Genomic DNA, 72,089 nt, shown 5'->3' with positions numbered 1-72,089 from the left:
GAGGCTACTCACGCATGTAATCTTAAGCACACGTGTTTGCAGGCTCGCTGCCTTCATCCATGGGTTGTGTGAGCTGTGTGAGTTCATTCTGAATAAGAATGACAGGGTGTCTGAATGCATGCTTCTGCAAGGGAAAAATAAGGCAGAACAAGGTGTTTCCTGATCTGGGAAACCAAACAGGAGGAAGAATTTGACAGAGCTCTGGCCACCAGGCTGCAACTCTGACAGTGAGCAGCTGAGGTGACCCCTGCAATACAGCATGAAGCAAGTCAGCCAAACACATGCAGTTCCAGATGTTCTGTGCTTTGTGTAAAACCAAGGTTATGAGTAGAGTCCACATAATGCAAGTGTAAAATACTTGAATAAAAACACCTCCAAAATTTGACATCTTTTTCCTAATATTGCAGCTATACCAAGTGTGTTTGACAAACTAGCACATATTTGTTTAAGAGCATCTCTTCTGACCAGGTCTAATACTGATTAACTTAATACTGCTTACATTTCTAATACTTGCTTAACCTTTGGTATTTCTGATGCTACAGCTTATTTTTGTAAATATTTTTTGCAAATTGTCAAATACTTGTGTATAAGCAATGACTGAATTTGTAGCCATGTCTTAGGGTGTCAGACATGGACCTTTTTAGATAATTTCTTTCAAGAATTATAAATCTATTTCAACACATCCTATCGTAAAGTCGGATGCCTGAAAGGACAAACTTTTTATAAGGTTGATAAAGAAAAGTTATTCTATTAAGATCCTGTTGTTATTGCTAAAACATTTAATTAACTGGCATCTAAAGAATTACCACATCTGCATGTGGGAAGAATAAATCACTGAGGTAGAAAGAACAAGACCTTCTTAATGTCCTTGTAAATAACAAGGAAAATCTGAAGATTTGCCTGGGAGCTGATGTAAAAGAGGAATCTGGTTTAATGTGCTGACCTGATTCTGTTCCTCTTGGTAACCTTGCTATAAGGTTTTAAGTCAGATGGGGTATATCTGAGAATGTAAAAGAAAGTAGTATGGATAATGAAATGTTTTAACTGAAATGCAGAAAGACGCTGGGAATTCTAGTTTGTTTGTTTGTTTTGCTTTGCTTCAACTATGGCAAATTGTTTTAGAGCATAAGTGTATATATAAACCAAAGTGTGTTTGTCTGCCTGTGCTGTCACTTAAATTTGAAAAAAATAAATGAAATAAAAAAAATAACTGTGTAAACCTGCGCATAATAGATATGTAACTATACACACATTATAGTTCACTGTAATAAAAGGTGATTGCTTTCTTAAGAATAACAGAATACATTTTAACACAAACTTTAAGAGCCTAATGATGTCTTTCAGCCATTAATATCCTAAATGGATGTAGCTATTTTTTTTCTTCAGAGTTGATGAAGAAAAATATATGGAAACACCTTTTCTATGTTGTAAAGTATCAGCCTTATCAGCCTTGTTAGGTACCACAGCTTAAAAATAAGACTGAGAAAAGCTCAGCTACATGTATAGCTAAGCAGTAGTACATTTGCAAATGTGTAATAATGTGGATTACAGACTCGCCAGCTCAGACTAACTGCTTGCTCTGATACCAAATGAACACATTGCTAGTGCATTTCTCTTTGAAATGTTCCCAAAGCTGCAGTTGCTCAGGGGCTGTAAGGGGCAATCATGTGAGACAAGGATAAGTCAAATGTCTCTTTTGAAGTGCTGAATTATATTTTTATTTTTTATTTTTTGAGTAGTATTCTCAAAATGGAAGTTAAAGTTCAGTCTTCTGCAGGAGAGCTTCAATGCAATCCGTACTTTGGAGAAAAATCACTGTCATTTAAGTGCAAATGATAAGGACTTTTGCTGTCCTAAGTGAAAGTCCAGGACTTCAAAGTTCAGTTTTTGCCTTGCACCAGTTGTCGGCTTCTGCCATCTAAACTCTGAAGTGAGGTTGATCTTTGCTCTGAAAATTGATAATTTGGTGTCAAAGGTTGAAATTGTCAGGGAAAAAAACAGACCTCTCTAAAGCTGAATTTTGGTTTTCATTTTGACAGATTGCTTCTGCATAGGAATTGTCAGAGTGACTGCATGGTTTTTCATTTGCCCTATGTATGCCTTGTATGAATGGAGCTGATTGACAATTTTCCAGTTAAAGAAATCTGATCTAAATCTGATTCATAAAAAATCTTCCCAATCACACTTTAGGGGTGGAAGAGAAGAGGGGAAAAGGGTATGTGTGCATGTTCTGCTGCCAAATAGCAAGTAACTCAGCTATGAAAGCTCCTACTGCAAGCTAAGGTTCAGGCTGAGATTGCCATCTCTCCTGTCCCTCAGCCACCAGCTATCCAGGTAAGGTCTCTCATGCTGTTTGTGCAAAGTGGAATAGCTCCAATGGAGCTGGAGACACTCAAAACAGCTGGTGATCATGGTGATCATCCCTTTGGGATCTTTGAGACCAAGGTTCTAGCCCCATTTTGGAATCACTGAGAATAATTAATTTTTGGAACAATTTGAATAAAAGGATTCTCTGCCATGCAAAATCCCATAACAAGCAAATCAGGTGTTTGAGTTCGTATCTCTGATGGCTGGAGGTGTGCTCCACCTGTGGGGGTATGCTGAATTGAATCTGAGTCCATAATTGAGAATAAGTTACAAACTTTGAAAGCCTTTCGTTTCACACCATCCTGATGTGACATGCACTTTATATATATATATATATATATATGTTTTGGTTGTTGTTTATATCTTCATCTTCTGCAGGATTTCTCCATTAGCTTGTAGGGCAGTCTGTAGTACTGTGACCACATGCCTCTCCCTCATGTTGTATCATTTGCAGAACACTTGTCAAATGCTATGCATTGCTTCGATAACCCACTAGGAGTAAGTTAGGGCTGTGTAGCAGGTTAGGCTGCCAGTGAGATCTCAGCTTTGCTACTAAGGGTAGGTAGGCAGTGAGAGAGGGAGCTGGAAAATGAAGGAAATACAAAAGAAGGCAATGGAGTCATGGATAAGTTAAGTGATATCATACATAGTGTATTAAAAATACACTCTTCTACAAAGTAAGCGTAGTCAATAATGACTTACAAAATGCTTAGCTGAGGAAAGGATGATTGTCTGGCAGTGGATTTCTGTGAAGTGATACTAATTTCAGTAGTTTTAGTTTTCTTCATGAATGGGAATCACTGTCCTTTTCTAGATTAATCTGTTTGGAGATGTCCATGTAACTTCTGCCTTGTTCTCTTGTCTCTCATCGTTGTCTCCTCCTCGTTTTATTCCCTCACTGCCCACCCCAGACATCTCATCAAACTACCTTTGTTTGCTTCCTCCCTGTCTGTCCTGCCTATGCTGCTGGTTTTGAAGCACTGGGGAAAACAGACTAAACGAGATTTGCCCATGGTGTGCCCAGATGAGTGTTCAGGCAGTGGCATGCTTCAGGAGGGGAGTCAGTGCTGGGGACAAAATAACTTAAAATCATTGCATTTTAAGTTGCAGATAATTTATACACCGGTCAGGCTTGCTTGCTTAGTTGCTAAGGTAGGCTTATTTGAAATTTTAAATGCTGTTAAATGTCAAGATGTACAACTAGATCAATGCATGCCCCTCACTCTTAGACAAGCACATCTTCCAAAGCGTACTGGAAAGAACTGATACAGTAAGTATTATCTTGATATCTATGATTGATCATCTTTGATAAATATAGTAAGTAGAATTTTCACACATGAACATAAAGGAACCAGTACTAGCTGCACGTGTAGTGTTTGTGATGCCAGGACTGTAACCAGTTCTGGCATTATTAGTGTGGCCATATGGGGCTGTAACACAACTCCAGGTAGCCTAGTGGTAACTCTCAGACAATTGCCACTGGTAGATTCTTAAGCGAGAATGTATAATGTATCAGCATACAGTGATACTTCCCAAGGATATTTTCCTAGCCTCTAGCTATCTGTAGTTCAAGAAAGGTAATGGCTTTGCTGTGAGAAAAAAAAAAAAAAGAATAGCAACCCATTTAGTATTTGTAATGAGGGAGTGAACTCTGTAGCAAATGTTATATGAACGTGTAAAGACTGTGCAGTCTGTATATACAAGTAAGGGAGATAGAGAATTAATTTCCCCATTTCCTGCCTTATGAATGTTTTACTTAAGAACATTTATATTATTTTTTAGTTAAGTTCTAAAAACAAGAGTAGAGTTTCATACCTTGGTAAGGAGTGACTTGAGTCAGTATTAGGGAAAACTAATACTACTGCCACTACTAGTAAACCTAATTAATAAACCTAATAAACCTAATGCAGTAACATTTAACAGTGTTCTGGATGTTGTAAACAGTGTTTCTTATTCTCATTTTAATCCAAGTCTTTAAAGGTAGTCAAATTCATTTAAACTTTGATAGCCATTTCATTCATTTTATAGGTGAATTCTTTTAATATTAGTAGCACATTTAATCCATAATGTAAGTCTAAAACATGATAGTGATTATGGCCAATTATTTCTCTTTTATGTAATTCATTGTAGGAGTAGATACAGATCTCTGGAGAATATTTTCAGATAGTGTGAATAGCTGTTCCATGTAAAATTTCCCATGTTCTATCTCAAAGAATCTTCTGGCAAATATATATCTATCTTAGTTCATTACTATTCAAAATCTTTTGTAAAAAGATTTGACATAGATCAATTTTTGGTTTGTTTGTTACTGCACAGATGCATTAAAGAACAGTAAGCAAAGATTAAGGATGTTTATTTTGGAGAGAATTTAGAAAATAAATGCAATTTAATTCCTAATGCAAATCTTTCTTTATATATAGAGTATGTGATCCCTTTTGATTTCTAGTTTTAGGCCCTGGTCCTGCAAATTCACGCATATAAGATCATGACACAAGGAGATTGTAGAGATCTGCTGCCTCCAGATCTGAGCTAACCCTGAACATGCAGCCCAGGGAAGTCTGTTCAGCAAATCTTTTATAGAGCTGGAGAGCCTCTGAAGATGGCTCCAACTTAGCTTATTTAGAATCTGGATCTTATCTAGCAGGAAGCAGAATTGTTCCAGGCCCCACCACAGTGATTGTTTTTACATTAGGCTGTTGTTTAAAAAATACAAGTAATATTGGAGCTGAAATAAGGAACCAACTTATCATTCCCTTCTGCATGATAATGGCAAATGGCCATGTCCTCAAGTTCCCTCCTGCCTGTGCCTCTTCCAGATCCATCAATTTTTATCCATCTATCCACTTGCACAAGCCACAGTAAGGATGGAAAGTACTCTTGTGTACAGGATATTCTCCTGGACTGGGGGACTTAGAAGGGGGTCTAGAAACAAGTTTATAAATGCCTTAGCAAATGGTCTAAACACAAGCTTCTTAAGCTAAAGAAAGATGCTGTCACCTTCCCCTTCCACTTCTCTGACTTGCCTGGTCAGAGATTCAGGTGTGCATACAGATTTGTTTAGTTAAGCTGCTTCCTGGTCAGCCTTTTGAACTTGTGTGTCTAAACTGTAATTCCTGAATTCTGTCTATTTACCTGCCTGTACCCAATTTTTAAGTAGATTTGGCCTTCAGTCTGCCATGATAAAACTTAGGCATAATGGCAAAATCCCTCTTATCTCAAATTTTGTCATCATGTGGACTACTACTGTAGATGTGAGTGATTTATTTTTAATTCATATGATTCTTTTCCCTACTGCAAGAACTCTTGTGGCTATTTTATTTGTGGCTATTCAGTCTTTGTCAAGGAAAAATTTTACACGGATGTGGGAAAGCTATAACACTTACAGGCTAATAAGGTGTTTCGGATGGTCTAAGGCTGTAGTGTTCATGTTGCCATGGTTATTTGCCAATCAGCTGTCTTCTCTAATTGGAGTGTAACAACTCTAGCCATCTATCAATGAAACATTGCAGCATCAGTCTCTGGCCTTTTCCTGAACTCTTAAGAATTGTGACTTTTCTTTGAACTCTCAGCTTTTAGTTCCACTGACCCTATTGCCCATTTATAAATGGTGTGCCATTTATCATTCCCAGACTTAGAAATATGGTTGGTGGAAAAGACTCAAGTGCAATCATTCACACCTGTGATCTTTTTGTATTTGGACTTCATGGTTTCTGCGTAGTGTAACTGATAGGGAGAGATTAGTTACAAAACTGTAATTCCATTGAAAGATTGTGATGATACCATACCATAAACTGTATATGATGCTCAAGAGGTTTGACATCATCAGGGTTCTTAGATTAATTTACAGCATCTACTATCAGTCTTTGTCACCATCTGTTTTAGAAGAGGGTCTTTGTGTAACCCTAGTGTGAAATATTGGATATTTTGTAAGTCGGGAAACTTGCTGTTGTACTTATCCTCATGTTATTTGTTGAACTATAGCATGACATAATCCAGACTTGGTACAAAAAGACATAAATATTTATTTTTCATACGCTACAGAGAAATTCTCTGTAGTGACTACTGACAAGATCTTGGCATATCAGACTGAATTGGGACCACTTTGGCATTTTAACAGTTTTGAGTTATAAAATAAATAAGACTAAGCAGGCTGTAAACCTATCAAAATGAGTTACTGGTGAGCCTAGAGTATCATTCCAGGAAAAAAAAAAAATCAATGTGTAATTTAAAAACCAAACAAACCTACTCCTTACTCTCTTGCATTCCCTTTTCCCTGCATAGTTTTTGCTATTTGCACACACACACTTTTCTTGTGTCTCTAGGAACTAAAACTTTCCCTTCTTTGAGCTGTTCATCACAGCTTTCTTTTGTCTTATTTTTCTTTTTCTCACTCTCTCATGCATTTTCATGTGAATTTTTCTGTCTCTTAAGCAAGAAACAGCTGAGTATGTTGATTTGTAATGCCATTTTGGCCAAGGAATGCTTATTTTTAACGTGATTTGGCCTTATGTAGAAGTAAGGAATTGCTTCAAAACTCAATTGAAGTATGAAGGCATTGTTTATGTAGGCAAGAGATCTTACAGATCATGTGAGGGAGACTAGGTAAGGGAAGGGTAAGGAAAAGAGTTCAGAAAGCTGCATAGCTCCAGCTGAGACTTTGGGAAGAACTCTCTTGTTCTTTCAGTTATGAGATGAATGAATCCAAGCTCAAAAAAAATAAAAATTTTCTTGAAATATATATATTTGTTTGCTACAGTATGAACCACTGCGGAAAACAATGATTGGAATAATTATTTTATCTGGCATTCTCTAATCAAATATGCTGATATTTATGTGTCATTTAAAAAGTAAGGTATTTTCCTTTGATATGGTTCAACATTGAATGACATTTACCTTATTTGCCATTCTTTCTTATGCTTTTCTTTGCCTCTGATGTCCAGGCTTCCTGGCTGGACTGTCTCTGCCATCCCATCTCCACGATTGCAACATTCCCATGGTCTGTTGTAGTGTAGGAAGGAAGGCTGCAAAGATGACTGAGTCCTTTTCCTAATGACTGCCTTTGGTACACTTTTTTAGGACAGAGGAGTATTAAGTTCCCATGAAGCATTAAATACATGCTTGATAAGTAATACATGGAAAGACTTTGAGATGCCAAATTTCATTGTAATTTTGTGTTAAAGCTGATGATGCTTTTGTTGCATATTCAAAACTGCCTTTCTGTTTATCATGAAACACAGCCTCCTCTCTTGTGTTGCTTACTGATAGTGAAAATTTTACAAAAAATTACCAAATTCATTAGAAGGAAAAAGCACATGATAAAAGGTAAGGACCTAAGGGTTAAAAGGTAAGGGCCTCTGACTAAGTCAGAGAATCTTAAGCTGCAAGAAAGGACTTAAAAGGGAAAGGTGTAGATGTATTTTTTTTCAGTCTTTTCTCCCTGGTGCGTATAGGCACTTCCTTGAAATCTGTGTAAAATTTACTTGCTGTTTCCTCAGCATGGTGGTTGTCCTGAATCCTATATTGAAGGGCCTAAGTCTGATGAGGAGGCCTCATAAGCAGCTATGAATTTAACATACTTTTTGTAGAACAAGTTTTAATTTATGCTTAGCAGAGACCACCATTTAGAGTAAGGGAATACAGTGATATCCCAATTCAGCTATTAGTTAGGGTGCACTACCCTTGCATTTAATTGGTAGGTAATTGCAAATGTTGTATATACTGCAAGTTTTTATGACCAGCATTGTGCTGAAAGGGTTTCAATTTACTTTTGCGCTTCATTCAGAATAAGCTACTTAAGCCACTTTGTTTCTGTATGCAAAGATAGTACTCCAATGAAACATTGAAAAATTTGTTTTCTTCAAAGGGGAAAATGTAAATGACAGGAAGTTGCCACTATTACATCTTTTACGGTTGTCTGTTTAAGATGATATAGTTTGAACAGTTTTTCATAAATCAGGTATATTTTCATGTAGTTTAAAATGCTCCATTTAGTCTTAAAACTAGTGGGAACTAGAAGCTGAGAGACTATGAAAATGAAGGTAATTCTAGTTTAAATGCTGACAAATTGGTTAATTGACTCTTGCATTGTTTACTGGAAGCTTCTCTGGCATTTGCTTGCTCCCTAAAGTGTGGCTCAGCAGTTTTTTTGTTCCTGTTCTTTTAAATTATGATTTCTCAAAATTAGACATATTTTGGCCTAAGTTTCAGCAGATGCCTTTAGGAGATTTTATATTATGAATACAGGAAGGTTAGTATTACACCAGTTTCCACAGAAAATGCTCTTTTTAGAGATTGGGGATCTTGGTTTGTCTGTGGACAATTGACTGAAGATTTGATTTAATTACATAAAAGTTTGCTTTCCATAAGAAAATTATTCTCTTTCTAAAAAGTACATGCAAGTTTTTTAGAGCCACCTGGGTGAGTGGAGTTTTTTTTTGTTGTTTGTTTGTTTTGTTTTGTTTTGTTTTCCTTAGTGATTTGGAGAGCATGGAGAATCAATCTGTGCCTTGCAGGGGCAGAACATCTTCATTTTAAGAAACACGTGTCTCCTCACTTTATTTGGCTTGGGAGTAGGATTAGCTTTATGTTCATGAGGCAGTCGACCCCAAAGAATTCCCATCCCGAGTGTGCAGAAGGAAAAATAAGCACAATTAAGTTGCTTGTCTTTTTAGTTATTTTTTTTTTTCTCAGTGGTTTATGAAAAATTAAATAATTAAAATTAGACTATAAATAATGCACTGAACTTGCTCTGCTGAGAGGTATAATATTGTCCTTCTCAGTAGGAGGACAATTTATACTGTAAATAAAATGAGTTAATTCTGTTGGCCGGGGACTGAAGGGGCAAATGGGAAAGGAGGGTCTAGTGCAAGTTGCACAGTGGTATGATCTAACTTTGATCTTTGATTTTTCAGACCTAGCCTTGCTTCTGTGTCTCCACAAAATTTAAATATGACTTACTTCAGCATGTACCTATGAATTTAATTCAATAAACTTCCTTTCTGGTGATGTCTCTTTTTTTTTTTTCCTTTTTTTTTTTTTTTTTTTTTTTTTGTGTGTGTGTTGTGTTTGTTTATTTGCTTGTTTTTTTTTTTTTTTTTTTTTTTTTTTCTTCATATGGTTTACATGGTCTGTAATAGATACTCTTAGCTCTTCCCCTTAGATTGAAAAAAATGTAGTGGATGCTGATGCTGTTTTTAATGTGCTTTTTTAACATTGTGTTCTTCAAATTTGAAGTCCAGGAAAAAATCTTTTATTTTACTGACAGCAAAATGCCTACAGCTTTGATTCCTTGAAAAAGTGAAAATACTTTGTGACATGAATGCAATTTACCCTCTTCACATTCCCCATATAGTGCTGTCTGCTATATTTGCTTCCTGTGTACTTTCAACCCCATCAAAAATGCCTTAAGGTCCCACTTCATAACGCTCATAAGCCAAAGTGGTTTGAACCTCTGGAAGATGATCAGAATGGTCTGCAAATTGATACATCTGAGCATTCAATAAGACCCAGGAAAGACTGCTTTCTCCTGGAGCATGCTTGTAATTTCACATTTGATGATAGTTTCACATCTTGGAATTACATGTACATATTAAGGATTCATATTTAGTAGATCTCTCTTTCTGACTGTTAAGAACATGCAAATTAAGGCACAGAAATATTTTGAAAGGTGGTATCTTGATTGTTTCTTTTTGTTTGTTTGCTTGTTTTTGTTTTTTCTTTGAGTGAAGTTGCTATAGAAGAGCAAAAGGAAGAATGATGACAACCAAGTAAAAATTAATCCACTGCTATTATGGGAGTCATAGGGAAGTTGTGAGAAGGAGATACATTTTTTTTTCCAGAGAGGAAAAAAAAATAATGTGGGGGGGAACAGTAATGGTGCACCTGATGGTTTTTGCTGTTTTTCTGTTTGTTTGTTTTCATAATTTCATAATTTGAGAGTAAGGCATGACTATGATTTTGACACGGTTTTCTTACTTTATTTTTATGGAAAGCTTAGAAAGGTTGGATAATTTCCTTTAGAACAGAACTGCACTTCTGTAGAAGCTCCCTGTCCTAACTTGCAGTGAGGAGGAAACAGATGCCTTAATAAATAAAGTACAATATATGTAAATGAAATACATCAAGAAAGACTGGGTAATATGTGTATAAGAACAGTATAATGAACTAATAGGTGAGTCTGTCCACTTGAAACTGTAAGCATTGTCATCTTTAAGTTGCCCACATATTTGCTCTTAAGAACATTTTATGCTTTCATTGAATGTCCTTATAGCTAATTATAGGCTCTATGGTGATCTATACTGATTTCTTGTTTGAACCTATTGACTTTGAGTGTTTAAATTAGAGCTGCAATAGTTATCTACACCAGCTTGCAAAGTCAAGGGCTTGGAAAGCCCCATGTGGGTCTCACAGCATTTCAGGCAAGCTTGAAATGTGTTCCCAGGCTGGAGGTCCATGTTTGTTCATGTATATCCTTTGGACAAGTAATGCTGCACAAGCTCAGAGGCTGCAGTCTATCCAGGCTGAAAAATATAGACAGATGAGTACTGAGACAGGGCTTTTATTTTTCCCGAAAAATACAATTGCCAAACAGCATAAAATCTAGCATTAATGCATGTTTCTTCTGAAAGAATACGGAGCCATCTTTAGAAGGAGGCTTTTTCTCCCCTAAAATGCATTTAAATATGTAGATAGCATTTTTGTCCACAGCTTCGATTTACCTAGAAAGCTTGATATATATTCAGTAACCAGTTTAGGATCATTTGTCTTTGAGCTGAGACTGAAACAATTTATCAATTTCCACTGTTAAAACATTCTCTTTGATTATATGCCTTACATAATTTCTTTCATATGTAGTATCTGTCTTTTGAGAAAGAGTAATATATTGAAAGGACTTGGAGAGTTGTTTATACTGTAGCTGTGCTTTAAAACTCCAGCCAGAATTATGGTTCTGCTGTCTCACTTGCTGTAGATGTGGAAAGAGACAAAACTTCAGCTTCTTCTAATTTAATTGCACAAAACTTTCTTTGAGGAAGGGAAAGTAGTATGTTTGTTTGGCAGATATATAAAACTGAAGCACAGAAAAATCAGGGGTGATATTTTCTTGACCTCAACACTAGGAGTTTAGATGTTTAAAAGTTTAAAATTTCAGGTGTTGAGCAATGAAACTATGCAGTAAGCTGTCTATGGACATCTACTCTGTATTTCACTGCTCAAATTGATACTCAGCTATTTTATTTTATTTTATTTTATTTTATTTTATTTTATTTTATTTTATTTTATTTTATTTTATTTTATTTTATTTTATTTTATTTTATTTTAATATATGGGCAAAGGATTTTGAGTTCTGGATGTTGGGAACCCTGCTTCAGGTTGATTTAAGAAAAATATTATAAGAAGAATGTCCCAGACTTTCACTGCAAAGGTTAAAGCAACTCTTCTCTGTTTTGCCTAGGGTTTGCGGCTAGTTTAAATCTATTACATGATCAATGAGTAGTTGAAAAATATATGTTAAGCTTGTGGGTCTCATTGTTTCAGTTGGAAAGAAACATTTTGTATGATATGGTTTAGAATACCTTGCCCCCAAATCTCACTGTTACACACACAAAAAAACAAAACAAAACAAAAACACAAAATCAAAACAAACAAAAAATCCTACCACCTTGGAAATAAAAGTCACAATCTTGAGAAAAGTACTTGTTAAGCTTCAAAAGTCTTTAAGTTAATTTCTTTTCCAGTAAGTATGTGTTTTTGTGGCACTGCGGGGGGAACAAATTTAATGTCAAAATCATAGTTAGCAGGAGGAGTGTTGTTTTCTTTTATATAGACAAAAAAAAATGTATAACCTAATAATCTTTTTTTTTTTTTTTTTTTTTTTTTTTCCCCTCCCCATAGTTCTCTGTTTTCCATATGTTCACCGTTACGGTCTTTCTTCTGTAGAATTTTTCCTGCAGACTGTGAGAATCTTTTCTTCCCTTGTGCAAGAAAGTTGGTTGCATCTCGTTTTTCTTTACTTTTTTTTTTTTTTTTTTTTTTTTTTTAATTTAAAGGTGTGTGTTGGGGTGGGGGGAGGTCTGATGAAGTACTGTCTGAGTCTCTTGATCTTCTGTCTAGCAATATGACCCTTGACCATCATTTCTCTTTCTTATTATTGCTTACTACTTAGAAAATACTCCCATCAGATTTTTAAATTTTCAGAAATGGGATTAAAATAAATTTGAAAATAGTTTTAGGGTGTGCAGTGTTGAAGGATAGAGTATAGTAATTAAAAATAATCCTTTTCTAATTATAATGCATTTTCTAATCATTGGATGTTCTTCTCTCATCTTAAATACCAGAAGACTGTTGTCCAAGATAAGTACAGATTGAATGCACTGTTGGTCAAGTGCCTTTCAAACTAATAGTTAATTTTAGCCTCTTACTGACAGTACAAATGTGCATATTTTGAAATGTTATGCCTACAAGCAACAGAGACTTGCAAGAAAACTCACTATTTACATCCACTTTTGAAACTGTTGCTGGTACGCAATAGAGTTATTCAGTTCAAGAGCTTTTCTTTCATAATTTTGGAAGATTTACTCAATATTTATTTAGAAGTTTTGTTTTAACTGTCTTATGTTATAATCATAAACAGGTAAAGAGAGTCAAAACCAAAGATGCGAATGATGAGTTTTTTTTTATCTGTCTTTTTCTGTGTTCCAAACTCTTTCCTGGTTTACTTAACAGTATCAGATACTGTAGTTCATGCTAGAACTTCTGAATCTAGATATGACTCTAGCACATGCTCTGAAATATTAAACAGAATTTATTTAAAACAAACAAAACAAACAAACAAAAAAATACAGCAACAACAACAAACTCTTGCACTGTTAAAACTCAAAATCTTCCTATATTCTGTCATGTCACTTCTATTTTATGTCACTGAGGCTTTTTGAAAATGCATCCTCTACTTTCTAGGCAAGGGCTGAAGAGCTGAGTGCTCATACAAGCTGTAGCAATTCAAGGCCTCTTCAGAAAGACTGGGAAGTGGCATTGAGTATAACCATTAATTGAGAGTGAGGCAAAGGTGTTTTAATGTTCAAAATATAAATACTTCAAATTCAAATTGAGACTTGAAAGGGAAGCTTTTTTTTTTTTTTTTTTTTTTTCTGTTCTCTTGTTATGCAGCATGCAGTAAAATTTCACTGTGGCTAGATTCTTGAGATTCTTTGACTCACAAAGCCTGAAAAGACACGTGAACTCTTTGCTGTAAGAGGGGGTCCCTCTCTTTATGATAATACTGGAATGTCAGTCATGGGGTTACTTGGACAGGCTTCCACTAATAAAGTGTGAAAGGCACCACCACAAACATGTTTGTTATTAAAAACACATGGATTTAGCACCTGCTTACATGCCATTAGAAACCTTATGCCTGGGCATAACACTTGTGCGGTTGGCTCGCGCTGTACGTGCCTCCCAGATCTCCCACCACCCTGGCTGCCATGTGTTTCCCCTAGCGCATCACAACATGAGCCCTTTGAGAAAGTCACACAATGCCTGAGGCCTCCATGTTTTTATCATAGGGTTAAGAGCCTCTCTACTTGCTTGAATTGACAAGGAGATGAGTGAAGTTTGAGATTTGGCACCTTTTCTTATGCTTTTTTAAATTATTATTATTTTTTTTAGATTAGATCTAAAATATTTCACATTTAGATTATAGATCCTGCAGGACTGGGACAGGAGTTTAAGTACAACAAAGAATGACTGTGTATATTCTCTTAATGTCATTATGAGGTAACTAAATATTATAATCCCAGTTTACGTGATGGAGAAATGGAGTCACAGACTTACAGTCTTTTGGACTTACAGTCCAAAACTGTAAAGTACTTGGTATGCTACAGGGTTAGAACATAGAAGCTTTCTTGGCCCTGTGCCCCAACCACCACCAATAAATAAGGCTGCTTCTCATTAGAGCTTAAATATAACTTGAGCTTTTGATCTCATGCTGAGAAAAAATCCTACCCTTGATTTAGAGATGTATATAGTAAGCTTGTGCTCCTTCATATCTGATTTATGTCAAGCACGTATATCACCCTATATTATGTAAGAAGGAAGGCAGAATGTGAGATACTGTGTAACTTGTAATGACGGAAAGGGCATCCCGATCGCCAGTTTAGTCTTCATAGTTCTGGAATTGCATTTGGTGGAAAACTCTTCATTTGAGAATGCACCAATATATGCTCTTCCAAGTGTGTCCCATTTAAATATGAATTACATCCAGTTCTTCTGTTCTGTTAAAATAATGCTGTATTGAATGCTGTTCTTGTCAAATACAGTATTCTGGAAGATTCTTACTCTCTCCTGAAGTTTCTTCAGTTTGACTGCAGCAGTCCATATACTAGCTTTTAGGCAGTTCTACATGTTTTGTTCATACAAAAGATGGATTTAGGTGGCTTCAGTTAATATTATGTGGAATACACACTTTCCTTTATATTTTGGGACACTGGTTTCAGCTGATTACTATGTGTTTCAATCCTACTGAATTGTTCTTTTACTGTTTCTCATATTCATCCACCTTTACTTTCACCTGTGTTCAGGGCCAAGATTTAAAGGAGGATATTGACTGGGAGACCACTGTAAGTGGTCTCTAAGTGCACTCTAAGTGCAATGTCTTCAGAAAGGCTTTGTTTAAATAAATAAATAAATAAATCCTCTTATTTTATTTTATTTTATTTTATTTTATTTTATTTTATTTTATTTTATTTTATTTTATTTTATTTTATTTTATTTTATTATTTTATTTTATTATTTTATTTTATTTTATTTTATTTTATTTTATTTTATTTTATTTTGTTCTCTCTCTTTCCTCCCTCCTCCCCACCCCCCACCTCCCTCCCCCCCCAAAAAAAAAAAAAAAAGGAATTCAGCAGAGGCAAAGAAAGCTGGAGGAGTGTGTTTTCTTGTGTATGTCCCTGAAGCTACAGTGGTTTGCAACAGATGAGTTTGCACCTCCCATATATTGATCTTGGAAGAGAATTCACAGGCTGGAGTGGTGAGCTTTGGCTTTCCATGTACCTGATACTGGCAGAATAAAACAACACTAATTTGGCTCATCTCTAGCAGTTTGCAGTACCAAACACCAAAACCATTCAAAATGTAGAACAGTATTACAAGTCTCTTGCAGGCTCATTATGTACATTTTACGTACTGAGAAAAGAAGCAAGATGAGACACAACAGTTCAAGGGGGCTTGATGTCATTTTTAATAAATTAGTAAATTATATGGTTGGGTCAAAATTCAGAACTGCAATTTTCAGTTATGGTTTCTAAGCTGTAAGTTTTCTGATTTCTCAGGATTTACCACAACTGGATTGTGCAGCCTTTGTGATTTCTGATGTGAACCTGGAAAGGTTAATCATTCCTTCATAAGTACCTGAGGTTTTGGCAGAAAATAGTTTTCTTGTCTTTTTCAGAATGTCGTTTTGAATTTCATATTGATTTTTTTTAAGTATGAAGAACTTTAGGATCTCATGATATGATATAGATGTTTGTATTTAGTGTGACTATAACTCCCAGGCCTAGTCCATTATCTTAATGGACAAGTAAAAACTAATACATATAAACGATCAGGCTTTAAAAAAAATATTTTTCAGTGTTTCAATACGCTTATGTCTATGGCCATGTATATGATGGTCTTCTGTGACTTTATGTAGGATTCAGTAAATGCACTTGATTTTGATTTCCTCTTCAGTTTTTTGGTAGTGTTGCAACTCTCCACTACTATTCCCTGTAGCATCTCCGAATTAATGTTGAAAAGATACTGGAAAATAATTTTTACATCTCTAAACGTTGTAATGCTCAGGGTTTACTGATGTTCCTCTATTTCAGCCTGCAAATACTTAGCGCTTCCAGTAGAGGTCAGAATGATATTGTCAGATATTTTGTAAGCATGCTGACCTGAATAGGAACCTTCCAACACTTTCCTTATTCTCACAGACAAAACGTTTGGGTGGGTTTTGTTTGTTTTACTTTTTAATATGCAGATAAAGCATGGTATAATTATTTTTGTTTCTACGGATTTTATAAGCAACTTTGTAAAGTTTGATGAAAAACGTGTCGAGTTTCTTGAGAAACTGTGAAGGTTGGGAATAGAGGAAAAGCAGTGGGAAGGAGATGACCCTGAAGAATTAACGCTGCCGTTGAGGTAAAGGTCTGTTACACTGCATATGTTAGTACTAGGGGGCCTGGGAAATGGGTTTAGATCTGTTTCTACTTATTTATACGGAGCATGTATATATAAGTTCATACATGTATATAGACATATATGTATGCATATCACACCTACACAGACAGACATAGCTATACATATGCATGCATTTATATTTTTATCCAAGGCTGTGCTACACATATGCAGCTGCAATACATAAGCAGCCTTTGCTTTGGCTGCTCATTTCTGCTTTGTCATTGTAGCTGCTGTGTCTCGACTTAGGTAAAAGAACAGATCTGGCTGAAAAAATAACCCTATACAACTGGGAGAAAAAAAGGGGGGGGGGGGATTTATTTATTTATTTGTTTGTTTCAGATACATCAATTACTTCTGTTACTGGGGTAGATTTTGTAGCAGATTCTATAATGCAGTACCACAAAGTACAGGTAGTTTCATGTGCTGATGCTCTCAGCTAACACTGGACTTGCTAGTGCACGTACACAGGCAGATCACTGAATACCTCACATGAGTTATTTTGCACAGTCTGCTGGTGGTGGACACTGGAGTGTATGTTTCTCTTTTCAAGCTTACTTTCCATTAAAGATCTCAAACACACACATGCTGTACAAAAGCAGCGATCCATGGTGTATTGCATGCCTTCTTACGATTACAAATTTCTGGCGTTCACTTTTTGTGTTCTTACTGGCACACCATTTATTGGCATATCAGCAATTTATATGTACACACAGACACAGCTCTTTTGCAGCAACGCGTGTTGTTCTTCTCTAGATGCTTGCATGACTCAACTCTTGCAACCAAGCTTTCAGTGGGCATCAGCTCCTGGCACACTCGTGAATCACATTCTGAGACACTTCAGCATCTGTGTTCAGAAAGAGCCATAGCAATCTGTTGTTTACTGCCCCTTTGACTAGCTATAAAATAGCCTAATCTGCTTTCTGTAGGAACAATCTACAAAATGCATGTAAAATTCAGGCCCCACAATACAACCTGGTTAACTGAAAGGAGGAGGTGATGCTCACCATATCTGAGCATATAAAATGCTGTGGAGGAAAATAAATAACCAAGGATGAGGTGTAATAAGATGAAAATGAAATAAAATCAGCTTTTTCTGATGTCTGTTCTAAATTATATTGACAATAAAGGTTTTTTTCAGACCATGGCATACTTTCCAAGGGGAAGTGGTGAAAGTTCATATTGCCAGTGACATTAATAGCTAGACTGGAAAAAACACTTTGAATGCTTATGGGGAATGAATCAAAAAGTTCAGTGAGACATATGAGGCAGCTCAGTTGGTCTTTTTGATCTATTTATTGTGACAAAGTAAAATTAAATATTGTGCTTTCTCTCAGCTGTTTTAGGAATTATTTTATATTCACATAAATGTTTCCTCTGGAGGCAAAAATACTGTGAAATCAAGCAGTTCTGGACTGAGACAGCTGCAAAGGAAATAAAGCAATACTCTCACATTATATGCTCCATAATTTATTACAGTAGACAAGGGTAGTTTACAAATGACAATGTCAACTTGCATTTTAGGAGGTTAAGTTTTCTTAGGAAAAAGGGTGTTTCTTTCTTGTAGTGACTTATCATTTGAAGTCCGTGTAACTTAGGCCATGAATATATATCTGCTTTCACAGAATTCTTCAGAGAAGTTCAACAATGCAGGAAACATGAGGTACAACTACCAGGTAGAGAAAGGCAGTATTTCTCTCAAACTCAAGGATGTTCAGCCCATTAAGATCAAGCACCTTTGGAGCTAGGAGTTTTCTGGGTGCTTGAAATTCAGGTTCATTTCACTGATAAACCATAAAAATGTAATCTGTGCCAGGTGTATGTGGCAGGAGGTATGCTTTGTTTGTTTGTGTTAGTTCACTGCATTTTTAAGAGAAGGAGAATGTATAATTAGTATACGTTGCCCTTCAGACTTCAGTTACTTGGCCTTTATAAACAACTCTACCTGAGACCTCTGGTGTTTTTAGCTAGTTCCTTCTCAGTTCTTGTCCCTGTCTTCCTGGAATTTGCTGCATACAAAGCTCTCAGGGGCTCTGTGAGCTTTCAGTCTGTTGAGCTTGAGCAAGCTGTGCTCCTGCAGAGGCCCCCAGAAGACCCAAATCCCCTGTTTCCCCTGGTAGACCTTTTCCATTTCCATCCCAGCTTTAACTCATCTTTCAGACTGAAGTCGCACTTAAACTTCCAGATGATCTTGTGCAATGGCACTCAGCCTGTCTTTCTCCAGATCTAGCTGGTTCTGAGCAAACAACACTGACGTTTATCAATGCTGTCTCAACCCGGGTACTGATACACAAGCTGCGCTCACAGTTATTTTCCTGAGTAGCTGCATTCTGCTGTGCTAAAGTAAATAGCCTTTTGGAAAACTGTCCTGTAAAACTTTCACCTGTAAAACCCACAAAACCATCACCTGGGTTTCACCAAATGAATATTTTGGTATACTACTATGGCTTAATCACTGTCCATTCTAAATGATAACATATATTCTAAATGATAACATATTTATGCTTCCCTGCAGCAACTAGCAGACCAGTGAGCAGGAATATCCATTTCAGCTTTGCCAACTTTTAATCTTGCTCGACCAATTTTCCTTTCTTCTTGTCTTCTTGAGTGTTATTATGTCTATTAAATTTTCTTTGTCAAAAACACTGATAAAAGTTGTAGGCTTCATTTGTTTGTGGGCTTTTTTTTTTTTTCAATCCTTTTATGCCAGTACTTAGAAGACATCTAACTCTAGCTCACTGTTTAGAATGTGTAAAAAGGGGAAGGTCAAAGTATTTGTCTTCCCTCCTAGTCAAAGCATGATGTTAACATTAGCAGAGAGGATATTAAAGAAAAACAAAACCAAAACACAAAAATATTTGTAAAAGACTGCTACTTCATTCTGAAAAACAAACAAACAACAACAACAAACCAACACATTTCCACATTTGCAATACCTGGTTACCTGGTTTCCAGGGCAGTGTTTCAGCAATGTGCTGTCCTGAGGAAAAGGCCTTCTATTAGCTGTAGTTATTGCAGATATTGCAGAGTAGTAACTCAGCACTGTTTGGCTTCCAATTTAAATGCAAAAATATTTATATTTGATATTATTGCATTTGTAACTTTTTCCCCAAGCTTACTTTACTTTTTCTGATTTCTTTTCAGAGAGGTAAGAAACTTTACATTTTTATTAGTAGTTGTTTGTTGTTTGAAATTTAAATTTAAAATGGCACACAGTCATGTTCTTCTCTATATCCAGGTATCTCACCTGTAATTTAGAACATGAACTTTTTTAGTTAAGATCCACAAAGTACTCACCCTTTTGACTTCTGGTAGTGTGCCTTGAAATACTTCTAAATATTTTTTTTTCTGTTTCTGAAATAATATAGCAAATACACAAAGTAGTTGTGTCTCCTTATGCACAGCACGTTTTCACATTTAATTTGTCAGAATCATTTAATACATCAAATATTTCATAATCAAAAAGTTATAAGTAAATAAATGCCATCATTCTGATAGCAAGAACATAGCACTGTTGAAACAGCTTCTCTGTTTTCTCTAATGTAAGCTGTGTCCCAAATTTTGAATGTTTATCTGAGTAGGTTGTTGTGGAAAATCTCATGAGTATAAAAAAAGATTAAATTCTGTTGTGTTTAAATCAGCATTGAGCCCTGTCCTATTGTATTTACTGTTACCCGTTTCCATATGCTCCTTATTTATGTGCACCTGCCTTCCAATTAAATCCTCATTACCATGCACATCTGCAGAATCTTTACTTATTTTTATCCTACTCGAAGAATTATATGTTTTACACCATATACATTTCTAGCTTATTTTTCATCTGAAGTTCCCAAAGAAGTGGAGAGATGAAAAATGCATAAGTGAAGAAAAAAAAAAAAAAAAGTTAAAACTTTGGAGCTCAAAAGTCTTTCTAGATTTTTCTGTCTTCTGTTTTATTTGTATTCATTTCTCATTTGTTTGTATTTACTGCAAACGTAAGAGTATATGAGAATTTTCATTATACAGTTTGGGGCTACCTGACTGTTCTCTGGAATAGTTGGTTTTCATCCCAGAAAGCTCTTATTTAGCTATGAGAAACTCTTCAACGATCTCAAGACTGTAGGACTGATTACAATGGGAAGCAAGCTATCCACTTCACTGCCATGCTCAAGGAAAATAAATTTACCTCTACTGCCATTAACACCTTAAATAAATCACCTGCTGTACATATGTTGTGTGCATGTTCAAATGAACTTGCATTAAACATCTGACTGTGTAAGAAGATATAACGAATGCCCACTGGTATAATGATTGGTCTCTGTTCACTATTAGAAGCTCAGAACTAATGCCTAGAATACAGAAGCTGAATTACTTGTTACTCCTAAGGAAAAAAAAAGAAATATAACCATTACTTCAGGTCACCACTGAGGTCACTGACAACACAGCATGGGGGATTCAAGTATAGCAGCATGACTGCAACTAGCTCATGGCTGTGAAAGAGATCTTTAGTCCCCAGTGCTGCTATATGCTTAAATTAGAAGAAGAAAGCAAAAAAAAAAAAAAAAAAAGAAATTTAAAAATAATGTTTGTCTTGTTATATAGTGTTTCATAAAGATGTCTGTGAAATTAGTAAAATTAAGGGTGAGTGGGTTGGTGGGGAGACCACTCTACAATCCACACACTGCTTTCTTTAATAATTAGATATGGTCGTGTTGTCAAACTGTAGTCCAGCTTTTATCATTCTTGGCAGACAGAGCAGAACAACACTCTGGCACTTGACCTGCCCATAAAAACTTGAACAGGAAACAGCAATAAATAATCCACTCAAAAGGCCCTTGAGAAAAGCGTTACACTTGGTTCCTTATAGGAATTGCATGCTACTCTTGGGGAAAGTATGGGACTTTTCAAAACATGAGCTTTGTATTGTTAGTATTTTTTTTCCTATTGTAATTAAATGCCTCAGTGGTAGTTTGAAAGATAAATGTTTTTTGATGTAACAGAGCTTAGAAAGGGTGCAGAATTATTTCCAGTTTTATGCCACTTAATCAACATAGAAATCAACTTACATTATGCACGTACAAAATCAAACAGTGTCCCCAACCAACCAACTAGCAAGCCTTTGTGTCCCTTCAGAATTGGTCCCAGATTCCTTCAAGTGGGCAGCCTGGTTCTTCCTGTTCTGTTCTACATGAAAACCTTCATCCTTCTGCAATGAAATTAGAATTTTACCCCAAGTCCTCTAGGTCCATTGGAACATGCCCACTACCTTAGTAACTGGACATTGAAGCAGGCATCAGGTGAGAACCCTGCTCTAGTGAGTCAAGTTGTAAAGGAGAAGTAGAAAAACACTTCCATTCTTTTTTGAGTCTGAAAGAGTAGATTGTAATTGTTTTCATTTTTTGCAACATATTTATAAGCTCGTGCAATCCAACCAGGTCCATAGACATTTGCTTTAGTTTCTTGGTTCTCTCATGAAGTGAATTACAGAATTCTGAGCATAATTTGTAGTGGATTTAGCCACAAAGTGGACTAAATTGTCTTCTCATGTGTGTATGATAATTTAATCTCTCATTTGTTTTAGTGCCCTGAGTGAATCTCTACTAGTCTGTGAGAAAGAGAAAAATCTTTAATACTTATACAAGAATAGATTAAGAAAAAAATATTTATAGACTAATATCACTTTTAGTAAATTAAAATAATTAGTAACTAAATGCTGTGTTTTTTATTTTCACTCATACAGTCTTTGTTTCTAGCTGTGTTTTCTTCTAACTACATTAAGATTTTTTTTATAGGTTTATTTTCAGTGAGATTAAATTTAAGTCATATTTTTTCTAGTTTTTAGAAGCCAAACTCATAGAATTTGGCTCATTACACAAGTGTTTTTTTTTTTTTTTTTTTTAACTTGTTCACTTGGCTTGCTAAAGTTGAATGTATTTATGTGTCAGGGCAGTGATTACTCAAAGCCAGAAATTCTATGAAAGATTTTCCAATTTCAATGGAATGTGATTTTTCAGAAATAAACGGCAGGCTACATGAAGAACAGATTTATAATCTTAATTAGTCTTAAAACTGATCTGAATTCAAAAGTTGCAGAATCAAACACCTAAGTTACTCCAACATGAATCTTGCCTCAGAGGGGCATAGAAAAGAATACCTCCGTTTGGTTGTACTTTTCTCCCATTTATTTCTGCATGTTAGCCTTCTGGAAAGCACTTAGAATATTAATGCAGAAATGTGTTTGGGAACAGTTTAGTAGCATAGCAGCTAAAAGTATCTGGGCCAGCTGATGTATTTCTTCAGTGTTATGATTTTCTATATGACACACGTTAAATGCATATTAAAGACAAAGAGGTCTGTCCACACTCAGATGAACCATTTGAGGTCTTCAATTCACAATGTCAATCTTCTGACCTGCCCTTGCAGACCTGACAAAACCAAATACTAATTGCCACTTGCTTGAATTTGTAGCAGCCTGTGTTGCAGGAGGGCAAGAAAGTGGTGTTGACTGAACATAAGGTAGCCACGTGCATCCCTCAGTGGGTAACCTCATCCCAGCCGTATGCCTGCTGAGGGCTAGAGGCAATGCTGTCTCAGTGTGCTGGAATATTGCATTTATGTTCTTTACTGCTCATTCTTTCTTCTTTTCATAAGCAGAATCTTGTGTACAGCTTCAGTGCCTTGAAATTTTGGTAATTTGTATAGTATGCAACCAGACTGGAACGCATGAGTGATTTGGTAGCAAGAACAGGTGGAAGCATTGAATGCTGACTGGTAAATGATTGGTAGGCTCTTAACATTTTCTATTTAATTTTCAAAATTTTCTATTAAATGTTCAAAAGGGTTAAACTAGTATTTTGTGAAGATCCATCCTTGATGTATATCCAATTAATTTTGTTGAGAGGTTTATACTTATACCAAGTATTTATTTGCCTACAAGGAATTCATAGGTTGGTGGAAATCTCATTTATTTATTTACAAATTTTCTCAGTTATTGACTATGCAAAAGTTTCCACTAATGAGAATTCTTCCCCATTGTGAATCATTAATACATTAAGTACACTTCAAATTCCTCCAGTAATGATACAATGAGAATTGCTTAGCTGATTTAAATGACACAGATGTAGTACTAATTATACATTTTAAATTGGCAACAAACACAATTAATTTGCTGATTATCTAAAACAAAAGTAAACTTTTTTATTATAGTAATTTAGTATAATTTATCACACATCCATTTTCTGTGTATAATATTTACGCATTTGACAAACCTACAAAGAGATATGTAATTAGACCTGTTTCATCCATCACTGGCTGCTTTTTAACCAGAGGTCTTACGTGAACAGCTTACAAAGACACTATCAGATTAAACAAATCATAATGGTGGCATCTTTTAAATCAACAAATGGATTTATTTATTTATTTTTTGTTAGTACTTTTTTGTGGATTATTAAAATTGAATTATTTTAATTTAACTTGCATTATTTAAAGCTATTTTACTGGGCTGTTCTTTGTCTGGGGGTTTGATTTGCTGTAGTTTACCAGAAAATTGAAAAAAAACCAAACCAAACAAAATGCATTTGTTGACATTTAAAAAAATAATAATAATTATTATATATATAGCCACCGTGGGCCAGAGATGTAAAATTTGTCAGAACCTGTAATATGCTCTGATCTGTTCTTTCCTTGTGCTTGATATCCCTCATTCTAGTAAAAAACAAAACAAAAAACAACGCCGATTTGTTCTCCATTAAATGATTCTAAGTCAGAAATTTGGCCTCTCACCTCTAGGTCTGTGCATGGTGGGTGCAGGGTATGTAATCAGAACTTAAAAATTAAAAATCCTACTACTTCTCCCCCCCCCCTCCCAGACCAGAAATTATTATTATTTACCAGGAAATAGTGATGTATTTAACTGGCAAATGACATCTAATAAATGGTGTCCAAAATTTAGTTTCTTCAGATGCTGTCAATAGCAATGCCAGTGACATTGTGTACCAGAAAGGCAGAGCACTCATCCTACCTCAGCAAAGGTACATTTGAAGGAGATTCACCTCCATTCCCTCTATAGAATGTTAATTTACCCCATCATCCATCCTAAAAGGACAACCGCATGTCAAGAACCATCTATACTTCCATCTATATATACGTTGTCCCAACCCCCCCAAAAATGCTCTTTAAAAACAAAATAACAACAACAAAAAAACAAACAAACAAACAAAAAAACGCATAAACCTGTATTAGATTTCTGGCAATTAATTTCCTACTTACTCAGGAAAAGTATTTATTTCTGTTTTAGAAAATTTAGTTATAGCATTAGTAACAAACATTTCCACAATGTGTTTTCTCTGTATTTTGCTTCCTTATTTTTTTCAGAAGGAAAAATGGGTAGTGGTGAATGTACAGGTACAGACATGCAGTTATTAGGGAAAAAATAATATTTTCTTTTAAAAGTAGAAAATAGTGATTTCATTATGTAATAAAATTTCACGGTATTGTACCTTTAAAAAGAAATATGCAGCTGCTCTTGAACTATTAAACTATATGTGTCACCGTTTTATCCTGTTACCAAAAAGATCTCTTATGTCACTTGGCAGAATGACAGATTTTTTTCCAAGGCCATTGTATAATTGTGTTTTGTTAGCTGTTTTTGTTTTATAAATACAGTACTAAAGGGATCTCTGAAGATCAAGATTTTTGATGCAATATTTTTCTTTGCTGTTCTTTTGATGCTGAATTTCCCCCACTCCCACCACAGCAACACATGCACTATTTTGTTCTCAAAAATTACTAATTCTATGTCAGGAAAAAAGCGTTTATTTTTCATGTCAGAGTTTTTGCAAACAGGCTGTCTCTGTTCCAGCAGATTCCTTGCTGAAACTCTTCTAAAACAATTTTCCTGGGAAAACTCGGTTTGTGAAAATTTTCTGTATTTGAAAATCTGCAGAGAGACTCCAGTACTATCATTCTTCATGTATTTAACTACATGAGCTTGCAGTACCAGCACTGGTATACATTTCCTTTCCTTCATTTACCCCTTTCTCCCATATTCTCCCTTTCGCAAAAGCAGCATCACAAAGTTCTCTCTCTCTTTTTCTGTACATTTGGAATGAGTATTGGACAGTTCTCCAGTAATATTTAATCTAAATCCCTATTATTGAAAAATAATTGAATAATTTTTTACCCCATCTTTTGGTAGGTACAGAGAGAAATTATTAATTGTCTGCTTTATAACAAATTCTACATATTGGAAGTCTAGTTTTAAGCCCTTCCTCCTGCTTAATCTTCTCTTCTTTTTACTAAACAAATGCAGTTCCCTTAACCTTTCTTTCCAGATCATGTTTGTGAAACATCTCGTCAGTCTTAAACTTTCCCTCAGGGTTATCTGCAATTTATCTGCCTTTCTTCAGGAGAAATGACCCAACAGGATAGAGTATTCCAGCTGAGTCTCCTCATTGCCGGGAGAGTGGAAAACTTACCTCCCATGTCTTTTGCATGACACTTTTAAAAATACTTTTCAGATTGACATTTACCAGTTTTGCAACAGCAGTACATTTTTGGCTTCTATTCAGTTTGAGCTATTATAACACATCAACCCTGTTTCAACTGATGCTGCTTAGCCAGGTAGATCCCATTTTATACTGTTTTCTTTTGACTTTTTAAAAGTGAAATATTTTGATCTTTTCCTTTGCTGAACTGAATTCTGTTGCTATTATAACACTGCTCCTATTTCTGAAATAAATATGAAATCTAATCTTGCACTTGAGGGTGCCTGCAAACCCTCCCAGCTCGGTGATAGCTATCAATGTTATAACATTTGCTATCCCAAGCTATTAATGAAAATATTTCAATCTTGCAATTTTTTTTTTTTTTTTTTTTTTTTTTTTTTTTGCTAAAAGAGTGAACCTATTCTTTGGGAACAGTTCTTGAAATTGTGAGTGAAGATATAAGTTGATATAAAAAAATCCTCAAAATTACACATATATAATATTTTAAGTTATTTTTCTTAAAAAAGAGGTGTACATGAGCAGTGGGGAAGAGGGCTTGGCTTCTACCCATTGGTTGAGGTGCAAGCCTCAGAAGGGGGAGATGACTCCTGCTCTGGCAGTACCTGAGCATGCGTAGCTGGAGTAAACTTCTGCAGGGCAGGGCAGGCAGGCATCTTACAGCTGGGATGAGAGGAAGTTCTCTGCAGAGCTCAGGAAACAAGCATGTAACAGTGCCTTGGACATTTAATGTAGCAAGCCACTGTGCACTGTGTCAGCCTCAGCAGTGGAGATCATGTTCACCAGTCTTGCTTTGCAATGCAGCAACTTTCTGTGGTTGCATGGGTTGTGAAAAATTTCTACCTAGTCTTCTCTGGGGCTCTAAGATAAGTCTCTGAGGTGTAGCAGTGTATTTATTTCTTGGTCTCTAATTCGTGCAGTTGATGGCCTTCACTCCAAAATTGGGTTCCTTTGGAGTGACCAGCACGTGCTCTGGCTGTTCTGTGCATGCAGAAGTCTCATCTTTTTCTATACAAGATGGACCTGGGAAAGATGACAGACAAAGATACTCTGCAAAAATTGTTTCTGTTGTTCACTGCTGTGGAGGATATATGAGTTTGCCATGAGTGGGCTGCCAGCTGCATAAACTTTTGGGACAGACTTTTGGTGGGCTGAAGTCATCTGTCCTGCCTATTTCTAATAGTTTTGTTGTTATACACTGAGATGAGCAGTAGTGAGTTTTATAAATAATTATTTTTTCAAGTTCAGTTTTGAGATTTTTTTTTCTCCTTTGGTTAAATTGACTATGTATGTAGTCTTCTACTGAGAGAGTCTCTGAAATTTAGATCAGCACCAGAGCCTAATGTGGGATATACAATAGTGAGGAGTTACAGGGAATCACTTCCACAAAGTTACTCTGGCCTGAAAGCATGCTCTGCATTGTGTTGATTTTGTCAGTCAGAATCATTTTCTGTTATTGAGTTAATGTTTGAAGTGTAAGATATTTTTAGATATTGATGATAAATGAGAATACGAAATTATATTCTAATTATATTCTACAAAACACTTGCAACTGTCCTGGGGTCTTCAAGTTTATGATACTGGTCTTAAAACACTAAATCCAAAATTCTTGACCTGATGAGAATTTATATTCTCTTAAATGAACTATGATTTAAAAAAAAAAGATATGTGTTCAGTACATTTGAAAAATACATAATCAAAATTATCTAAACACAGGAAATTTATCATTCTGTCTCAGTTGTCAATCCGTACATCTGGCTCAGATATCAAACCCTCTGGCATCTGGGTTTGCAACCTGATTTTATAGCTTGGCCAACTTACTGATTTAATGACACGGCCTTTTTGAATTGCCAGCTGAAAAACTAATTTTGGCAGGAGGAGTGGCCAGATGTATTCCTCACTGTCCTCAGTCTGAAGTAGGTTAGTAGGGACTATAAATAGCTTCATAAATATTTTACTATGTCTACATTTTGGTCTTGACATAAAGTATTGGAGAATAGATTGTTCAGCTGCATCATGATTTACACTAAACAAGGTGAATAAAAAAATTCCTTACTTTACATCACAAGCCATTTTTTCATATTTCTGTAACCTCTTCCTTTTAGACTGACCAAAACTTGGTAATATCATCATCTCTCTCTCCTTCATGTAGATGCCGGGGCTGAAAACTATGGTCCCAGAAAGTTGTTATTGTGTTCAGCTAAGAAAAAATGTTTATAAAGAGTGATTTTCTTGTCCATGTGGCTTTAACTTAAGAAGTAGATGAAATACAGAAGTAGCATTGTTCAAACAAAAGGGGAGTATTTTGCATTTGTTGCTTTTAATCTGCTGTTCTGATCAGGAACCTCTGTCCCAAATTTAAATGTTAGCTTTCAACTGGAGATAGATGTGTCTATGTTCTTCATCCAAGTGCCTCCACCTATCTTTATTGAAGTTAATTTATTTATTGAACTTTGACAGGTTATTATCTAAATTTATTCAAACTGTGCCATTTAACTTTATCTCAAAGGATGTTCACTGGCAATTTATGGAAAAGAGTGCAATATATAAAACAAACAGTAATCAACAATCATTTGTGTCTTATGTCCACAGGACAGAAGAATCACAGCTTAGCTTTTGAATTTAAGTTAAATTGTGCCAGTGTCTTTTTTTCACCAACATTTAAGGAGAACAAAATCAAAATCAATCAAACAAACAAACAACAACAAAAAGACACAAAAACAGATAAATCTCCTTGTTAGTCTAAATGCAGAACTGGGAAAACTCAAAGTGGAAATCTATTTCCTTTATTTATTTATTTATTTATTTTCAAAGAAAGATAGCTTCCTCATGTTGGTTTGGGTTAGTTCTAAGGAAATCTAAGAGGGATTTATTTTAATGCATGTAATATATGAGATAGATTTCCTCATCTAAGTTGTGACTGCGACAAACCTTAGCCCTGCTCATTCCAGTCACAGCTAATCATCAAACCTTTATATTCATTTTGAAATTGTATTTCAGTAAAGAGAACTTAAGGATATTCTAAATATATGGCATATGGGAAAGTCTTTTGCTCATTTACCTAGTCTATCATTTCTAACTTGCAGATACCTGTCCTTGTTCTTATTTAGAGAAAAGATGGTATCCATTGCAGGTGCAGTCCACAAAATCTGATTTCATTTCACTCAAGTAATCATTTTGCTGTCCTATGTCTATAATCAGATGTACTAGTGTTCCTTGGCTTTTCTTTTCAAATTTGATAGAAAGCAAAGTTGTCTTGTTAAACAGATTCCTTGCCTGCTCTGTAACTTTCAGAGAAAGCCAAAAATAAATAAATAAATAAATACACCAAACCCACAAATGATTCCTTTTACTTTCCCTCCACACAGCCTGCAATGACACACATTTAGACGTGTGACTCTGGTAGAAAAGTTATCCTACTTTATAATCTATTTGTTTATATTTGCTATGTGTTAAGAGCACCTTCTCCTGTTCCAGTAAAATATATTTTTTACAATAGAGGGAGAGAAAGCATTTTTAGCAAGAGAGGGAGAGAAAGCATTTTGAGTTGTGTTCTTTGAAGTAACTTGCATAAGAATCTGTATATTGGCATCCTCAATAGTTTTTTATTTGAGTCTTGGTACAGTTTCACTTTTTACAGATAATTTAGTTTCAAACTAGGAACACCTAGTATCAAGGGGCCTCAGACTCATACAGCTGAGTTGTAAACTTATTTAATTTATATTTTTGTCTGCGTATGTTTTTCTTTGGAACAAAGTGATCAGGATTTCAAATTAAGGAAAATCCAACTACTAAAGCTTCTTATTGGTCTATAAGGTGTTCTTTTTTAAAGACTACCTTTTATTACTCAGACCCGTTTTTCTTTATGCTCGTTATGTTTCTTAATATTATCCCACTGAAAGAGGCTGATGTGTTTGAACATATTTGAATAATCATGTTTAATTACATGATTATTTTAGATGCATATGTTTAATTAATTGTTGCTTCATTGAAAAATAGTATTATCCTTTTATAGATAATCACTCAACTAAAATAAATTGGTTAAAGCTTACTGTTGAAGAGTTGTTTTTTTTTTTCCCCATTTAACTCTTCTACTACACCTTAAACATAAGCAAAGAAATAAACAAAAACAGTGCAAAGAAAGAAGACAGACACAGGTACAGTACTTGGCATCTTCTGTTTTGCTACAGGGGCAATCGCTCAAAAACCAACAGCAGATATTCACTGGAGGTCATACGGATATTTTTGCCACCATGTTGTACTGGAAATTGGGATGAAGGAGATGCTGTGTTAGTCCAGAAGATTTTTATCTGACTGTTTACGTGGTAAACATGTTTTTTAGATTGTTTAGATATATGCAGATAGGACAGACAAATCTCCTAAAAATACCTCTGAATAGTGCTTGCTTGTTGGAACCAGTGTCTCTTCCTAGGTTTATACTGCTTCTCTGTGGTGGACTCATGCTGTTGCTGGTTGAGAGGGGGTTAAAAAATTTTTGCAGATGTCTTGTCTCAAACCTATATTCTGTCAAACAATAGCTGAAATTTCTTTGCTGTTCCCTGTGGTTAAAAGGAGACAAAAGACTCTAATTGAGGAAGCTAAACTTCATCTTCACAATGTCAGAGCTCATACTATACTAATCCTCGTACTTGTTTCCGAAATATGTGCCAAGTGTATGGATAATAAGAACTAAAACAACATATCTAGACATTAATTTTTCCCCCAGAATATAAGTAGTCAATGGATAAATGTATTTTATCATATATACATGTTAATCTGTGTACTGTTATCTTAAAGATAAATTCCCCAACTATTAAGAAATAAATTAGTGTTTGTCTTACAACCATGGTGACTGTTGGACAAAGGAATAGGAAACACCGTTTCCATGAATCAGACTGATGATCAGCAGAGGTTTGTTACAAATACAAATTCAATTAGTATGTTAAGAAAACTTTTCCATCAACAACAGCTAAGTATTCCAAATCTACTAAACATGCTAGCAAAGAGAAAAGAGATAATTCCTAGCTCTTATGAAGTGTAGATACTCAAAATACCGTAATATCATGTATCTTTTGCTACTGCTTTATTATCAGAATGGTACCAGACCATGTTCAGAGGAAAATGAAGTTGGGGGGAATTTTCCTCTATATTTTTTTAATGGTATTATCATTTGTAAATACGATACAGAACTGTAATTAACACTTAGAAATGGAAAAAAGAGAGGGTGTCCTTATTCTTTCTGAAGAGGTTTTCAGCATGTTATTGTACCAGCATGTTCTAGTGAAACATGAATTGGTACCAGATAGGCATTTAATTAATTGCTAGTAACAGACATAGTTCACATTTCTGGCACAAAGCAGTCAGCTTAATTTTGTAGAATAGATTATTACCATTTCATGCTGAGGAGAGAAAAATCTGAATAGTTAGATATCCACTGACCATAGCCAGTTTTAGTTGTCCTAAAACAAAGTTGATTATGTGGCTTAGTATGCCACATATTCGTAATATTTACCCAGTTTTAGAAGTTCACACCCTCTAGTGGTTTTGACTTCAGAGCGGCTTTTGACATACTTGTTTGCTGTACTGCCTGCCCATCCCAGCTTGATGTGTAAGATTGTGTAAATAATGTGTAAATAAAATACTTTCTCGTTGGTAGTTGGAGAGAAAGATTATGAATAGGGTGGATGCTCTTTTAGAAATACACTGTTGGATGGTATCCTTATAAAGGGGAAGTTATAGGCAGGATCTTTTAGTTCTAAAAGTTCAACTACCTGTTGAACTATGCTTCCTGGTTACAAAAGTTAAATAAATTGATATTTATTCAGTAGCCTTACTATGGAATCTATGATTTCAAAGTAAATAATAGCAAAGAGAATGAATGAATTATTCAGGAACTCTTCATAGAAGTACACCAGTACTTCTGAGTATCTGAGGGGTACAAAAGACCATTTTCATATATTTTGTTCAGAAAGCATTTTAAGAAAGTAAGAAAAAAAAAAGTAGTGTATAAAAAAAAATAAGAAAATGCAATATATGAAAAACATGACAGCAATGTAAGTATAAACTAGTGCCAGGTCACCCACATCCAGATTACTTTATTATTATTATTATTATTATTATTATTATTATTATTATTATTATTATTATTATTATTATTATTATTATTATTATTATTACCTTTTTTTTTTTTTTTTTTTTTTTTTTTTTAATATAGAGGATTTGCTGAAATTAACTTGTCCATTTGGAATCTATTTTGGATACAAACCATTTTCAGAACATTGATGTGATTTGTTGGGTTATGGAAAAGCAACTTTATTAAGCTTTTTCCAACACAGAATGAGTGATAGACATAAAAAGGAGGAGAAACCGGGAACAAATTAGTCTAGGTTCATGGGTGTAAGCTTTGTGTTGAGTCCTAATAAGCAAGCATAAAGCTTAAACAGTAATGTTTCAGTATTCAGAGCCTTCTAGGCCTCCTAAAATGACAATTCAACTGGAAAATGGTGACGTTACAGGGACTGATATTATTTAGAGATGAGGTTGGAGTATTTTTTTATTTACTTTTTCCAATTCATCTTTATTGCTTTACAACAATAACAAACTCAAAAAAGCAATTTTCTGAGGCATGTGTAGCTTTCCACCTGCAGACAAACATAATTTGTCCTTCTCTAATTCTTTCTGCAGCCCTACTCACAGACAGATCCTCTCTCTTTGTATAAACCTTTGATGATGGTGTTGGTTTCTTTATAACACACTTTACAGGACTATTTAATATTATTTCATCAGGCAAATTTGACTTGCATTCAGAATTATGCCATGGTCTATAAACTGATCTAGAAGCAGTGATATAAACATCAGTTTTGATGCCCTTAATAGAAAGTAAGTCCAGCTTACATAGTTTGTAGTTTAACCTTCTCCATTCCATTTTCAGGGATTTGATTCCACCCCCTTCCTATTACTGATTTTTTTTTTTTTTTTTTGGTATTGTGGCAATATCCAGAGGTGAAGGTCTTGTGTATGAGGTCCTGTACAAACACATAGTTGATTGCTAAACTCCCAGGAGCAGGAGCTGTCTTTGTCTGAAGAGTATGTTACGGATGGATGAGGAGAGTGAGGTCCACAAGGACAGAGCAAGCCATGCATTTCCTTTGCCTGAGAATTTCAGTATTCTCTTGTTCTCACTCCATTCAGCCATTTTTTGTGACATCTTCTCCTTTTTACTTTTAGGTCCTCTCTAGCTGTACCCCATTGCACGTCATGACCATGAGCTCCATTGGCACAGTGCCAGTGAGCTATACTGCCTTCCCTTTCTTGCTGAGACTGGCTCTCCTAGCTGGATGCCTCTCTTCCTATCAGACATAAACCTTTTTCTCATTTTTGGCTCTGTCCAGAGAATTTTATTACCAGATACGTGCACTTATTTTCATGCATTTATTTTCATGGCTGTATGGCAGTAGCTTCTGCATGTTTTCAAGTTAGATATTCTTCTTGGGTAGTGGCAGTGGGCAGGTAATTGGGGGAAGGATTGTTCATTTGCTTTTTCTCTAGGGTACACAGAGTTGCACAGGACAAAACAGTCCCTCTGTTTGGGGTAACTATAGTAAAGGGTTTGGATATGCATCTTTATTAACCTCCTAATACCATGACTGTCAGGTAAAATAATTTCAAGACCACGTGGTTTATTCGGTATTTTACTGGAACATTTATTGTACACCATGGTTGATGTGGGTAGCATGGTGGATAAAGTCAATTACTACTGCAGTACAATATGGATCTGGGTTAGTTTTCTTCTCCTTTCATTTTTATTTTAAGTGAAAGCATTACTGGCTCCCTATTAGATGGACCATGTCAGGAAAAGTCGAGTGTTATACCTTTTCATCTTGTTTCCTGGTTTGCCAGTGTTATAATGAAATCTCTCAGATGTTAATGTAGCACTTGAAACTGTGACACTATTCAGAGTCCAAAAAATACTAAAGAATCATGTTCCAATGGGTGTCATCAGTTATCAACAGCACAGTAAAAATTTAACAACAAGAATAGCGACACTCTCCATGTATCTTGCACTTTGCTTCAGCTGGTTTGAGTTACTTTCATCACTTATGTAAGAGATTTAATAACTGAAAGCATTTTGCTGCTTGCGGTTTTTGTTAGAAATGTAACCTGAACTGCTGCAATGGAAGAACACCTGATCAAATTTTCAGTGACAGGAGACTGGCTGTTTCAGTCTGGAAGTCAGCCTTGAATTTTCAGCATGAGAAAACAAAGATGAAGTAATCCCTTGGTGGTGTTTGCAAACAGCAGGGTGTAGCTTTCTGAACACTGTTGTGGCAATGGGATGCCATGCTTAAGAGGATACGGTTTGTGGCCAGATGAGACACACGGTGTTTTGAAGCTGATCCATGTAAATGTCCACACCAAAAGGCTGTGAAGCATTTTTTCCTGAGAGGTACATATGACAATAGATGACATGTCCTACATGTTTTAGTTGGCCACGCTTCCTTTTGAAGTTCAACCTGGTGGCTGCTACTAAGTATTAAAAGATATATACAGCATTGTCTTATTCCTTTTCACACCTGTTGTGCTACTTTTTCGTGGAAGTTCTGGTTCATCGAGGGAAATGTGTTGGATTGTGTAGGAGGAAAGAAGATAAAACCAAAATAAAAAATATTATAATTAATTATTATTATAAATTAATAACAATAACAATAACAATAACAATAACAATAACAATAACAATAACAATAACAATAACAATAACAATAAATGGAGTGCTTTCTGAAAGAAAGAAGTGATTGCTTCAAGTTTCAGAAACTGAGGAAAAAGAATTCTTCCTTGAATTTCGGATAGCACATATGAGAACAACTATGCCTAAGCATTAGTTTTTATGCATATGCTTCTGTCTCAGTTGTGTTTTTTTTTTACTGTCTCAGTGTTCGTGCATATCATGCACATGGGAGAACACATACGTTTACCAGACAGCAATACCCATTGGTGGTTTTTCAGTCTGACTTAAATCTTTTCCTGGGATGTAAACAAGTGTGTTTATTGTTGCTGTGTGTAAATACCATCATGCTTGATATTTTTAATTGAAAATACACAGCACATTACTGATAGAACAAAATAATTTACATTATGCAAATAACTGCCAAGATCAAATATGTTCATGGAAATTATTATATTCACTTTGTTTATTGCCCCCAAAATATGTTCATGATGCTGCATAAATCCAAAATCAGACCTCTATCCTGAAAAGCAGGACAAATATAGAAAAGAAGGTTAGGCGGACAAGAGCTCTTGATAGTTTAGTTTTCTCTCCATTACAAGAGGGAGAACACATACAAATCTATATTTATAGAAAGAAATTATATGCTGAGTTTGTCATCATCTTTATATCATAAAACATATACAGAAGAGTTATGTAGATCTGGGCAATAAACTAAGTCCTCATTCACGCTTGTATATGATGGTCTCATTCTTGGGGGATTATACTGAAAAAAAAAAAGAGGATATGTAATGTCTGCCTCATGAATGGGGTTAAAAAGAAAAATGCTGCTGTGTTCATGTATGGAAAGATGGCCACTGATTGTATTGCGTGCTATGTTAATTCTGTGATACTCTGAAGTTCATATAAAGAGGTTTACATACTGCAGCAAGTTATAGACTTAAAAAATTCCTTAGCAACATAATGGGCATTAGTGCAATGCTCTGACTTTAACTTGGGATGTTATGTTTAATCTCCACAGGCCATTTGCACATCTTTCATATTCATCCTGTTCATTTATTCAGGAGTTCTTTATGTGGTCATATTGTGCCCAGGGATTTCACCTCTAAATGTTGTATTTCGTAGCAGAGGGGGTAGTCCAGATGTGTTAGTATTTAGCTGAAATACTTATAGCAGAAGATGTGGATTTGCATTGCAGCAGCATATGGGAACAGACAAAATGATGATACGGTTGTGCTTCTGTTACCTTAGTACCAGTCACCATAATACTTCTTCAGGACTTTTCGTATCTTGTGAGCAGGTTTACAGAGGAATGAAATTCCATGTTGCCCCCACACTGTGAGGCAGGTTAGGATGCTGTCTTGCCTATAGAATATTTTATTTCTCAACAAAAACTCGATAACATCTCAACACCATGGAATTTCTGCCAGTAACACTTGTTGAGTTCCTCTGATACAGTCTTCCTGAGCATTCAAAGTATGGTGTTAATTGCGTCTTTATTGCTGTGGATTTTTGCTGTTCCTTACCTAAATGATTAATGCTAAATATTTCTTGCATGTCACATATGTACTGAAGATCACTCTTTTTTTTTTTTTTTTTAATACTACATTGCAAACTAGTACCTCTTGAGATAGATAGGGGTAAGAATGGTATTCTTAGCACAAAAAAACCCACACCCAATATTTCATACTCAAACCAAAGTCCTAACTAAAAGTTAAATCATGAGGTGTTGAAAAGGACACAAATTAGTTTCTGAATTTCCTGAGCTTTTATGAGGTTCTTCATATCTTTTTGCCTAAGAAGTTAAAAAAATATTAAAGTTTTACTTGGTGAAAAATGGAACTGAAGTTATCTAGTATTTTTGCTCACTTGAATATTCTGAGAGGGCTGACACTTAAATTGAATAGTGCAAGTAATTCTATGCCTGCATTTGGCCACTGTAGGGTGATGGCATTAAGTGATACATGAAATAGACTTGAGAGCTCAGCAGGATAGTCAGCATTGCCATCATATCAGAACCTCTGTCCTGCCACTGCTTGTCTTTCAACCTCTTGTTAACTTCCCTGGCTGGAGACATAGAGGTAAAGACAAATTCAGAGCAGTTATGTCCTTCTACCAACACTAAGACGTATGTTTTCACAGCGTCATACAGCTAAATCCTTTAACAACCCCCACTGATACTAATGGGAATCCCACAGCAAAATCCCTGAATGCTGTCTTGAGTATGCATTCAGAGATCCTTTCCCTACGTCTGTCTCCCAACTCTGGTTTCAAATAGAGGGCCAAGAGGTCTTTTATGAAACAAAACTGAGCAATGAAACAGTTAACACAGGCATCGTGTCCTGAGAGACCTGATATGTATAATTATGGTCCACATACTACAGGTCCTTGTATCCTTTTATATAAGATCTTTCATTTAATGAGGGAAGGTATGTCTTACAGAACTGTGGCAATGAAAGTTAATGTTGTCAGAAATGTTTCTTTTTTTACAGAAGAACCATCTATCTGTTCTTGTGCGATGTGTCAAATATGGGAGCCAAATGTTGTTCACTGAAAGGCAAAACAAATTTTATCTGCTGTAGGGTTAGCCCACCTTTCATATCTAGTTTTACTGATTTCCAGATGGCTTATTTGCTTGAGCTGTTTCACAAATTTTTGGAGTTACCGTGGTTCTAGATATTTGCAAAATTCTTGTCCTGTCATGTTTTTGAATTTTACTAAATCACTAGTCTCATTAATTTTCTACGATAATAAGCATCCACATCTGCATTAATGCATGAATAAAAATGTATGGGTTTTGTTTGTATTGTTTTGTTTTTTATTTGTAGTGTCTTAAGCACATCACTTTTAAGTTAAGATCTCCCTTATGAATGACTATGTCAATACTTAGCAAGACATGACTACTGGTAATTTTGCAAACAAGATTCGTGCCCTTTTTTCAGTTACGTTATGAAATAGAAAAAACACCAACAAACAGCATCAACAAAAAACATTGAACATCCTAGCCCATTAGTGTTATATATACACTTAGGTTGCATTCTATGGATTTTGATTTTTTAAGAAAAAAAATCTGGAGAATGGGCAGCCAGATTGCAGAATCAATGTATTCCCAGCTTGCTAAAAGAGTTATATGGTTGCATACAAGCTTGGGAATTTTGATCATCTGCCTAATGAATTTTTCCTCCTTTGCATTTTTGCTGGTACTTACTATTGCTGCAGATGAGTTAGCATCTTTCTTTGTTTCTTATATGCAAGGTATGTTTATTTTTTATTGCACTGTATTCAAGTGTATTGAAAGCCAATCAAAATTAAAGTGCTTTAAGTTGAAGTAACACTGTACTGCATTGTAAAATGCTATTTATCTAATTCTCATGTAGTGTAGATCAGACTGATTCCTCTTTTTCTTTATTCACTGGTAGGAGAATTTAGGAGATTGAATTTTTCATTTCCAGTTCTTGCCTTTATCAGCTTCGTATGTCTGCGATTAGAGTCCGATTTTAAAATTACAGAGATAATGTCTATACTTTTCATGAGTGTTTTGAGGATAACTGCATTAATACTGGTGTGTGATGATCAACAATTATATCAAGATATATTATTTATACAGATAACATGCTTTTTTCCTGACTCAGTGCTCCTACATAAGAACCTTGGAAATGGCTACAAAGGCTTCTTCGCCAAAGCAGGAATAAAATAATGTTTTGAGGAACATTTGCACTGTGTTTTCTACTTCAGTGTTTGCTTGAGCACTTAGTTTTTCTTTTGCATAAAAGCTATTATGTCAGTCAGAATGAAGAAAGCAGCTTTGTCTCAAAATGATTCACATGGGCTGTTTACAGTCCCTCTGCACATCTTACTTCAATCTCCCTTGGCTTGATTTATTCTTAGGACAAGTTACTGATGCTCAGAAATAACTAGATTGGAAATTACTTTTTAAGTATGCCTCTACTTGCAACCTGGTCCAGTATCTCTGAAGGCAGGCTCCTGACAGCTCTAAGTGTCACCAGTAGACAGACAGACATTTTTGCTGACAGACATTTTTGCTCCCAGAGCACACTGTTACTTACTGATGATCACAGGCCTAGATCTGGGTTTCTCAAGCAATCTCCCAGGTGCAGTTTCTGATAACACTGTTGTTCATCGAGGGCCTTGCAGATTGAACACATTTCAATGTGTCAGCTGTTGAAAATACCTCAGGTGATTGGTCATCCTTTTGCATAACTAACCTGTTTGTGGCAGCTTGCTTTTTCTAGCTAAATCCTTCAGGAAAGCAAGTAATAATACAAAGTTATCAAAGACACTTCTTACTTGCATCCCCTTTACTCTCAGGTAAGTTTCAAAAAAACAGCCAACCATTCATCAAGCAACCAAAAAAACCCTCTAACAAGTTGTGGGAACCAGTTAGGGAGCCCTGAGTTTTGCAGCACATATTGTTTGGGCTATAACCTCTGAAAAGGCAAAGACTTGCCTTCATCTTTTCTGTCAGACCAGGGTGAGAAACAGACATGTGCCTCTAGAGCAGGGATTTCCTTGGACTGTGTAGAAAAGCCTGCTTACCAGAAGAACCTGGCCTAGCTACTGCATGCTCAAGCTCAACATCCCTCTGCTGGGAGGGACAGCAGGAGCCATGAAGCACTGGTGTCTTTGTTTTTGTGTTCTCATTTCAGTTCCCGTGTGCATTTTTTATGTCATGGGCCTCCTGCATTAAACCCAAGGATCACCATTTACTAAAAATGTCATGGATTTTGTCACTGGATTTCAACGTCACCTAGGTGTGTTAAATCGAGGAGCAGGCTATGGCACAGGCTGTGGCAGTGCACATTGAAGGGAAGGTTGCTACAGTATTGAGTGCACAGTTTGACTTGGGAATACTCCAAATCCTTTCACAATTATCAATACATTTCAAACAGCAGCTTGTGCTGAATACACACACATTTATACTAGGAAACCTATAATTTATTAATCCTAGCTATTAAAGTAATACATAGGGTTCTTTGATTGATGTCTGGCTCTGCTTCCCAGGAATTATGCAAAGAGGGAAGACCTAATGAAATAGATACGCAAGTTTTCTCCTTGGTACAAAGGAAGAGTTTAGGTATCCTCATCTGTATATTCCCAAAGCTACATATTTGGGATAGAGTCAATCAACCTGTTCCACCCTTTGCCAGTCAAAGTAGGCATTATTTTAACTGCTGTTGCTTTCTTAGTAACTTGCTTGTGGGGAGGAGTTCAAAAGACTGTGGAGCAATTATGTTACCTGCCAGTGCCCAGAGATGTGGGATGGGGTATAAAAGCAGCTGACAGTGAACTGTTTCTCCTAAATACTTCTATTCTGTGTGATTTCTGCTCTGCCCAAATTTTTCTGTTCCTGCTTTTCATTTGGGTGGTGCTCTTGGTCAGACACTTTGTGACCCCAGTAATGATACTCTTCATCTTTCAATGCTGACTGGGTGCTGTGGGGGGTTCTCATTTATGTTGGGTGCTGGTTAGCATTGATGTATGGCTGGGAATAGGGAGAACCAAGAAAGAAAGCAAATTTACTGTTTCTTCTGTTTCTGCTCTGAAAGGCTGTCCTGCTCCCATGCTGCAGATTTGTAAGTGGGGCTGGTAACCTCCCAGATCACCCCAGCAACTAATTGCTGGAGAAGTCAGAAAGAGCAAGGTTTTGAGCAATTCTAGCAAGTGTTCCTTCACACACCTCCAGCTTTTTAGAAGCTAGACAGCAGCAGGAGTGTATTTCTTGCATCTTCAGGCAGGAGGAGGTTACCTGCTGGACAGCAAATGCTCTTTTCACATGTTATGTCCTGAAGGATGACTGAGGATACCTGTTCTTGGAAAACTGAAGCACCCTGTAGAGAAAATTCAGTTTGGGATGAAAAGCCATAAACACTGTAGCTAATTCACAGCGAGGCTTCACACAGGTGAACAGGTCTACATGTATGTCTGTGTTGGGTTCAGGTACCCAGGCAGTGTCAGGGGTCTGGGGGCCTCTGCATGAGGCGATGCCAGGGCTGCACTGTGCCAGCCCCAGCGGCCCCACCACAGGGCATGGCCGGGCCCTGCAGCCAAGATGGCACCGCCTCACCTCAGGGGCAGCCTGGGGAAGGGAGGGCAAACACTGCACGGCCGGGGGCAGTGAGGGGAGTGATGTGAAGAGCAGCCCTGCACAGACGGCAAGGGGAGAGGAGGAGGGCAGGAGATGCCCCAGCCACCCAACAGAGGTGCCTCTGCAGCCTGTGAAAAAGACCTACAGTGGAGCTGGGGATGAGTGTGCAGAGAAAGGAGCAGCAGAGAGGAGCTGTGAGGGACTGACCACAGCCCCCATTCCCTGTCCCCCTAGGGAAGGGGAGTATGTAGAGGAGTCAGTGATGAAGGGGTGAGGTTGAGCCTAGGAAGAAGGTGGGGTTGTGGGAAAGGTCTTTTCATCCTTATTTTTGTTTCTCACCATCCAACTCTTCTCTAATTGGTAATAAATTAAATTAATTTTCCCAAAGTTTGGTCAGTTTTGCCCATGATGGTGACAGGTAAATGATCTCCCTGTCTTTACTTCAGTACCTCAACCCACGAGATTTTCCATTTTATTTTCTCCTCACATCCTTTTTGGGGGGAAGGCAGTGAGAGAGAGCCTGCATAGCATCTGGCAGCCTACCAGGTCATCCTGACACAATATGAAATACTGTCAGAATGACATTGTATGGCAATGGTCATCAAGATTAGGCATTATTGTATGGTACTGCATTTACCAGTGTAGACATGCCCAAGAGGGATGGCAGATAGCTTGCTGAGAGGATTTGGTGGACTGCGGCTTCTTGAGAGAGAAAATGATTAGTCTTTATCAATATTAATTTTGTTTGAAAGGTGAAGATAATCTCTGAAGTAGGATTCAGTATTTTAAAACTAAGCATTGAGTACCATTTAAAATGCCAGTAGGTATCCAAGGTATTTACATACACTGGGTAGCCCCTACTCAATACTTGTGGAGTCCTGTCCTGGGAGGCCAGATGGTATTAAATGCTGAAATCCTGCCCTAACTGCTAGTTTATGAGGCACAATGCATGTGTTATTTATGAATGGATGGAGTTTTTCTGTGTTTTAGGGAAAGTAGTAGAAGTTCTCTGTGCAACAAGATGTCAGAGGTACCTGTCAGTAGCAGTCCTTAGCTGCCTTGCTGCTTTCATCAGTGGCATGCAGTTGCCAATACTGACATTGCCTCCCTGGGAGATTTCACATGTGGGCTTCAGGGACTGTCATCCTGCTCAACATCTTGTATGTAGTGTTTAGACATCTTGTGCTTAGAGGACTTTCTAACTTTGCATTATCTTTCAAATACAGTGTTGTTTTTTTTTTTTGTTTGTTTTTATTTGAGGAGAGGTTACCTGAGGATACAAAACAGTTGACAGATAAGCGGAGGTATAGTTGGGTAGCACAGGCTTTCCTTGTGGTTGCTGGCTGTGCATTGTGCTGAAAAACTACCCCAAAATAGATCCTATTAAAAATAGGCTCTCTCATTCCATGCCATTTCTGGTGTTAGTTATTAAGAAAGTCCAAATATGTTCAAATGTGCATATTTTTGTCCAAATGTGTATATTTTTTAGTGCAACAAACATTACTGGTGAAGAACCCCTGTGTATTCAGTCCACTTCTCAGCAACAGCACCTCATAATGAATAAAGAGACTAATAAAGTTGAAAAATACCATCTTTGTCTTTGGATCAGTAATTCAAACACTCAACAGTACTATAGCATTTGTTGGCCTTTAGATAGATCCACTTACTCTATCTTGAGCTAGAAGAATTTGGAACTGGGTCCATCACTTAGTTTGTGGTGGCTTTCAAGGAATCAAAAATTGAATATTTGCAACTGGAAGCAAAAAAATAATAATATTGAGGTTTGCTTAATACATCTGCAAGAAAAAGAAAGAAAACTGCAATTAAGTTCAGTCAGCTCAGTTACAGCAACAGTTAATGGTAGCTTGTGAACATTCAACAGGTCAGGTACTCACATAGTAATAAACCATATAACTTTGCCCAAAGTATCTTGTTCCTAAAAAAATGAGAGACAGGTAAGTGAAATTAGGTTTATGGTGGGGTATTGAAAGGTAAAAATGCTTGCAGCACTATATTTACTGCAGAGAAATAGATGCTCTATCATATGTTTACATGCCTGTACAATTAAATTACTGTCAAAAACATATCAACTTTTTTTCCCTCTTTAGAAGGACTAAGTAGAGCCTAAGGAAAGGATGAATTCTGAATAGGAAGAAGATGCCACTCAGTAGAAAATGAGAGTTAAAATAACCCTAAAATAAGTTTCTTCAAGGGGTAAATGAAGATAAGTTTATCAGTAGAATTGTACATGCGTTTAGGTGACAAAGACTTTAAGCAAATATATTTTGCATATTCTTAAAATGATTCATTAAAAAAATAATCCTAAATTTGGCATTTAAAAGGACCAGGCAATTTTATTTATGTTATTTTTGATTCCTTGATTCTGTGATTTAAAACCAAACCAAAACAAACCTCCAAAGAATGTATGAAACATTACATGTAAACAAGTTATGATTTTACAAGAAAATAATGCATTCTTACCTGTTATTAATTGTGCTCTTAAAAATGTAGACTCTGTGTTTATTGAGTATGTAGTCCAGCAAAACTTCCTGCAAAATATGAATTTAATAATTCATATTAGAAGAGATATCAGAGAATAAAATTACTATATCTCACTCTTCCCATGTGGGGTTCTTTGGGTGTTTGTTTTTTTTTTTTTCATGAAAAATTGAGTGGTGGAAATCCTTCAGTTAATTTTAATCTGCATGTCTCCAGCAGTACTGTAATACCAGAGTAGTTTACAGCCAAACTGGTTAGGTGCTGGGCAGTGAATTTCCAAGTTTTTAGCACTTCTCTATATACAAATATTAGTACCAATGATAACTGAAATTTTTATATTGTTATTGAACTTTTTTCACAAGCCTGATGTTTTGTTTCAACCCAAATGCTAGTCTTGTGTTGCCACAATTTTAAGTAGTAATATTGGATGCTGTCTGTCTGATCCATGCTGTCCATGTGATCTTAAACGATTTTTACTTTTCCATGCATGGTTACAAACCCAAGCTTGGCAAGCTCCTTACCATCATCAGAGCATTTGAGATAGTGAGAATTTTTAAAATGAAAATGATCGGGTCAATATTTGCATCTGGCCCTTTACAAAAGCAGAGTGTTGGGCATCTTCATCATAGTAAGACAGTTTAGTTAAGAGGAGCTCCTGTCATCTATAACTGAGCTACAGGCCTGTGGCACTTCTGAAAGTCAGACTACTTACTTATTTAGGATCTTAAATTTCAGCTACACAGTAATTTTGTGACATGAAGCTTATAGCAGGACTAAAGTTTAAACATGGATGCCAGAGCTTGAGTGTTGTTTGAAAATTCAGGTCATAATTCAGAAGCTGGAGATGTAGCAAGCATGCATGCCAAATATCATCATAACTAATGCTGTTGACATAATGTGGTGTATTCTGCGAATTTATGAGAACTTGAATAAAGGACTCAGGCTGGTAGTATTATCTGCTATAAAAATACAGAACAAAATATGTTAGTGTTTAAAGAAAACTAATTACGATTAAAGAAGGGTATAGAAAACTGATGTAATACACAACACAGTTCTAGAAGTAGAAACCTTTACTCTAAACATAGATATATATATTTTAATTATTGTCCATTTCATTTGACACCTTCTATAACTAATCTGTTAATATTTTTGCTGAAAGTTCTTAACTATTCTAATATATGTTTTCTTTGCTGGGATGAGCTAAAGAAAAAAAGTATGGTGCAGTATTGATTATAAGATAAGACAAAAATCTGCTCGCATTTAGAGGTATGTGATTTTATTTACTTCAATGCAGTGCTTGAAATTTGTAAGATTCTTTGCTACCAAAAAGAAACGTTAATTTTGTTCTCCCAGTAAACACACACACAAATGACATATTTTCTTTAAGCAAAACACTGTCTCAAATTCTTCCATGACTGCTTGAGGTTTTCAGACATTGTATTTTAACAAAAGCTCCAAATTAGCACTAATGTACTTGACGTTATGGAGTGGGGTTCCTGAATAGAGGCCATGCTAAGGTTTTTATTAGGTTCGTATCTTAAAAATTATATCACCATTCTGCAGTCTAAAGGATTCTAGTTTTGTAATTAAGCTTATTTTTGTACTATATGATGTCATAGCCCAGCCATTTAAGCTAAAGTGAGAAATTAATAATTAGATCACAGGTTTGGAGTCGCTGGAGTTGAATTTTAAATAGAGACAAACAGAAAGAAGGTATTTGACAGCTTATTATTTTGACAGAGACAGTAACAGTGGTCTGGTTGAAGAAATATGCTTTAGTTAATATTAATAAGTTTACTTTTTTTTTTCCTGTTTATTTTGCAAAAATCCTCTATTTTAGAGAACCATAAGCTGTTTCTTTCTTTCTTTCTTTTTTTTTTTTTTTTAATGTGTCCAATATAGCTATTTAAATTTACAAAAATATTTTATAAACAAGTCTAACATCTTTTAAAAAATCTATTTTATATAATTTAGAATGTTATTTCGGTCAATAAAAATGTTATTTGGGAGTTAAATAACATGACTGGAATGAAGGACTGTGATTCAGTTAAATGTATATTATACAAACATAAAGGGGGGAAAAAAAGCTCTTGTTTGTTCTTTTATGGTAGTACTGAATACAGTGTTTTGTGAAAGCTGATATACAACAAGGCCTGTCAAACATATGGCTATTGCATTAAAATTTTTCATTTCCCATTGGAAAATGAAATATTTTCACCTTGCTATCTGTATCTTTGCCAAATGTAGAGAGATGTAGGGAAAAGCACACATCTGTAAGTAATGTTATCTAGCTATTATAAAGAATTTTTTTGCTGTTGAGTGGCAGCTTCCAGGGAGATAAACAAACATTTAAAAATAATTATTCTAAAGGCATGAAAAGGACAAGGTTACAGTAAGCAGAAAAGCACAATGTCTTTTTTTTTTTTTTAATGAAATTGTTAGAAACATCAAACATCAGTGTACACAATGTTTACGATACTGCCTGAATACCCTTTCCCCTGGTGTTTTGTTTTTTTTTTTTTTTTTTCTTTAAAAAATACTGGAACCTGAAAGTCACTCTAAGAAGGATGTATTTTTTGATATTTGAAAAAATGTGCAGTTTGAATAAGTTGGGAATAAAAATACCTATGGTATTTGAGAACACCAGCTTACTTGGGAAAGGTATAGTTACCCACTGTAGCAAGTATTAAAATCTGAAATCAAGGTTTTTTAGTAGCAGACAGAAGTTCTGTTCCTTTCTGATTCATTAGTATTTTTGTGCATTCCTGGATAAATATGTCCTCTGCATCCATAAACTGAAAATGGTTTCTAATGCAAAGGCAAAACTTGCAGAACATTGGGCACCAACTGTAAAATGATTTTATTTCACCTACCAGGGACTAATTATTAATAACACAGATTTACCTTGCCTTCATGTTCAGAACGCTTATACATTTTCGTAAACCGTCTACCCGGAATTTCTAAATAGGAAATAAAATAACCCTTGCAAGCCAAACAACTTCTTCTCCTTGTCGCCATATGCTGCATCTTTTCCCCCTAGGTTTTGAATACTCTGTGTGTTGAAGAATGGTGTCTTTTCTTTTCATGTTGCTCTGTCGGCGGTCATAACAGCTATTCTCTTCATGAATATGTAAATCCCATGCATAAAATCACAAAAATTAGCATGGCGATTTCCACCATAGAATGTGCCCAATTATGTCTGTCTAATATGTGAATGGTGATGATTTAATCTTTTGACTATATGAGCAGATTCAGGTACTGTTACAAGAGATGCTGTAATTACAGAATACCCAAACACACAGGCTGGATGCGTGCACATGCTGGGGATCATCAGGCTTTTAATAAGAACTGGGCATCTGATGCCTAGCTGTGATGGAGTGCATGCAGATTCATTTACAGGCGCTTACTCTGATGTTTAGTGACAAGGGAGAAAAATGCCCTAGGTCTGTAATAACCCTTCCCCTTACTAGCTGAGACTCATTTGCATTTGAGATTTTTATTATTATTATTATTATTTCCTACTGAATGCCTGCAATTAAAACTAAACGAATCAAAGTTTCGATAAATAAAAGGAGAAAATGGTGGCCGTATTTGCTAGGCATCCTTAACTCATTTGGTTTATCGGGAATGGGTGTTGGAGCAGGGGGGAAGGACATGCAGAAAACAAAAACAAAAAGGCACCACCAGCAATTGATGCATTTTTGTATTTAAATAAGCAGGCGTGCTCGTGCATATTTATATGACGTGCATGCCTATGCGCCGCTCTGAGCAGTGGCACTGCGGCTCGGCTGCAGTAATTAGGCTGATGTAATTATAGAAAAACAAAGCGAGCTTGCTTGATATTTTTTCCTATACAGTGGGAACATTAAAGACATATGCGTATTCCAGTAGACAAAAAATGAACCTGAACCGCTGTCAGAGGCTAGGAGGACAGTGTGGCCAGTGCACCTATTGTGTCACTGCTGTAGAAAGCAGCTTAGCGATTGGCCACTGTCTGCAGCACATAATACTGACTGGTTATAAAGGACTTGTCTAGAGGAAAGCCTGTAGGTACTCCATTGTCTGGCAAAGTTGATATGACTGCATTCTTTTTGCAGGGGGTCAGACAGCTGAACTGTAAAAGCTGCACAGATTTTTTTTTTCCTCTCTCTCTCTCTGTCTCTCTCTTTTCCATACAGCATTTTTCTTTCATGCCCTGTCTCAGTTTGCATAGTTAAAGAGAATGCTAATTAAGATCCCTTGTCTTAACCTGAAAATAATGACTCGGATGTAAATAGAAAACTGGCGATAGTTTAAAAATATTCTTGCGTAGCACTGAGATATCAGTTAACAGTTCTAGGGGAAAAAAATGAAGATGATTTTTTTTTTTCTGTAATCAAGGTAAACAAAGAAGAGTTGTTGCTTCTTTTTCTTCCTTCCTTTCATTCTTTCTTTTTTTTTTCTTTATTCTATTTTTTTTTTTTTTAACCAATGATACTGTACTATTACAGGTCAGATAATGTTTTATTTCAGAAAGTGTGCTAGCTACATAATTTTAAAGTCCCTAAATCAGTTGCAATTTAGTGCTTATTAATCCTTCTTAGGATGTAATTCGGTGAAAGAACTGCTTTAAAAAAATTCTTTTCTGTATTATAGACGGATCTAACAACGCAGTCTGGGCTCCGTGCCAAAGGCTGGTATTTCACAGCAGCGACCGCCTTACAGATGAGCTGTGGGAAGCAGGAGGGAGACTCTCTTAGGGTGCCACTACTATGGAGACACAGCTGGGCTGAACAAGATTTGCTTCAAACGACAACAAGAGAGACAGCAAGTGTCTGGTTCGACCGCTGCCCAAGCAGGCAGTAACCAGAAGAGCTAGCAGCCAATCCGGCCATGCTGCACTGTTCGAAACCAGCTCTACATCCCAGCCAATCAGTGACATCACTGGTGAGAAACTCATTTACATCATGCAGTAATGAACTTTGTTTAACGTATCCTTTTTTCTTTTCTTTTTTTTTTTTTTTTTTTCCTCACAGAGATTAGGTCCTCCATTAATTATTCTGCCAGCATAATTTGAATCGCTATGCAAAACGATGGCTACATTATTCCTGATTTTTTTTTTTAACTGTGTGCTGTCTCCACAGGTAACCATGGGCATTGTTCCATTTTTTTTCTGTTGGCCCCATAAAACCTTTAGAAGAGTCTTTTATTGTTAATGTTGTGCATAAATTTTACCTTTATGTATGCTTGTCTCCTTGTAGTCCTTACCTAATGTGGTACTGCTTCCTCCATTTCTAGTCTGAGATTACCTTTAACCATCTTGGAAGGTAAAACGGGTGTTGCTGCAGCATCGAGTTTGCATCTTTAGCTGCCATCACAGTCTAAGTACTTATTCTAATGCTTCAGAATTCATTTCGCTGTGGCCGTTTTACATATCTGGCTTTCTCTAAAGGTTCTTACATGCATCTGTTACAACTGAGTGAAGTTCAGTACTGTTATATTTCATTCTTCACCACTTTCAGCCAAGATGTCATTTTATTAATGAATAGAACTGAGATCATTTCTGAACAAATTTCACCCCCTTCCTTCCACCTCAACACAATGCACCTGATTTGCATCCATTTACCAGAATAACTGAATACAAGAGCGAGTATGAAAGGAAGTCAAGGGAGAGCTTGCATACTGCTTCAGGGTATGTTGCAGAAAAGCGAAATATAGAATTTTTGTTTAGCTATTTCTCTTTATACTTAGGATGTGCTTAATCTGCACAGAAAAGATTAGATCTTAGCTTGAAAAACTATTCTCTAGCCAGCTTTTCATATTAGGGAATAGGCTTGTTTTTTATAATAAACATGCAGATTTTCTTGAGACGTGTTCAATTATAAATGGAAAACATTTGGGCAAGCCAACATTGTGTTGAACATTTGGATTTAGTTCTTTGTGGGTAAAGTAATTTGTTGTGTGAACAATTTAGGAACAGCTCAGAATACTGTGGAATGCAGAGATTTCAGACCGCATAATCTAATGAGGCAAGTTTTTGTTCTACAGTATTCTAATAGCTGAAACAGCATCAGATACGAGAAAAATTCAATATTGTGTTATTAAATTAAAGCTATATCTATCGCTAGTGGGCTTCGAGAGGTCAACAGTCTCTGGTAAAACAAATTTTTTTTTAAAGGAATATTAGAATTTTTGTTACAACATGCTAACTTCTCCCACCACACACACAATAACGTACAATTTGTTTATGGAGCTTCAGTTATATATTGATCCTTGTAGTCACTTTGAAAATACAGAGGATTTAAACACTAAACTATGGCTCTTTCAATGCATGATGCATTCCATCATCCCATCATCAGTATTCTGTGTGCGGCTGTCCTGATTCAGCCACTAGCTCCCCTGCTGCAGATCCTGTAATTTGAATCATGCGTAATAATATATTATCCTACTGGGGGCCTTCTTTCAGTAGGAGAGTGGTTTTATACCTTCTGCTATAAGAGAACTGTTGGCTCCTTGCCATCTCGTAGCCATTATTCACAGAGGCAATCAAGATAGTCTTCCTTAAGGAATAACATCTGCACAACTGCATGTGCCAGAAATATGCAGCCTCCCCCACGTTATAAATTTGGCTTTCTTGGAAGCAGGAATATTTGAGAATACTGGAGCATAAAAAGTGGACATTTACAGGAATTCATCAAAAGTGTATTGGATGTACCATGTGCTGAAATCTAGGTAGTGAGGACATTTGGAGTGGCTAACAGGGGCAGAAGGGAAGAAAATACAAGCTGGTGGTTGTTCAGTGACTCCTGCTAAACTTTTTCAAACTCAGGTTATTGATTTAGCTGATGATTTTTAATATATTAAAAATGTGACGTTTTCCTTGCTGACAAGGTGATTTTCTAGCTAATATGCTGATGGTATGTTGTCAGTTGGAACTGGAGCTGCATTTCCTAATATGGGAATCTAACATTATTTAATGCATTCAACAGGATGTGTTATCATTTAGTAGTAAATGAAAAACAGGTACAAAAATGGGCTAAGGTTGTCAAAAATATGGAAACTTCACAATGAAGTAACAAGTCTTAGAATTGCAGAATGTGACAGTGTTCTCAAAATACGAACTTTATGACTTTATGAACTGTTTCTGCTGCTAAAAGCTCTGTAGGGCAGCAGAATGCTAGTGAAAGCAGCTGCCTGGGGCAGGGAAAGATAAACCCCAGATCTGTGCAACTTTATCATCTATAGTATTCACTGCTGCCACACGTAGCATATCTACCAACACTGTGGCTATTTAGTTTTCATTCCTTCACAGAAATATCCTCCCTAACACTCTTCACCCTTGTCTTCCTCTCTCCAACCCCCACAAGATCTTACTTTTTGAAATATTCTTTCTGTGTAAGCATATAGAAAAGTGAAATATTTTCTTCTTTACAAGTGGTTTTAACTTTCCTGTTACATTTAACTTTACTACAACATCAGATTCATTAATTTAAGTTTGGGGAAAAAAAGGGGAAGTATTGGAGAGAAATAGAGGAAAAATCTAATTTAGTGTGTTTATTTCATCCAGGAGCTTACATATTCCTCATTGAAGAACAATAGCACAACTGCAGTAGCTAATCCTACACAAACTGTGTTTACTACAGTGCTATTGAGATGTATAGAAAAGTGGAGGAGTCTTGTTGTCATCACCTCCCATTTTTCTTTCTAGAAGAAAGAAAAAAAGATTGATAACCTGGCTAAAAATCAAACGTGCAACTTTTTTTGGAACAGACATTCTTCTGAGACTAGGGGAATTATGGTAAAATAGGGCTGTTCTAGAGACTGACACCTAAAGAATCTTCTTAGAGGGAAGGTAACAACCTCAGCACCTGAATAATCAGTCCCATTCAAAATACTGTACAAAAAAAGATCGGTATTCTTAAAAGAAATAGGGCAACTCCAGTAATCTAGGAATCAGCTGAAGTTTGGAGAAACAGGTTGGTTGTTGCTGCTTACTCCCTGACTCATACTAAGCTAGTAATGATGAAGAAAGCTTCAAAGAAGATGCTCCATTGAAGAGCACGCTCCATATAGTCATTGAGTTTTCAATATTACAAATCAACAGGAAGAAAAATGCAAAAGAAGATAATGATTTGATGGATCTTTGGGAGACAGATCATCTTTACGATAGCTGAACTCTCCTTTGAAATGAACAAGAAGAGTAAATAGAGCATGACATTTGCCATTGTTCATCCTTTTTAAAAGAAGAGGTGTATCATTCTGGAGGATAAGCCAGCAAATGCAATTTCCAGCTACTGGAAATTGCAATGAGTTTCTTTTCTACTTCTGTGAACAAATACATTGTACTTCTGTTATTCTTCTGTGCTAGCATTTTTGCTGTCTGAAGAAGGTCCTAACAAAAAGTCTGTTCAACATATGTCTTCTGAACAAAGGCCTATTATTTCAATCTCTGATATTTCCATGCAGGACACCTATAAGAAGAGAGTATAGACAGTGAAATTTGTTTTCTGCTCTTACATAGTCTATAAAAATCCTGCTTCTGCAGCTCAAGTTGTACCGTTTTTAATGAAAACAGTGAGGTCAGATGGAAGAGGTGACTGCTCATGTGAGTTACTGCATTTAAACTTTTATCCATGTATGATTTCTTCATAGTTTAAGATAATGTTCCTGCTTCCTGAAATAGTCAATTTTTAAAGAAATTCAATCAGTTCTTAAAATTAAAGGTGACAATATTGGGAAAACACACTAAGAAGCCAGAAACTTTTAGTTCTTTCAAAAAGAAAAAGAATGACTATGGGAAGCCTGTAACTGTTTCTTTTTAATTTATTACCTTTAAGCAGCTACCCCTTACAAGGCCTGTATATCCTCTCTTTCTGCAGCATACAAAATTGAATTGTTTTTAATATGAATGTATATTAGTATATTAGTATGTAGATTAGAATACCATGCATATGCTTACCTCAAGGCAGCGGATACTGAGCTATTAAATACATTAACTTTTACAGTCAACGGTGTAAGGGTAGAAAGCTATCAAGAAATATGTGTCTTGCTGGGTTATGTCTAAAAATCTAGAATAGTACATACATGTTTTACTTAGGCATGTAAATTTTGAAGGTGGTATTTTATTGTTCTGGTTTTAGCCAGTACAAAGATACATACTTGTTTAAAACTGTGGAGGAAAGAGCTTATGTAGGAGATTCTTTAGTACTGAATCAAAATACAGTCTTGGGTAAACAAGGTCAGTCACTATTTTACCAGGACACTTTCACTTCCCTCACTTGAAATTAGGCTGTGGGAAATGGAGTGCGATGGCTATTCTCAGCATGAGAAAAAGCCCAGAAGGGACTGAAAACTGTTTCCTATAAGTAAGTATAAAGAGGATGGTGAATAATAGATAAAGGAGTCAAGGTCAGTCCTACAATGACTTAAGGGTGATACTGGAAAAGGGGCTCTTTCTTGCCTAAATGCTTAATTTTACTGGTGGCTAATGGCAGGGCAGTTAGGCAAAGCACATTGGGATACATCACCCTGAAGGCCATTAGGCAGGGGCTTAGAAGGGTGAGGAGGTAAACTGTTGACTCCTGTAGTATTTTATGTACATTTTACATAAAATGTACATTTTAGTACATAATATACAAAGTACAAATTTATGTACATACTACAAAGTATGTTAAATGTATTTTTATTTCTTCATGTAGTTTTCTTTTTTCATGTCAGATGTCAGTTGCACTTAGTGTATATTTTGGAATACAGACACATTTTAATAATGTATTTATATATTTTTTTCATTTTATTCCTACATTTAAGTGAAAAGATAAAATGTCTTGCTTTTAGAAAATCCTTAACCCAATAAATTTAAGCCAACTGTTTTCTCAGAGAGAAACTGAGCTCTGTGGTAACATTCAGCAGTAATAAACCTGGGCTCTAATACTTTGTTATGAAAGCTATCGCTAAATGTTTTTTTGGGAAGTAACTTAAGGAGGACTAAAGAAGTCATACACTGGATTGAAAATTGTAAGAGAGTACTGTGATTTGTAACTGCTTATGGTTGTGACCTCATATAGTTCATGAAGAAATTAAAGCTGTCTTTGAAGGTGATGAAAGGGCAAATTTAGAGAAACATCTTCCACAAATTCTTAGAAGGTTAGAAAGCTGTATTTGGGGGCAAGGGGGTGGATTTATTTAAACAAGTATAAACTAGTTGAAAAGGTGCAGTAATGTACACATTAAAAAAAAAAAAAAAGAAGATTGTCAAGATAATTATTAAAGGATACACATAATATCTCAGGGAGCATATAACTATAAAAAGGGATAGAAGTAAACCAGGAGTAGCATGCAAAAAATCGCACAGTTCTGAGTAGGTATCAGATGTAGCATGAACCAAGGTACTTGGGTAGTAGAAGCAGGCTTGTTTTGTTAACAGAGTATGAACTGATTTACCCTTGCAGCCAGCCTACTTAGCTGAAGTAGATTCCTAATGTAGTTGAGATTAATTTGGTTTCTTGTAATGGTGCTACATTGTGCAGTATATATCCAAAGTGGCTAAACAGACCACAAAAGTCATATGAGCCAAAATTATCTGGAAAATTAAGAACCAGACCTTCTAGTTACAAACTAGCATCAAAGTGATTGGAACTCGAGGGAACTTTCTTCAAGAAAAGACATATTTCATAAATACTTTATAAAACATGCACAGAATTCCCATACTGGCTGGCATCTTCCTTTATCTGGTGGAGTATGCCTTCCATGCAGAGTTGTTCTTGTAAAAAGAGAAGTGGAGGGCTTTAACTTGCAGAGCAGAAAGCTTAAAATTGAGTCTCTGGGGAACAGTCTTACTACAAGAGGCTACCAGTATAATGGCATTGGGTCTAAAGTCTCTTGCTAAACACATCAGAAGATATTTTTATACTGACTGAATCCTTGCTGATAGGTGTTTTCATGGAAAGAAGTTTAGTAAGTATGGAGGGATGTGGAAAATGCACCAAACACAGCCTGCTCAATATATGACAAAGTGTCATCTGTCTTGTCAGCTGTGAAGAGAAATGGGCATTTTTTTCTTGTCTCAAGAGCTATTTGGCTGTTGGTCATCTGGAGGACTCTGAGAGGGGCAGGAAACTGGGCTGAGGCAGTAAGATGAGGATGGCTGGTCTCTGATACGGGGATGGTACTGGGGAAAGAAGGCTTGCTTGCCTGTTATTGGTTAGCTGCCTTATCCTTAGGAATTGATTTTGCTTGGACACTAAGAAATCTAGGTAACAACAAGAAAATCTCAGAAATCTAGTAACCAACAGTGGTAACTCTGATGGTCTTTGAAGGCCATTTTAGTGCATCTCATGTTGTATGCAGAATGTTTTGCAATTTGTAGAATAGTTGGGAAGTAAAACTATGCCAGTTCTCCACTTAAAATTACAGTTTCTGTTATATCTGAGCTTGCTTTGAGCAGTGTTTGTTACCAAGAGCTTTCAACCTTACAACTTGGAAGGAATGGAAAAATAATGTTTCACTGCAGGTCCAGTCAGCTCAAAAAATTCACTTAATGGAAAATTAGTTTTTGGACTACTCTGCTAAAATGCAAGGTGCTGCATACAGTTTTGTTATGTTGTCTTATCAAAATAGTAGTGGGGCTTCTTTTCTCTTGTTCTCTTGGGTGGCCCATGCTCAGAAAAAACAACAGGAGATACCTTCATGCACATACACAAAATAGTGCTATGGAACTCGTCACTGTGGGACACCAAAAAAAAAAAAAACAAAACAAACAACAACAACAACAAAAAAACCCTCTGTTCAAAGTGTGTTCAGATTCAGGGATGATGAAGAATCCATGAAGAACTGTTAAACATTGACATTATCTCTAACTTAGGAGATTCTTGAGATGTTACTTGCTAAGGATAGGAAACTATAACAGGAAAGTATCTCTATGTATTTGTGGGTTATTACTCTTCTCTTAGATGTCTGCTGTCAGAGATAGGATACTGGACTTTCTGATCTGATATAGTACATGTATTACTAGATTCCCTGAGGCACTAAGTGTGGTATCATTCAAATTTTCCTCAGTGCTGCGTACAGGAATCAATTGATTTTAGCTATAATAAACAAAATATAGTTGAGCAGATGCTGTATGCACAAAAATGAAAACAGCAAGCTACTAAATTGTTCCTTCTAGGAACAATTTCCTTTTTAGGTATTACATTGTGATAATAAAACATAGGGGAATTTTGATGGTGCATGAAATAAAGCCTTCTGAAACACTACAGTCAACTGAAATGAGATACTTTAGTTTTTGGAATGTTCAGAGCTGTTTACTATTTATTAGCAAGGTTGAAATATTTCTGAATTTTGAAATTCTTTTGGAATGTCCCATTCAATATAACATTTTGAAGTTGCTAAACTTTGACCATCATGGTGATGAAAAAATCAGAAGTATTGAAACGTCTTGCTATAGGAATTTTTCATATTTTGATGATTTCCAGCAAACTGCTGTATTAGGCTATAAGGCTCTATTTCACTTTTCTATGCACTGAAGGATGCTGTCCTAACCTGAAACCTGCCCATGAAATACCTATGAAACAATCATTGTGTATATGAAATATACACAATTCTTAGATTCCCATTGATTTCATGAAATGAAACAAAATGAACATTGTATGAACAAAATGTATGTTCAATGGATGTTTCATATTGAACTTAGTCTGTTAGTAACATGGCTGTCTTATGTTGGTCATTTACAATGGTTTAGGTCTTTAAGTTATTAAGATATAGTAAATAGAAATGCATGCAACATCTTGAAAATAATGTAGATTTAATGTCCTTGCAAAATAGGCTAAGTACAAAAAATAGATATATATTTTAGTAAAAGCATTGATCACTAAACCAGCTGCTTTAATTGATCTACAAAACTGAAATCATTCCCTTTGTTTTCTTGTCCTGCAAAACATGGGCATAGAATTAAGGTTATGATAAGGATGATTATGATGCTGAAAATAAATATTTACATTGTAAATGGCACTCAAGCTGAAAACAAGACTATAAGGATTTGACAATCTGGTGGTGTTTTGTAACAAAATATATTTCCACTTGAGTCATTGAACAGCAATAAAGTGTTAAGTGTTGTTTCCACATTTTTTAGAAAGTTCCAATGATTATAAAGACATGGAAAATGCTAGGTTTTAGTGCTTCTGTGGAAATAATTTTAAATATTCAACATACTGTTATTGTAAAAATTATAATAAATGCATTTGTGAATAGAATGAGAGTTCTTTTTGAAAACATTGGGTGGTTTTGTTTTCAATCCAAATTTATGAACCAGTCTGGGAGCCAACGTCAACATGATTGTTGATGTGTATGCAAAACATTATGTTGATATAGTTACATAATTGTAGTATACATATTCATTTTCTGCCATGTATTTGGAACAATATGTGTGTATTTTCAAAAAGTTTTGGCTTAGCTGACAAAGTAACGACCTCCTCACACTTGCATTTTCTATGCCACTTTGATAGAAGTCTGAAAGAGTCTGTGTTTTTATTGCATTACCAGTGATTTGGCCCCACAGGTTCAAATAGGGGGCTATTATAATCAGCCATTCCCTCTTGGGCTGTGTATATGTGAGCTGTTTGAGGCAAAAATTGTGTTACTGTGATGTGTGCTTGTTCTGGACCAGGGGAGGCTAGTGCAACATCCATGGGTTCACACTGTGCAAGTCTGAGCCATGGCATCAAAAGAAATGGGCATGGTTGGTGGGGAAATAAACAGAAAAAAGGGGGTATTTTCAAAAATCTGACTGCTTTCTGTGATGCTTCTGACAGATGATCTTTTAGAAACCTACCTGTGATAGGATGTGTGGACACAGCCTGAAAGGTCAGCTCCAACAAGGTCTGAGCAGTTATGTATGGTCTGATACCTGTCCCTTGGATGAAGTCAGAGATCTACAACTACCCATGAGCAAGTGTTGGAGTGGGATGGATAGGTGAGACACCATGTATGTCACTGGCCGCTCTAGGGATAAACAGCTAATATTTCTTTTCTTCTTTAACTCACTTGCTCAGTCTCTCTGTTGATGAACATTGTCTTTGTTACAACAGTGTTTATGGAAAACAGAATGTATGTTCTTGGTAAAACATCTCTGAGAAAGACCTAAACATAAATTTCATGCACTTCATAACCAGTTGCCCCATATTCCTCTCATAAGCAGTAGCTATATTATTTGTTTTCTCTCATTTCATAGTTCCCATTAGCTGTCTGTTCATCACTTTTCATTAATATGGTCTGGGTTACATTTAATTTTTCCAAAGACTTCTTCATAACTTTCCACTCCTCTCACTTCCTACCAATGCAGTTGTTATTTAAAACTTAATATTCATGATACCAATCAGAGTAGTTTTCACAAAAAAAAAAAAAGGAAAAAGAAACAAGAAAGCAATGCAGTGTAGCCTGCATCACAATAGCATCTAGTAGTCTTATTATTTATTGTTGCTGCAAACTCTGTCAGCTTCAATACAGAATACAGACATGCCTACTTTATTTGCTTATAATGTTGACACTGTCATGTTGTTTAAAAATAGCATTATAAAAGAGCATGTACATTCTTCTAATGTTAATAAAATATATATTGTTACCATGTTTAGATCATATGTAATCAAAGTTGGTATCTCCCACTTGTCTCTGTAAGTGGTGTTACTTTGCTCTACTGAGGAGTTTTTCTAGAGTTAGTCACACATTGCCTAAGTGCAAACATGCAAATCCAGGACATTTAGCCTTGACTCTTGAGTGCTGGAGGATACAGACTCAGCTGTTATGAGAGATCTGCCAGTTGATCTGGGCTCTTATATAATGTTTTCTAATGTGTCAGTAGGCTGTACTCTAAGAAGATATAAATAAGCATCAAAATACTTTGAGAAATACACTCAGTGACAAATACACAAATGCATCCTCTACCACATTTTGGAAATGTAGATAGGTAGGAGGGAATGGAAAATGTGAAGGTGATTTCTAAGGAATTAGCTGTTGATCTCACGGAATTACAGGTTCTTTTCCAAGTTTTGTGTATAGCTAGTGAATTAGACAATTTGCTGTCCCTCCGTTCTGAACTCAGCATATTTTAAACTTTGATAGCAAAAAAAAAAAATTTCACACGGTGGTTAAAACAGTTCAGCCCTTTGGTTCTGTCCTCCCTATTATACCTGGTGGATAATTTCATCAAAATCTCTCAGCATGTTTTCACTTTGATCATACCTTTTCCACCCAATTCAAGGGAATTAGATGCATTCTCAAAGGATCTAAAGTAACTCTTCTTCGGATTGGTTTGGGTGAGGTTATTCACTCAGTGCAAAAATGGAGCACCAGGCAGGAAATACAGGAGTGCCTTTTCCACTAGGATAATTCTTGAAATCAGAGCTGTATATTCATGCAGAATCACAAGACTAACTGCAGCTGGTAAGCAACAGGAAGCAAGTCATTTCAGAGAGAGGTTCATTCGCTATTGACAGAAAACCTATGAACTGCTCACTGAATAGGAAAGATTTTATTTAAAAAGTGGCCTCCAAGGAAATATCTGAAAGAAAGAAGAGTTTATGTCATACATCAGTTCAAAAAGGGTTGGAGATTTTTTCAGCTATTTGACTTGATTGTTGGAAGCATTAGCAAGCCCTTCTAATATGTAAACAAACCTTCGATATTTTCTCCAAGCTTCCAGCTTCTGTAGCTCATCCATTAGTTGATATATTCCTTGGTGCACAGATGTTTATGCTTCACAACTTAACCATGATGTGCAGTTTAAGCTATTGTTTGTCCCATGTATTTTTGCCAGATGCTAGAAATCCTGATAACATCATATATCTAGAATCTCTGAAAAATAATGAATGAAAATGCAGTTCTGGTGGCATGCTTTCCCATTGTATGTAGATAAAAGATACAATTTAGAGGACTTAAAAGGCTTTGATTGGCTGCACAGAATATACTTGCATGATAAAGGACAAGCTTTGTACTCACATTTATTGAAAGAGATAACACATATTTGGTATTCATTAATATCCATTCCATCTCCTACTCCTCTGAATTATGAGCCAGTTGATCTGCATGCTTTCTGTACAATTTTGGGATCTTGGAGAATGAAACAGTCTTTAGAGGAATTGCCTCAGTCTTGTTTTAAACCCTCTCCTTGACAATCCTCAGCTTCTCATTGGTGTTTGAGAAATTTGTTCCATTTGTGTGATACAGTCAAATGTATTCAGTGACCATTTATTATACCAATGTATGACAGACATCTGTTAGAAAGAAGAAACCAAGGCATCTTGCTAAATTAGCTATTGAATTTGCCTGGCCCAATCAGACAAGAGGTTTCAGTATCACTTGTGAGCCTGCTGGGAAGTGCTATTTAAAAAAAAATCTCATTTTCTCAGCACATACGTGGCTATACATTATCTTTATAGCAGCACCTAAATGCATTAATGACTTTCACAGATGAGTTTAGTTCTCCAGTGTTATTAGAAAATATAATGCACTTCAAAGGCTGTTCCCTGGTGGGTTTTCCTGCTCAGAGATGGGTTTTGGAGATACCATCAGGTATTGCTACTCTTCTCTCACAGGACAATTGCTATTTTTGCTTGTGCTTATTGTTTGTTTTGTCTGTTCTCTTTATTCATTTTGTGTGTTCTAGTGAATTTACTGTTATGGATAGTCAATTAATAAGATTGAACCGTTAACAGTGTTACAACTGTGTCTCCATGTAGATTTTTGTTGCTCTGTATAGATAATTACTGTGTATAGCTCTTACATTAAAAGTATTGTGGAGGTATACTTGAAATAATATATTTTCTTTTGTGTGTTTGTTTATAAATATTAATGTTTTATAATAACAGTTAACAGAATTACAAGTGATTCAGGATCTGACATTGAAGAGAGAAAATTTGCTAGAAGTAGTGATTCTGTTGGACAATATTGGACAACAATGTGTTGTTACAGAGTTCACAGTCCATAGCTCTGTGGTTTTTATATATATTTTTTATTTTATTCATTTTTTTGAGGGAACATGGACTAAGGAAGCAGTTTAAGTCAAGTTTCCCCTTGACTTCTGAGGGGAAAGAAGGCGCAAATGTGTAGTCAGTGAAAACCTGCACTGGTATGGTACAAAAACATATACAACAAACTCATATTTGGCATTAATGCTTTATATTGCTTTATATGACACTCAGAAGTTTGTAGCTTTTATTTTCTGATTTGCTTAGTTGTACACTGCACTGTCTTGAATTATTTTCTGTGAACACCGTCCTTGGAACCTTTCACGACAGCATCTTCCTGGGATGTGCTGGCCTTGAAAGACTCTTAGGAAATTTCAGAAGCATCTGAAAATCTTCCAGCCTGAGGGAAAATGCTGTATTTATAGACATCTTATTGAAAAAATCAGAAATATGCACTAGGAAGTAATTGGTTGAAACAATACTAGGAGAAAAAAAATGCCTATGTGTGACTTGCTCTGCTTTTCCCTTCCATAAATAAATAAATAAATAAATAGATAGATAGATAAATCTTGGCTTTAATTAAAGTCTTTAGGCAGTTTTACAGTTATTAGACCGCAAGGTAGATTTTTTTATTTTTTATTTTTTCCCCTAGGGATACATTTTAATATGGTCAAAATGTTCCTTATTTCAGTTTTTCTATTTTCAGCCAGAAATGGAATCTGAGTATTTTGTCCAGTTTTATTCTATGGAGATTAAAATGCGAATAAAATTCTAGTGCATATTAGATTTTTTTTAATTATTTATTTTTTTTGCAATGAGATGATATTAGCACATTTACTGATTCATAATAACTTGTCTTTATTGCTAGTATGAGCTGATCTAGTATGATCTATTGTCTTGAAAAGGGTTGAAAGTTTTCTTAAAATACTGTGCAGTGCTTTAGATGAAGCACAACTAATTGTAATATGTAACTGAACACAGAGAGAATGGAAAAAGTGGCTGAACTTTAATAAGTCTTTGTGTAGTCATATGCAGTGTGTGTATGGCTGCGTGTCAACACATCTTTGGGGGGGTGGTTTTTAAGATTAAATGCCTTTAGCAAGACGGACCAAGGGGTAACAGAACCCATGTACGTGAAGCACTTTCTGTTACAAAGGCATATAGCAAAGCACTGCAACAACAGAAAGTTGGACTCCAAGGCCTCTTTGACACGTCACAGACTTATGGATTAAAATGAAGTATTGCTCTATGTGGAAGCAGTGTCATTTTTATGTAAGATCTTTGACTTCTGGCTTCCTTGTTCTTCCCATTCTACTGTTGGAGTGGCCTGGGAAAACACGGCGTTCATGCTTACATTGAATCCCTTTTGGAAAGCTCAACATAACTATAAAGCTGCTTTTGACTAGTGAAAACAAACTGTGTTTCTCATAGAAGAGAGTGAAGCTCACAAATGAGAATGAAGGTCAAAAGGTAAATTCAACTTCCTGCAGCAAATATTTTTTGATCTGATTGCTGTGCAGGAGACAAGCACAGTGTTCCCTTGCAGAGCATGGCAAAGCAATAGATGTCACCTAGCTAAAAATGTCCATAAACCCTTCACTAATATGCTTTTACTTTATAACTTTTTCATTTTGTTTTGTTTTATTTGTATTTGAAAATTTCTGTGAATTGTTCACTTCCATAATTTATGGCAAAAAAGGAGCAGGGATATGAAAAGTGAAATAAAGAAACATGCTTCGATAGAAAGCTATTACTTCTATTACATATAAAATAGGTTTGGAAAGAGACAATAAGAATGAAAACTACCAGAAATCAGAGTTACTAGCAAACAAATAGTGTCAGAAGTGGAAGTAGTAAAATTATTAATTTATATTGGTTGAAAGTTATTTCTATTGATTTAATTGTAGGCTCTACTAACGCATCCTGAAGCTGCTATTTTCACTACAGTATCTGGCCTGAATTAAAGTATAGAGTAACTGACTGTTACCTTGAAGTTGTTCTGGACTCTGTTAATGGCTTGTCAAAACCTTCTTTAGTATGCCAAACTTTGCAAGAAGTCAAGTGAGAGGCGGTTTCTTGTTATGGGATTTTGACATCTGTTCTTCATACTCAGGAGTAAAACGTGCTGAGACCACAATAAGAAGCTGGCAAACATATTAGGTAAATGGGAGGGAGACACGTTTTTCTCATATACAGAACATCCCTCATTTCCCCAATGCAAGACATGCAAACATTACTGGCAGTAAAAGCACCCATGGACTCTATGTTTCTTGGGGCACAGAATGACCTTCTTATGTTATACAGGTGGTTCCTCCGCCCATGTCAGCTAATACCATCTAGGAAGCATCTAGGTGGCAACTTTGGGCTGCCTGTACTCTTACTACATTGGTAGAGAATACTCATACTTGAGACTATTAGATTGAAACCAGTAGTTATTCCTAAAGGGTGATTTGAGGGAGTCTTTATTCTGTTCTTCAACAAAAACAGAGAGAGAGAAAAGGAAGGGAAGAGATGGGGAGATAAAGTGGTGGCTTTAGACCAAAAATGCTATTACTTTATTCTTCTTACTCAAGATATGTGACTGCAAAAGTACTATTTATTTTCAAAACTGAGAATCACAGAGTGAATCCACCCTCCACTGCTTTTTATTTTATTTTTATTTTTATTTTTATTTTTATTTTTATTTTTATTTTTATTTTTATTTTTATTTTTATTTTTATTTTTATTTATTTTTATTTTTATTTTTATTTTTATTTTTATTATTTTTTTTTTTGTGAATCCATCTTCTACAGCCTTTAATGACATTGTGACTTTCCTGGCTGGATCCAGAGTTGTTTTTGATTACTGATTTCACTTTTATTTGCTTGAAGTAATATTTTTTTTTAGTATTTATCAGTGAAAGGATGAATGAAGAGATCATAGCAGAATTAAGCAATTAAACTCAATTCAGTCTCAATTAAATGAAACAATGCACATATTGTCACTAAAACTATTTCTTTTCTCCTTTTTAATTTGCTGTACATAGCTATTTGCAATAAAAGGCAATAAAAAACCTCCAACTTCTATTATTAAGCTTTATAAGTTAGGGTTTACTCCCTCACTTCATCTTACTTTGAACAGTGCCTTTACATGCAAGTAATTCTACTTTTGCAGTGATTGGGATTACTTATATGGCAAGAGAGTAGTCAGGGAATAAGGATGTTAGACTCCAGACTTGAACAATGAGATGAAGTGTTTTGAAAATGTTTAAGTAGGTGGGTAGGATAGCAAAGATTTTACAGGTATCATGGAGAAGTTGAAGCATTCATTATTTGAAAAGTGCCTTCTGCTTAGAAAGGCAATGCCATACATGTTCTTGAGCACTTCTAGCACTGGTTTCACTCTGTTTGTTCTGAAGTGGGAATCCAGCTGATGATCACTAAAATCAAATAAGCTGTCCTTCTTTTCACATTCATAGCATATTGAATACACTATAGAAAAATCGTTATGACAGTTGTAGTCATCTGTTACATTTTTGGAAAATGGAACATCTCATTCTTCTGTCCTTTTTCATGCGTGCCCATAGGCAGATATGTCATCTCATTTACTTGATCCACTTCATACTACTGTTATCCACTCAAGTTTAACTGGGTGCCTGAAAACTTTCACTGCTAATGGTGGCTATTTAGAAATATGATGGTATGATAATTAGAGTTGTGCAGGTAATGTTTCCTTGGAAATCTAAAATAAGTTTTGTTAAATTTTATCAAAGTCTTGTGCCACACTTACTATCTTATATATGTGTAAGGCTTTAATTTTGGCTTTGTGAAAAGTAGCATAGTGTTTTCACTTTGCTTTGGATTCTTTCAGAGCCTTTGGCACAATTATTGTCTGCTTGGACTTTCCATGGCACCATCTTTCTTAAAAAAACACTGGAGGAGCTCTTGAAATATGTGCTGAAATTATTCTGTTTTATGACTTGGAATTTAATTTGTGGTGGAAACTGATAAAAGTGATGAAAATACAGACCTTTATTGTTAAGATTTGATAGTCATGTAGAAATCACCTTCAGAGCTGTGGCAGTTTTAGCTCAATCTATGGGGGCAATGTTGATGTTTGTGCCAGGTTTCCTGGGGATTCATTATAGGAAAAGAAATCCAACTTTATATGCAAGTCTGGTGATAGAATGACTTAAACATGTGCTAGAAAGAACTATAACTGGTATGCCTGGAGGTATTCCCCTTGAGGTTCAGACTGCCCTACAGCTATCCATGTTATTATATACTCCATTCCTCTCAGGAATCCAATTTTCTTCTTTGGATACAAAATCAAGTTAACTCATAGTCTTTCTGTTCCTGCATAATCATAAAATATTGCAAATTAAATGTTACAACTGTGACTGGTCCTCAGAAAAGCACTGCATTTATGAAAAGCAGTTTTGACATGACTAGTTTAATTATATTTGCAAGTAGTATGCATTGGAAGAACTCACATCGAGTTTCTGACTTCATTTGAAGTGGCTTCTATATTCTCTGGAAGAATGGGAGAGTATGATGAGTTTAAAATTGCATTATTACAGCTCATAGTTTCTAGCAGTCACTTTCTTTAAAGAAAAGGGCGTGTTGTATTTTTTTCTTGAAAAATAAATGCAGGATTTAGCAACTTTACTGTTAACACTTCCAAAAAAAAGTTTTTTTTGTTTGTTTGTTTGTTTTTTTAAGAAAGGTAAGCAAAAGAATGACCACATGCAATTTATTTTTATGGCAAGGATTGTGTGTGGTCCACTAAGAAAAAACAATACTCAAAATAATAAAACTTTTAATAGTCAAGTTGGGCCTAGTGAAGGTGCTGGCATATAGTCATCTTTCCATCTAACAGGGTGTTAGAAAGAGAAATTAAAGCTATGCTACTTTGACTTTTTTTAGTGTTGTTGAAGGGTTTGTGTGTAGGAATGTATGCAAACATCCCATGGTTCTGTAACAGCTGCCTTTTGAATATCCAAACTTTTTTTCCTTGGCCATACCAAACAATCCTTATATTCTAAAACTTCCCTTAGGTTGCAGTGAAACGGCCTCTTCCTTCTCTGACCAATTTTTAGATGATGAGCTACAAGCCTCTTACCTTCTTGTAGACCCTAGAGGCTTTGCTGCTGTATCTGGATAAACCAGGGATCATAACATAACTTCATAACAACTTGAGCACTCCTTTTCTGGGCTCACCAGACAGTCTTAGTTTGAACTGCCGCATGTGGCTGAACCCTAGCCTAGTGGGCACGCAGACTGTTCCAAACCCATCAATTTTTATTGCAAATACTGTAAGAAAATGACTAAAGTAATAAATATATTTCCCCACCTTGTTTTTTGTAACTTCAGTGACAGATGGACTTGATTATGGTATCTAGAGTTCTCCCTTTTTCTGAATCGGTGTCTTCTGGAATGAGGATTTTGTATTTCATTACTTCTGCTTTCTTTTTAAGAAAACTGAAATCATCACTAAATTTCACCTTATAACTTCTAGTCATTTTTTTGCTACATGACCTTCCCTTCCGATTGGTCTTATCAGATGATTTAAAAAAATGTGTCATCTAATGTATTAATAATTAGCCCTCTTGTGCAGCAAAACGTGGGAAGACATATTCCTCCTCTTCATATCCCAAAAGATATTCAATAAATTATTCAAAGAAGATTTTGTTCAAACAATATTCACCAAGATTTAATGTTCCCTAGCTGCTAGCTTTGTCTCATTTATCCCATGGATAGAAATTTTCTGTCAGTGTGATAGAAAGTTCACATAGACAACACAGAAGGCAAGTGTGTTTCATTCTAAAAGGAGATTACAGTTGGACATAGATATATAGAAATGATGTAGACAGAAAAGTTCAGTGGTCATTAAGGAATCCTGTACAGGTAGGTTCATCAGCAGAATTGGAATACAGAGAAACTCAAATATTTGAATGAATTTTAATTTCTTCTGCTGCCTACTCAGTCTGTGTTCCTTTTGTGGCTCTTTTGCCTCTGCAGGTAATATTCAAACAATCTGTATGAAACATACCAACCAAACTGTTTTGAAATAACATAATATATACTAAATGGAGAGAACTAGACTGGAGTAGAACCGGCTGCCAATTCATGTTCACTGGCTTCTACTTCCAACTTTGAGGCATATAAATTGCAGTGAATTTGTGTGGCAGTTGAGTCCTTCTGAGCTCTTTATCTCAGCCATATTCCTTATTTGTCAGTCACTTTCTTGATTTTGTCCCATCACTTTCACTTCATTTACTCAAGAGGAAGACTCCAACATTGCCCACCACTCAGAGTACTTCATACACTGATAGTAGAAAACGTAATTACAAAACCTCTTCCACAGGAGCAATCAATCTGCCCAGTATAACTCTTCTCCTAAGATAATTATCATGTTCGTGCTACTTCTATCCAAACAAGAACTCAAATGGAGAAGATAGAATTTAATAAAGTCTGAAAGCTCCCAACATAATAAACCTCTACAGGTTATTTTTGTTGGTTTTTGATGAAATTGCACAGATTTCAAGAAATGACTTTTCTCACTTAGAGTGCCCATTGGAAAACTGAAGATCAACTATGTTGATCTGTTCTAGACAGATTTCATTGATAACATGTTTGTTGCTGTTCAGGTAACCTTTGGTAAACATCTGGCTTTAGATTTTATTTACTTAGTGATTTAATTATGTTTCTGTTCTTTAGAGAACTTTCCTGGCAGACCCAGAACTGAGGAAGATTTGGTTTCAACACTGGCCATGAACTGTACTAGCTCTATAATCCTCTCCAGACACATTTTTTTCTCCTTTGCCTTCCTGTGCTTTTTTGCAGATCTTGATCTTCAACCATGTCTGTTCCAGTACTTCTAATTTGAAACTGCCAGCCACTCTGTTTTTGTTTCAATATTGCTTTCTGCTTCACTCAGTAGCTTTACTTGTGCCCTTTCCAAATTAATGGATTGGAAAGGGTCTTCCACCAATGATTTATTTTCCAACTACAATGATCCTGAGATGTGCAGAGATTAAATTGCATTTTCAGATATTCCAGAAAGTTGCTAAAGAAACTGAAAAACATTGCTCAGCATTCTTTTTTTAGGCACATTTCTCTGTTTCTGTCTTCACCTGCTCACTGTGATAAGTTGCTCGGCTCTTTGATCTTTTTTAAGTGTAATGCCACTTCTAATTTTGTAATAGTTCTAAAGACTAGAAATACAGTCTAAACACTTTTGGAAGTAACTGCTCTTGCTTGTTCCTACTCTGGCATGATATTGAGTAACACAGTATTTGTATTCTTAACCCCACAAGTTTCTACCTAATCTTCAGAATCCGTACTGAATTCCATTATTTCAGAGTTCAGTAAGAATAGCAACATACCAGTTTTGACATTGCTACTGCAGTTGCCTTCTTTCTAGTTTCCCATCTTATTTATTGTCTATTTACTATTCAATATGAAGTTTTTTGAAGTTAGTATGTTTCTTTTGGCTCTTGTGCCTATAAGTCACCTTGCAGTATGCCAAACAGTTTGCTACATGTTAAGATACTCAGAAGCAGGATTAATTTAAAGAAAAAAAAAAAAAAAAAAAAAAAAAATCAGTTCATGTTTGGAATACAAATTCAGATTTACTATAGATTTTTCTGTGAAAAAAAAATCACCTTTAAATAAAGAGACTATTTTAGATATCTCTAAACTAAACTTATTCTGATAGTATAGGATAGAGGGTATCAGCTTATTCAGGACTTCTAGAGATCTGGTGCCCTTCAGTCCTATTCGACTGGTTGCGGATTGGTTTCAGATATCTATGGACTGCAGCTAAGCTGAGCAGTTTTGGCACTCTAGTGATGTGGTGAACATAGTCCTGAAAGTACATGAGAAATTCCTGAGATCTGCTGGCATAGAGTTAATTTACAGCATTTCTAGTTTATGTCCGTATTAATAAATGGAATAGGATCATGTTGTGATTTTAAGTTTTGGGCGTGCAGTTTTCCATGTTAATTGCTTGCATGCTCCCTGGCACGGTTTTGGCTTGTGGCTTAACATGTCTCAAGGAATATCATGGACCAAGTAATATGATGTGTCAGTACAAACACCCATCCTATTTTTAGGAAACAGAATTAGCTATATGGTTGTGAGCCTTGGCATTGTGTTGACATCAGGGCCAGAGGACAGATTTTGTTTTCCCATTAAGTCATAGTACAAAGTTTCCTTTGGTCTTACAAAACCTGTCATATGGAGCTGACAAGCTTAGGCTGTCATAATAAAGGCTACAGCTGAATAATCTTCCAGACTTCTTGCTCCACGGTGCAGAGGCTCAAACCTCTGGAAAGGTTATTGAAGTGTGGCCTGCACAGAAGCCTTCCATGAAGCTGTGGGAAACTACCTTGAGCTTCATCAGAAGTCTGATGCAATTGATAATTTCTTATTTTTTTGTTTAAGGTACTTTGCTTTCATAATTTGTTTTTCAAAGGAATTTCTATTTCACTTTGCAATTCCAAACACATCATCATCAATAATCTCATGGGAGTTGTGCTAGGAGTAAGATGTTAGTGAAGTCTTTGTGTTCTTTTGGATTTTTTTTTTTTTTTTTTTTTTTTTTTTCCAGTAGAGAGTGCCAGCAAGGAAAGCAACTTCATGGATGATGGTCATTTTCACGCTGTAGATTTGAGACTACCAGTCATATTGCTTGAGCCATGGGAAAGCCCATCTGATGGTAGAAAATAATTTATGCCATTTTGTAGACCAGATAAAATGAGTTAGAAGAAGGAACAGAACAAATTAGGCCTTGCCTAACATTGTGTAGGTAATCCCTAAACTAAACTATTAAATCCCAGTATTTAACCCAGTACTGAATACCAGTTTATTTACGACCCAGTAGTCATGTTATAGTCATAAGTTAGTTATAATATATTTATAGTCATAGTAACTGAACTGAAGAATTTTTCTGAAGTAGCAGAAGTCCTGTGTCGGTCCATTTTAACAAAAAACCCATGAGTTTTACAAGCAAATATCTTCTGAAGTTGTGGGAAAAAGAAAAACATCCACCCCTCTTCTATAATCTCTCCTCTCTATGGAGAAAGGATAAGAAATATCAGCATATGTAATAAATAAATAAAATATATTATAGAACATATTATATATTGCACATATATAACAATAATCATTTTTAAAAGAGAAGAGGAAAGCCCCAAGCCCCCAAAACACAACATTGCAAACATCAAGTTTTAAAGTTAGTCACAGACAGCTTAAATAAATGACTCTCAAAGATGCTGACCACCCACTGCTCCTGAAAGTTCTTAATCAGTACTTTGACTGAGAAATGAAGTCATTTCCACCTGGTTTTTAAGTTTAAGCCGTCCAGTTTTAAATGCAGACTGTGGAACTTTAATCAAGTTCCCAAATTTTGATAAATGTTTCCATACTGTGACAAGAATCTACACCCAAATGTTGATTATGTGCAGTAGCCTGCTAAAAAGTCTACTGTAAAATGCCTTCCACAAGACAGTGATACCATTAAAGCGAAGTTTAATGTTCCATAAACAGTGAAGATTAAACATAGCCCTCAAGTAGGACTCTGCAATTGGAAATTAAGGTCCTTGGCATTGGAACTCTAACACATATGTAAGTACTGCTAAACCAAGTGTGTAAAGAAAATTTGCCTTTGTTTTTCTAAACATGGATGCCGGTTTAACCATGGTGAGTTTTATTCTCACAAATGCCTGTGTAAATCTAAAATTAGGATCTTTGATTAAGTTCACAACATTTAAACTGGTGTATTCAGGAGCAGAAATAGGCCCAGGAAATCTAATGTTTATGGTAGCTATCAGAATTGAACGGAATTTGGTTTTTGATGTCCAGACGAAGCTGCCGCAGGAAAGAAGTTGGAAATTTTTTTATAAATGGATCTGCACTGATTTTCATTATGTTGGAATGTGACCCATTGCATTTTTTCTTTGTCCAGCTTGCTCCCCCTTTACAGAAACTACTTTCTAACTCATGTGGCTGTACTGAAGTTTCTTTAAGATAACTTCAGCTATTAGCTTTGCCCTGAAACAGACACCAAGTGTTCAAGTTCTGCCTTTGGCAGAGCATGATCAGCATCAGAGCCCTAAAATTTGTTTCCACGTTGCAGTCTGAATTTGTGCAACACATATTAATTATACCGATAGGTGCAGTCCAAGCACATACTGTGATGACTTGTGTGTAGCTGTAGGGTCTCTGAGTTCAGTGGTATGTCCACATTAAATTTGCCCATGACCTCTCATCACACTTCTGCTTTTCTGATGTTGACTTTTACAGAGCAGTTATCTGCATCTGATTTGGCCAGCCTTCAGTTGCATAGTTTTTCACTTTCTCATGTTTTATTCTCCATAATTCCTTACAATGGACATCGCAGAAGTTATCCACAGATGCTGTCTTGGGGTGTACTTCTACAGTGTTTCATACAAGAAATCACTCAATAAACAAGCAATGACCAGGTTGGGAAGGGTGAGAGTGAAGGGAGATCATAGAATCATAGAATCATAGAATATCCTGAGTTGGAAGGGACCCTTAAGGATCATCAAGTCCAACTCTTGACACCGCACAGGTCTACCCAAAAGTTCAGACCATGTGACTAAGTGCACAGTCCAATCTCTTCTTAAATTCAGACAGGCTCGGTGCAGTGACCACTTCCCTGGGGAGCCTGTTCCAGTGTGCAACCACCCTCTCTGTGAAGAACCCCCTCCTGATGTCAAGCCTAAATTTCCCCTGCCTCAGCTTAACCCCGTTCCCGCGGGTCCTGTCGCTGGTGTTAATGGAGAAAAGGTCTCCTGCCTCTCGACACCCCCTTACGAGGAAGTTGTAGACTGCGATGAGGTCTCCCCTCAGCATCCTCTTCTCCAGGCAGAACAGGCCCAGTGCCCTCAGCCGTTCCTCGTACGTCTTCCCCTCCAGGCCTTTCACCATCTTCGTAGCCCTCCTCTGGACACTCTCCAACAGTTTCATGTCCTTTTTATACTGTGGTGCCCAGAACTGCACACAGTACTTGAGGTGAGGCCGCACCAGCGCAGAGTAGAGCGGGACAATCACCTCCCTCGACCTACTAGCGATGCCATGCTTGATGCACCCCAGGACACGGTTGGCCCTCCTGGCTGCCAGGGCACACTGCCGGCTCATATTCAACTTGTTGTCTACCACGACCCCCAGATCCCTCTCTTCTAGGCTGCTCTCCAGTGTCTCATTGCCCAGTCTGTACGTGCAGCCAGGGTTTCCCCGTCCCAGGTGCAGGACCCGGCACTTGCTCTTATTGAACTTCATGCGGTTGGCGATCGCCCAGCTCTCCAACCTATCCAGATCCCTCTGCAAGGCCTTTCCACCCTCATTCGAGTCCACAACTCCTCCAAGTTTGGTGTCATCAGCAAACTTGCTCAAAATGCCTTCTATTCCTACATCCAGATCGTTTATAAAAATATTGAAAAGTACCGGCCCTAAAATGGAGCCTTGAGGGACCCCACTGGTGACCGCCCGCCAGCCTGACGCAGCCCCATTCACCATAACCCTTTGGGCCCTGCCCGTTAGCCAATTGCTCACCCGTCGTATGATGTTTTTATTTAGCTGTATGCTGGACATTTTAGTTTTGTAAAGTTCCAATAATAATAATAAACAACTTGCATATTTTGAAGGTAGCTGCCACTGATTTCTGCCATCTTATCTTTCCTGTTACAGTTGCTGCACTCCTACTTCTGTCTGTGAATCTTGTTTTAAGTCAGAAATAGTCTCTTACTGTATGGAACTCTC

The sequence above is a fragment of the Anas acuta genome, chromosome 1 (genome assembly GCF_963932015.1).
Source record: "Anas acuta chromosome 1, bAnaAcu1.1, whole genome shotgun sequence".
Taxonomy (NCBI): Eukaryota; Metazoa; Chordata; class Aves; order Anseriformes; family Anatidae; genus Anas; species Anas acuta.
The sequence above is the reverse complement of the archived record's forward strand: the minus strand, read 5'-3'. Positions refer to the sequence as shown.